At 39.0% G+C, this 72,089-nt stretch overlaps 1 pseudogene; it reads right to left on the reverse strand.

Annotated features, from left to right (window-relative positions):
- Positions 1 to 607: 607 nt before the first annotated feature.
- LOC122097866 lies at positions 608 to 30,343 on the reverse strand (annotated as a pseudogene).
- Positions 30,344 to 72,089: the final 41,746 nt, after the last annotated feature.

A 72,089-nucleotide genomic window follows, 5' to 3' on the forward strand; every position in this document is an offset into this window, starting at 1 on the left:
ATAGTGGGAATTTTCGTCTTACTTTGTAGTTTTGTTTTTTTTTTTTCCCCAGGGCTGAGGACCAAACCCAGGGCTTTGCGCTTGCGGGCGCCCTTCCGCTGAGCTAAACCCCCAGCCCCGATAGTGTGAATTTTCACAGTTGAGAAGTGATGTTATATTAAAAAAATCAAATTTGATTAAACAAGAAAGTATGTTAACAGGAGCTGGAAGTCTGGAAGTAGGAAGCTGGTGAGGGAGAGGCTTCCAGAAGAGGAAGATTTCTGGTTCTTATAATAAACAGTATTTCATGTAAGAATATTTAGGATAATACTTCTTTTTGGCTTCTTTTCCTTTTTCAAATTATATTTTACTTGGTGGAGAGGTGGTTCTGAGGATTGAACTCAAGGCCTCATCCTTGCTAGGAAGATGTCCTACACTTAAGCCATGCCTCCAACCTCTTTCTGCATTGGTTATTTTCATGGTAGCGTTGTTTTATGCCTGGGCCAGTCTGGGCTGTGATTCCTCAACTTGTGTTGCCTTTTGTCTTTGGGGATGACAGGCATTCCCCCATAGCTAGGATGACAAGTATATAATACCTCACCCAGCCATTGGTTGACTTGGAATTTTGAGAGCGTCTTCCTTGGGCTAGCCTCTACTTATGATTTCTGGATCTCTATTTTCTGAGTCATTAGGGTTATAGACTTAAGCCACTGCATTTGGCCTTTTAAATTATTTTCAAAGTGATGTTTAATAAAAGAAATATATGTAAATAGCATTTTAATATACCTTCCCTATTAGCCTTGGAGGGCAGAGGTGAAGAACACAGAACTTAGAGGGGAGGATGTGATCACTGTGTTGTGGTGGTGAGGTATGTTGGTGACATTGGTGAATCAGTGTCATTGCCCTGTGCCATTCTCTGTGCTGACCTTTGCTGTCCCTAAATTCTACATCCATTTTCACATTTGCAATGGTCAGTATGCATTTCTATTTCTATCTCTTTGCATTGAATGATCTCTTACACTTAATATGTAGCTGATGGTCACACTGCTACCCTTTGCATTATAAACTTCCATGTAGATTTTCCTGCAGTATTAAAGAAAGATCAAGAAAATGCCACCCTCAACACCCATTCCCCCAAGTATTTCCTTTGTTTTTGGCCCAGCTAACCACTGTCCAATCAGGTATTTGTCAGAGAAACCTGTCACTCCCCCCTTCCAATCTAGATCAGATTCTGGGATTTTTCCTTGAGGCACCGATGGCAGATATGAAGTGCATGTTTATGTGTCTCTTTGTCTAGAGTGCAAACATGGGAAAGTAAGTGTCTGATCAGCATGGCTTACTGAGGAGTTCCTTACCTAGCATCTACCAGGCACAGAGCAGTTCTCAGTAGTATGTGCAATCAATGCAAAACTGCCCCTTCGTACTGAACACTCTCTGGTACTTACTGCTGATAGTAAATGCCTATGGGTGAAGTTATCTAGCACTCATCTTGGGAATGTTCTAGAGGAGTCTGTCATGAAGTAGGCCCCAGATGAGATACTATCTGAAGACCAGATTATGGTCACTTAACTGAGTGCCTCTTTGGAGACTCATCTGAAACCATTTTACAAATATATCAGCATATTTTTTTTTCTAAAAGAGAAATATATTGCTTATCCTGTAAACGGTGGAGGCTACATGATTGATATAGGTTAAAGGCTTTTGGAAAACTCTGAAATAGGACAGGAGGACAGGAGGACAGTAATTCCTGTAATAGATACTTGCTGACAGGCTCATCTTTTGAGGCTATCCCTTCTATCTTACTGTTTTTGGACTGAAGACCATTCCGCAATTTCCTCATCCATTGTCTTGAATCACAGGATTGCATGATGGGATACTACGTAAGCTTCCAACTGCCCCTTTCCTTCTTATAATCGATGAGGGTTCAAACTCCAAAAAGGCCCAATGGATTTTCTTTTTTTTTTTGTTTGTTTGTTTTTTGGGTCCGGTGGTGGGGCCTGAACTCTGGGCCTCGGCGCTGTCCCTCAGCTCTCCAGCTCAAGGCTAGCGCTCTACCAGTTGAGCCACAGCAACACTTCCGGCTTTTTTCTTTTTGCTTATGTGGTGCTGAGGAATCGAACCCAGGGCCTCAGGCATGCAAGGCAAGCGCTCTACCACTGAGCCACCTTCCCAGTCCCCAGTGGATTTTCTAAATCACAATTAAATAGAAACTTCTCAGGTTGCCCAAACTGTGATCTTGCTCTTCTGCTTACTCTCATTTCTCCACATGCCCGCTATGTAGGGCCAAGCTGTTTATTGAATGAAATACAGCTGTCATTCAGCATATTCAAGGAGCTGATACCAGGATTGACCATGAGTACTTTAATCCATTGATATTCCCAGCTCCTGTATAAAATGATGTAGTAATTGTGTGTAACGTATGCAATCCTGTTTTATATATCAAATCATCTCTAGGTTGCCTGTCCTGCTCAATACAGTGTATAGGCCATGCAAACAGCTGTCATATTGTGTTATTCACAATGAGGAGAAAGACTGTCCCTGCTTAGTACAATTTTTCCCAACTTATATTGGTAGAATCTGCAGGATCTATGGCCAGCTGAGTTGACTCACAGTTGCACAGAACTGATCATACCTGAAGCCTCTGTTACTTTTGTGGGAACCTTTTGTCTGGGTCCCTGCAAGGCTTTCCTTATTATTCTTGAAAACGTCAAGCAGAGATCTGTTGTCCTCCTTGCTGGGAAGGAAGACCTTATCTAATGCTCAGACTCATTAGCTGACACACTCAGCTCTTCATAATCACTTTTTAAACTTTTCTTTTTAATTTCCACTTATTTCCTTTTTGGACACTGCTCTAAGCCAGGAAAATACTTCTCTGTTTGTAATGTATGCTGCACATTACCTTATTTAAAAATATGGCTCCCTTTTATGGATTTCCTATGTTGGAGATTTGTAGCCAGTCCCCTTCTATCTACCTTTTTATTCCCTTTCCATATCCGAATCCCTCTGATTCACACTCATCAGCTTATATTAGCTCTTGGGAAATTAATCCTTAAGCAGATTGGCATTTTATTGGCCTGTTTCTTTCCATCTTTCATCAAGCCTGCACATATTCATACAGCTAGAAGAAGTTTCTCTAATCTGATTTCTCCTTGTATTTTCTCATGTTTTACTTGAATTATTTTTACACATTTATCTTAGGTCCTCTATGAGAATGTGTTTTTGCTTTTGTTTTTGTGACAGGGTCTAATTATGTAGCCCAGTCTTGTCTGGAACTTTCAATCCTCTTGCTTCTGCCTGCTGAGTGCTGCGATGATAAGTGTATGAATATAAATATTTTTGATGACCTGTATTTTTTAAAAAGAGTTATTTTATTATCTTTAAATAATTGTACAAAGGAGTTTCAGTTGAACATGTCAATTTATGAGTACCAAGTACTTTGATCAGTGTCACTCCTTCCATTATTCCCCTCCCTCATTGCCTAGTTCCATTTTCACATTTGCAATGACCAGTATTGAATTTATTTAATTCATCTTTTTACATTGAATGATCTCTTATAGTTAATACATAGTAGCTAATGGTCAGTAAATACTTGCTGAGTAAAGCTGTCTGCTACTTATTAGGGGGATGGGCTTCAGGGAACACCACCAGGTGACACCAAGTTCAAGACCTCTTTTTGTAACCTGGAGATTCCAAGTGAAGCAGGAGCCCACTGATTGGGATCTTACCCACATGAGACAGAGCCTTGAAGAGAGGCTGGATCTGAGGAGCTGGGTTTCCCTGGGATTGAGAAATAGTTTCACTGTCAGATTTCTCTCCTGTAGTGGAATATGTCATTCTCCATCCAGCTGTGTTCTTCTGCCCAGTGTCTACGGGGTCCTAGACCTATTCTATCAGAATCCAGGGCAATTCCATCAAGCACCTAGTAGGGAGCCTCTATGTGCCAGAAGATTTATCTGGTTATCACACTTTTACTCCAGTGATGGGGATGGTTATTTGCTTTAATACATATCTTGGCTTCTTTGCTTCATGACTAAAAAAACACAACATTTTGTCCCACAATCACAAAGCATGTACAGGAGTGATCTCTGAGTATATTCTTCTTCTAAATTGTCCTACTTTGAAGATGGATTGAACTAGTATTTGCCATGACATTTTTCTTTCATTTTGCATTACTCTTCTCCTTCCTTTTCCTTCAAGCTCTCCCCTTTTTGGAAACTGTCTGCCTGGGTGAGATTGTGTTTCTGTCTTTTGTAAGCAAACATATTTATTTTGTTTGCTTTGAATCATGCCTCTAGGATGATAATCAAACCTAAGTTCTTTTTTTTTTTTTTTTTAAATTTTATTTTATTTTATTTGAGAACATACTGTACAGAGGGGTTACAATTACATGGTCAGGATAATGCATACATTTCTTACCAAGCATTGCAGCCTCCTCCTTTGTTTACCCTTCACCTCCCTTCCCAGCCTCCCCCCTCCCCCCCACCCAATCATACCCCCCCCTCCCCCCCCTCTGACATTGTAAAGCTGGTTTTGACATGACATTTTGTACTTCTCATTGTTGCAACAGGTCCACCTGAATCCTTAAATGACTTGTTTGTCCCCATCTCCTCCACATGTTATACTGACATCAAATATAGTGAAAGCAGGTCAAACCTAAGTTCTTGCACAGTATCCATTCCCGTAAGTCCTTCCACTTACCCAGAACTCTCTTGGAGAGTGATTTCTCTTAAGTATGTGAGTCATATTCTTCACTAGAATTGCCACTTCCTTTTTCTCCTCTGATCATTGTGACTTCATATGGTCCATAAGTGGACAGGCTTGTCGTGATTAGATCATTATTCAGTCCAACATCTCCAGAACATTCTTTTCAGAGTTATGTCTGTCATGAGTTGTCAGTCTTCACAGGGCTCATCCCCTTGTGAAATGTTGGATCTTGGGGGTAATGATTATCTTTCTTCTTGCTAGATTGTTTCCAATTTCCTCTGACTTTCGATGTTTCATGTCTGACAAAATCTTGGCCCTTCTGTAGAGAGCTCTGGAGCCTACCTTGCTTTCAGGGCTGTCCATATTCAAGCCTTTAACCCTTTGGTGATGCATTCCATCCTGGACAACAGGTGCCCTTTGGCAGGTGGGGCTCTATGTTCCTTATTTGCTAAGGTGACAATGAAAAAAGTTTATATACCTGAAGCTTATTTGTGATAATTAGATGGACTATTATATATCAAAGCCTGAGACAGGGGTGGGGGAGAGGCACAGATTAAGTTCCTTTGTTTTGTTTCATTTTTGAGACAATGAGGTCTTTCTGTGTTGTTCAGGCTGGCTTCATAGTTGCAATTCTCCTTCATGGACTCTTGAATGCTGAGATTACAGGTGTGAGCTACCATGCTGGACCAGATTAAGCTCTGATATATATTACTGATGATGATGACAATGATGACTATGCTATGGAACTTTGGAGCTGTCAAGAAAGTTGGATGTTGAAGTCTTTACTCCTGTTCCCTGGATGGGAACCAGGAAATATCTCTCCTTCTATTCCTAATTCTCCCAACTTTATACTGCTGTTATAGTAAATCCTCATTAAAACTTAAAAATACTGGAGGGCATATAATTCTATGGTTCTCAAATTTCAGCACAAATCAGGATCCCTTTGGAGAGCTAGTTAAAACACAGGTTGCAAGACTATACCTAACCTAAGTTGGTCAGGTTTAGTCTGTACCTAAACTAAGTTGCCAGCTTAGTTGGTATTAGGTAGAACTTGAGAATTAGCATTTCCAAAAAATTTTGGGGTAATGAAGATGTTACTGGTTTGGGAGTCAGATATTGAAAAACAATGACTTAAATATTTTCTGTTTCAGTTGAGGTCCATTCTGGGTAGTGACTTGTCAATGTCCTCTGCTTGGATTTTTAACAGAAGTGGAGCTAGATATGTAATTAATATTCTCCACATGCTGATAACACCTGTTTTTGTCACTCTGGCATTGCAATGACTTCTTCAGAGCTGATATGAACCAGAGGATGAAAGCACCTTGTTTGTATGGACAGTTTTCCCCCATGATTAATAGCACACAGATCACCTGAATAACATTATATTCATGTCATGAATTCCTCCAGGTAATTACTTTTTATTATTAATAAGTTTTTTATAGTGAATATACTGTACAGAGGGGCTACAATTACATGAACAATGTAATGAGTACATTTCTTATCAAACATTTTTGCTTCCTCCTTTATTTCTACTTACTATCCCTGCCTTCCCATCTCCGCCCCCACACCCTGCCAAAGATGTAACGTTTGTTTTCTGACATAGCATCTTGTACACCTCATTGTTGCAATGGGTCCACCTGTATCCCTATTTAAACAATTTTTTTCCCTTCCCCAAATTATACCAACATCAAATACAGTGAAAACAGGGGTTATACCGTGTGGAGAGACATACAAAGCAACAAACAAAATCATCTTATAAATATGTTAGAAACAAGAGCAAGAAGGAAAAACCATTTGAGTCCTTATCTTGAGGTTCATTTTGCCTAACATCATCTTATCTGACCTTTTCTGCTTGTCTCAGACATATACTGTTATTGCAAATAAGGGAAACCATGGGACCTATGTTTCTTTGTGCCTGGCTTACTTCTTTTATTTATTTATTTATTTTTTAAAATTTAATTTAATTTTATTTGAGAACATACTGTACAGAGGGGTTACAATTACATGGGCAGGATAATGCATACATTTCTTACCAAGCATTGCAGCCTCCTCCTTTGTTTACCCTTCACCTCCCTTCCCAGCCTCCCCCCTCCCCCCACCCAATCATACCCCCCTCCCCCCCCCCCCCCCCACACTGACATTGTGAAGCTGGTTTTGACATGACATTTTGTACTTCTCATTGTTGCAACAGGTCCACCTGAATCCTTAAACGACTTGCTTGTCCCCATCTCCTCCACATGTTATACTGATATCAAATATAGTGAAAGCGGGGGTTACACTGTGGGGGAGGGACATACAAAGCAACAAAGAAATAATCTTATAAATGCGTTAGAAACACATGCATGAAAGAAACAAAAACATTAAAATACATATTTGAGGGTTCGTTTTCCTAACATCACATTATCTGACTTTTTCCGCTTGACTCATACCTATACTAGATATTGCAAATAAGGGAAACCATGGGACCTATGTTTCTTTGGGCCTGGCTTACTTCTTTTAATATAATTTTTTCCAAGTCTTTCCATTTCCTAACAAATGGGGCAATGCCATTCTTTCTGATGGAGGCATAGAATTTCATTGTGTATATATACCACATTTTCTTGATCCATTCATCTACTGAGGGGCATCTGGGTGGGTTCCATATCTTAGCCATGGTGAATAATGCTGCAATAAACATAGTTGTGCTGGTAGCTTTAGTATGGTCTTGTTTGTGATCATTTGGGTAAATGCCCAAAAGTGGGATTGCTGGCTCATAGGGGAGCTCTATGTGGAGTCTTTTGAGGAACCTCCATACTGCTTTCCAAAGTGGTTTACACTCCTACCAACAATGCAGTAGGGTTCCCTTCTGGCCACATCCCCTCCAGCATCTGTTGTTAGAGCTCTTGATTATAGCCATTCTAACTGGGGTGAGGTGGTATCTCAATGTGGTTTTGATTTGCATTTCTTTTATGGCAAGAGAGTTTGAGCATTTCTTCATGTGTCTATTGGCCATCCTTCTTTACTCTTCAGAGAAGTTTCTCTTTAAGTCTTTAGCCCACTTATTTATTGGGCAGTTGTTTCTTTGAGGATTTGTTGTTGGGGGATTTAACTTTTTGAGTTCCAAGTATATTTTAGATATGAGACCCTTGTCTGTTGTATGGCTAATGAAGATCTTCTCCCAATCTGTGGGCTTTCTATTGATGTTGTTAGCTATGTCCTTTGCCACGCAGAAGCTCTGCAATGTCTCCAGGTAATTACTTTTGTGGAATAATTTTTGGTAGTATATCTTTTCCAGTGCTCCTGAGGATATCTGAAATAAGAGAAAAGTGTTTTTGTCATTAATTTAATTAAGAAGCTAATTAAGACAAAATACCACACAGCCTATACCCAACTTTAATGCAGGTTGCATACAGAGGACATGCGAGTTCTTGACAAGTCTGTGGGGGCCCTGAAGTGGTTGGAGTATGGCACTTTTGCTGGCAAGCATGTGAGACCCTAGGACTGGCTTGCTTCTGTGTGTACCCTCCCAACTTCCTCTAGTCCTTTTGAAGGGGGAATTTCCACCTCCTCTGCATACTCACTGAGTACAGTTAGCCACTGACCTCTCTCTCTAGAGGTCAAGGCTCTCTTCAACTCCCCCAGCCACACTCCTGCATGTGGAAGTGCTAGGACTTAGGAGAATCCAGTTACCTTTGCTCAATTGCTAGCCTTGATCATCTTCTGAGACCTTGTGAGGGCTGGACCATTTTGTAACCCCTTGTGATTCTGCATCATGGAACTTTGGCTCATTCTGTCAGTGTGTGTGTGTATGTGTGTGTGTGTGTGTGTGTGTGTGTGTGTGTGTGTAGGTGGATTACTTTGGGGATGTCATTTCAGTTTTACCTTTACCTCCTTGATTGTTGAAAGGCAGTCTCTCTCCCTCTGTCTGTCTCTCTCCCTGTCTGTCTCTCTCTCTCTCTGATTCTTCTCTCTCTCTCTCTGTCTCTGTCTCTGTCTTTCTCTGTCTCTTTGTCTCTCTCTCTCTCCCTTATACCAGAGTTTGAACTGAGGGCCTCTACAGACTGGCTTTAAACCTCCCCTCTGGATCTCAGCATCCTGAGGTGCTGAGACTGCAGGTGTGAGCCACCATTGTATAAATTACTAAGAATTTCAGAGAATCACTGGGTACCAGTGGCTCACACCTGTAATCCTAGCTACTCAGGAGGCTAAGATCTGAGGATTGTGGTTCAAATGTCAGCCTGCAGGAAAGTCTTTGAGACTCTTACCTCCAATTAACTTAAAAAAAAAAAAAAGCAATAAGTAGAGCCCTGGCACAAGTGGTAGAATGCTAGCCTTGAGCTAAAAAGCTCAGGGACAGTTCTCAGGCCCTGAGTTCAAGCCCCAGACACAGACAGACAGACAGACAGACAGACAGACAGACAGACAGACAGACAGACAGACACACACACACACACACACTACACAAATTCTAGATGACTATCTCTAGTTCTCCCAGTCTCTTCCAAGCATGTCATGTTGCTCATACTTCTCATTCAATTCCATTACACACAAAGGATATTTCCAGTGAGCATAAAAGGGGCATTTCTCTCTGTATTGTGCTACTTCTTGTCTGGAATCACAGCAGAAGACTTGCTGAATAGCTTAGCTGGCCCAGAGGACTGGGGATGGAAAGGGAGATCTTTTGGAATAGGATAGACCGAACTGGTCTTCATCATGGGCTCTTCTATGCTGATTTTAAAGAATTAAAAGGCATGAAGACAAGTTTAGAACTTAGCAAGGAGCAAGGAGAAAAGCCTCAGACCATTTCCCTCTTTGTAACTGTACAACTCCCTGACCAGAGCTGTGGTGACTGCCTTGTCCCAGGATGAACTGGTGGGAGGAGCTGTTTAAAGAACAGAATGACAAAAGGCAAAATGTGTGAGTAAAAGATTTACTGCAAAAGCTTAGCTTTTATCTTCCAGAATCTCTCCTTGCATCGATTGTTTTCTCCCCCTCCCTACTCCTATCTCAATCATCCTCTGGCCTTCTAGAATTGGCAGTGTAATGCAAGCATCTTCATAGGACCCTCGCTTCAGTGCACCTTGGAAAGCCTCAGAGCACAGGTGGGCTTCTCTATTCCTTGTGCCTCAGCTCCTGCCCCCTCCCCTTAGGATTCAAATTTGTCCCTCTTCTCTTTCTCTCTACTGTCTAAACAGTTCTAAATCTCCCTCACTTGGGGCAGCCATGCTATCTCTGCTTGGCTCTTTATTTTCTCTCCTCTTATTTCAGAATGTTTCAGAGAGAACAAGCATGGGGGAGGGTGGGAGGGCGGGTGGGGGGGGCTGACTACACACAGTCTGTGGGGCCCAGGGCAAGATAAAGACACAGAGCCCCCCCAGTAAAACCAATCCAGAATGCTAGACAGTGACAGCAGGATGTGGAACAAGCATAGGACACTTCTAAACCTGAGGCCCATGTAACAAGCCAGCCCTGGGGCCATCACAGCCCATGACCATTTGTGTTCTTTGCCCCTGGGCCAATGTCTCTGAGTACTTCTCCTTTTGTAGCTTTACAGCTGGAAAGTTAGCCGTGGAGCGCTGGGTTCTTCTGTGAGCTGCTTACTGAAACAGAAGTTTGGTTTTACATAAGTTGGGGATGGGAGGAATAAGAAAAATAGCCTAAACTTTTGTTTGTTCAGAAGCCAGATGCTTATCAGAATATTCTCTCCTTGGAGTTATTTAATATTTCAGAATGAGAACTGTTGACAGGAAGACCAAATATATCCATTTTAGTGAGGGATGGAGAGATTTGGAACTGAGTGCTCTTAGTAAAGAAGCTCTTAGGAATTAACCTACTAATGGCTCAGCTACTCAGGAGTCTGAGATCTGGAGAACTGAGGTGCAAAGCTAGCCTAAGGAAGAATAGGTCTCAAGACTCCATCTCCAAAATAACCAGCAAAAAGAAGAAACATAGCTCATCAGTATTCTTGGTTAAATAAAAGGAACTTTTAGAGTATTTTGAATAACGATATATGTCTCAACCCACATACCTATCCTCCTTCCCCACCCACTCCCTGCCCTATCTGCAGCTAAAGCAGATAACTGGTTACTCTGCCAGCTTTAGCAGTTCCTTTGCAATTTCAATTGCTAGGTTAGATTTTTTTTCCCCCCTAAGAAGTAAAGCATAATTGGCAAGCACTCTACCACTTGAGCTATTGCTCCTTGTGTATTTATTTATTTATATGTTTAGTGCTGGTACTGGGGCTTGAACTCAGGGCTTGGACCCTGTCCCTGAGCTTTTTTTTGCTCAAGGCTTGATAGGGTAAATTAGGCTTTGCTAGAGAACCATGCAGACATCCAGGTATAGAGAACAAAGGAAGGTTTATTGCTGGGAAAAGGCAAGACCCCTTTTCACAAGGGAAAAGTGAGAAGAAGTGCCGGCTATTGTCTGAGGTGACCTATATAACCTAGGAGGTTTAGGAGGGGCTAGAAGGGGCTAGGAGGTGGAGACCCTGGTGTGGACGTGAGGGCCAGGGGCTTCATCATGGTGGACTAGGATTTATGGCTGCTGTCCAAATAGTAGGTAAGGGTCCTGCAACTGCCCAGCCCTGAAGGTCACTCTAAGGGGCTTTTGTTGCCTTATATGGTGGTAGCTGTCCCTGAGAAGTGACATCCCAAGGTAAAGGGTTGGAGGCTAATTATTTACTGCCATTACTAAATGGGTCTAGTGTTGCCTAGGAAAGGAGCATGCTAAGCTGTGGAGAGGTGAAGGAGTGTGCTAAGCTATGGGAAGGGAGCTCATTTCCCTAACAAGGCTAGTACTATATCACTTGAGCCAGAGCTCACCTTCTGATTTTTGGGTGATTTATTATTGATAAGAGTCTCATGGACTTTCTTGCCTGAGTTGGCTCCCAATGGCAATCCTCAGATCTCAGACTTCTGAGTGTAAGCCACTGTTGCTTGGCTGGATTTTATTTTGTGAAAGCAATTCACAAATTCTACCAAGCTAGCTTGAAACTGGTGATTCTCCTATTTCAACCTCCTGAGTAGCTGGGATTTTATAGGAATATACCAGTACACTCTGGTGATTGCCATGTTTTTCTCTGTGCAGGAATTGCCCCTATCCCTTAAGCAAATAAAGCCTGCAATTTCATAAGTTGTAAAAACATGGCAGACAAGCCGGGCGCTGGTGGCTCACGCCTGTAATCCTAGCTACTCAGGAGGCTGAGATCTGAGGATCACAGTTCAAAGCCAGCCTGGGCAGGAAAACCTGTGAAACTCCTATCTCCAATAAACCACCAGAAAACCGGAAGTGGTGCTGTAGCTCAAGTGGTAGAGCACTCGCCTTGAGCTGAAGAGCTGAGGGACAGGGCCCAGGCCCAGAGTTCAAGCCCCACGACCGACCAAAAAAATAAAAAAATAAAAAATAAAAAAACCATGGCAGACAGCAAAGAAAGGGAGTGAGAAATGCCCTAGAATTTAAAAAAAAATGTGGGTTTTTTTTTTTTTTTGGTTGGTGATGGGGCTTGAACTCTGAGCCTGGGTGCTATTCTTGAGCCTGGGTGCTTAAGGCGAGTACTCTACCACTTCAGCCACAGTACCACTTCCAATAGTGCAGTTTTGACTTTTTAGATAAGAAGTCTTAAATTTCATAATGCAGAACTATGTTACTGTCTCCTTCAGCATTTTCTATATAAACCAAAGATATAGCAAATAAAACTTTTCAAGGATATTCAGTGTCTGGATCAAAAGAAGCTCTAAAATCTGAGAATGTTCATAATTCCTTGGAGTAGTTATAAGCTTCCCCAACTAAAGCCAACTTTGGATCTTTTTGGTGTTTACTTTTATTCTTCAGCAAATACAGAAGACAGACCCTGAAGAATGAGAGATGAAGTCGGTGATACACAGAATATGCTTTTATCTCTGTGCCTTTTCCTTGCATGTAGTACACACTGTCCTGTCCTCTGGGTTTCTGAATTTCACTATTTTTTTTGGAAATATTAAAGTTATGTATGAGATAGTTAAAGGCCCAGTGTCCTAACTCAGACAAGGACAAGGTAAGTCTCATATCTTAAAGGTTCTACCATTTCCCATCATGACAGGGCTCCCCTGGGGAGATATACTTCAAAACTTTCTGCATCATAGAGTATTCTCACTTTCTCCTCTTTTTTTGTAACTTTCCTTCCTCATCTGTTAGAATTTGTGATGGTTATGAATACTGTGTGATTTTTTTTCTTTTTACCATAAATACATCACACATGGATGAGTTTTATTTAGGTGAAAGTTTATTCGCTTCACCTGATATCACCCCATTCTGTTCTTAAGTTAAAAGCCATGAAGTGTGAATGTGGTATGTCAAGTGCAGGTTTCTTCTTCCAGTTTTTGTCTTCCTTCCAGAAATTTTTACTCTTCAGTGAATTATTTCTTCCTGCAGTTAATAGTTGGCACGTATATGAAGGTTAGGTTCATCAGAAGCTTATATGGCTGAATTGGTTGTGGATACTAGTTTTAGTTTGAAATAAGTAATTTCAGATTATAGGGTATTTAAAATATTAAACCAGCTCTGGAGATATTGCTATGGGATATACTATATATATTGCTAACTGGATATACAATAAATGCTTGTTGAATGAGTAAATAAATTAAACATTTGGTTAAGATGACGTTTTCTCTAAAATGTAAGGTTATTTGTCATAACTAGATGCATGAACTCCCTGGCTTTTGTTTATCTGTTAACTTGATGGACTTAGAGAGGAAGAGACTTTTAGACTCTACATTAACCTATGTGCTGTGTTAAATTTTTTTTTCTGTCTGTATGTGCCAGTACTGGGACTTGAATGCAAGGGCTCTCACTCTTTGTTTTGTTTTTCAGATCAAGGCTGGTATTCTAATTCTTGAGCCATACCTACATATATGGCTTTTTACTGTTTAATTGGAGATAAATCTCACAGACTTTTCTGCTTAGGCTGGCTTTGAACCTCTATCCCCAGATGTCAAGCTTCTAGATAGCTAGGATTATAGGTCTGAGTCACTGGCATCCGACTCTACATGCTCTTTGCTAGTTGGACTCTTGGTTCACATATGCTAATATTACATTCAAGTTCTGTACTTGCCATTGTTTCTCAAAAGCACCAATCAATAAGCTAGAAAGAAAAAACACCTTCAGTTTAGGAATAACAAGATGAACACTTTGTCATTGCCCCCAGGAAGCAGACTTCAATTGTGAATCAGGTCATCTGGACAAGTAAGATGTCTTTCATTTCTAGTAAGATAATGGAATAAAAGTTTTGCAGAGAAGCTAACAATAGCAACAAAACCCTCTCAAAACCAAAATACATTCTCTCTTATGTGTTATAAGGATCATTAAATATGAATATAAAAGTCTATAATTATAAGAAAGTAATTGAATTGCCTTTCATGAAAAATAATCCAATGACTAAAGTAGTAGTCAAAAGAAATAGAGCAGGGCACTGGTGGCTCATAACTGTAATCCTAGCTACTCAGGAGGCTGAGATCTGAGGATCACAGTTCAAAACCAGCCTGGGCAGGAACGTTTGTGAGACTCTTATCTACAATTAACCATGAGAAAACTGGAAGTGGTACTGTGGCTTAAGTGGAAGAGTGCTCACCTTGAGCTGAAGAGTGCCCAGGCCCAGAGTTCAAGCCCCATGACCAATAGAAAAAAAAAAAAGAAATAGAACAGATGTTTGATCCAGTGATAGGATATGTTAACCGGTTACATACAAATGAATTCAAACTGATTTATGAATGTCAACTTGGGAGCAGTAATGCTCTATAATAAAACCCAGAGTATCCAGAGGATTTATGTAACCATGTAACTTGGAATGGAGAAAATTTATGGAAAACTAAAGAAAAGGATTATTGACATAGAATTGGAAGCCATTCTGTCAGATATGGGATTATTTAAAATATAGGACTTAAAATAATACCTTAAAACATTTCATTGATAGATTATTTACTCAATATGGTATATAATTAAATAAATAAAGGTAAAAGAGATTACAGAATTGATTGTAGGAGTTGTGGTGGTTTTAAAATAAGTTCTCAAACTCTTTAATAGCTCTTCCCAAAAGGCAAAATCTATTCCTTTCAGAACAGACTTGGTTACTCACTTATAAACAAGAAAGGGTAGTAGAAATGATGACAAGAAACTTCCGAGGCCACTTCATTAAAAACATTACTGCTTCTGCCTTGCCCTGGCTTGGTTCCCCAACCAAGGAAAGCTAGCTAGCATGACCTAGCAGAAGCATCCAGGACTTGTTCCATTGCCTCCTGCAGTAACCTGTATTATTCACCATCATATTGACTGGCCTCAGGCCAGCCCACCTTCATCCAGCCTTCAGGTAACTTGAGAAGACTGCAGCTTAGAGACAATTTGACCTCATGAGAAATCCTAAGCTTGAACCACCCTACCACAGCATTATCAAATTCTAGGTCCTAAGAGTCCATGAAACAATTTATGTCCATTGATGTTTCATGCAACCACCTTTTCAGTTAATTTGTTACACAGCAATAGAATGCCATAAAATTCCAGTTATATGAATTTAGATTTTTAGTTGGAAACAGCATGAGAGCATAACTCACTTTAGTCATGTTTTATTAGATTTTTTTCAATGGCCTTATATTAGGGTTAGAGAACTGTTTGTTCAGAAGAGACTGGAGACTGTTCCTGTATCTTTGTGTTATAGGGACTTTGTGGGTTGGACAATGCTGGTGAACTGGAGGACTGAAAGCAGAAAGCAATGTACCCTTTGAGGCAAGGGGGATGGCTCCAGAGTGGAGTGCTTGCCATCATGCATGAGGCCTTAGTTTGATCCTTAGCACTACAAAGAAAAAGAAACAAAATGGTATATGCTTTTAAAGATATATAAGTTGAAAATTTCTGATTTAAGTGAGTTGCTTTTGACAAGCTGATACTTCCAATATTCTAAGTCATAGATCAAAACCATTCATTGTTTGGATAGATTATGATCTTGCCCAGTACATGGTTAAACTAAGGTGAATTGGTGAGGGAGGACCTTTGGGGAGGACAGACTTAGGGTATTGGTATAATGGCTGTGGCAGGCTGGGAAAGGCCCTGCAGTGAAATTGGGAGTCCAGAAAGGAATCTGAGAATTGAGGAACTTTCTTCCAAAAGATATATAAGAAGAGAATAGGAGGTGAGCACAGAGATAAATGGTTAGGCTAAAGATCATTATTTCCTGTTCTGAAATTTTCCCTCTGGCTCTATCATCATATTTGGAAACAAAACTTTTTTATATTCTTTTTGGTTTGCTCTCAGATGTCAAGTTCAATTCAAGTCTTAACCATCTCCATATAAAGAAGGATCTATTTCAGGTGATATGCATGGGTCATCTTGTGAGGGTCACATCTTATGAAGTTTGCACACCTGGCAATCACACTAATGCTCATACTGATTGGCTAAAGTCCTGGCTGGATATTATCTTCTTTCTGGGCCTTTCCCACCATAGCTATGTAGTCATATCCTGCCTGGTGGGGAAACTATTTCTCCATATGCTCTTCCACCCTCCAAGACTAGAACTCTTTCATCCATTTGATATTCTCTGTGGAACATGTTGGCAGCATATAGGTATAACTATTTGTGGGATTGTATAGAATATGGAAAATCAAATTCAGCATTTTGTTAAACAGCATCTAAACAAGATTGTAGAAGTTTCTAATAATACTTGAGTTATACCTTATTGAATCTTAACCTCACTTATCACTGGTGACTCAAATCTGTAATCCTAGCTACTCAAGAGCAGAGATCTGATTTGAACTAGCCTAGAAAAGTCCATAAGATTCATATATCCAATTAACCAACAAAAATGGTAGAGTGCCAGCCTTAAGTGGAAAAAGTCAAGCAAGGGCATGGAGTCCCAAGTTCAAGCCCTAGTACCAGCATGCACATGCATGCATATGCGCTTGTGTGTGTATGCGTGTGTGTACTTGCCTGTGTTTGCATGTGCGTGCACACACACACATACACACACTCCAAAAACAAGCAAAAAACCTCCATCTTGATTTATAAAGATCTTTTGCTTGTAGGAAGTGGAGACATGAACTATAAGAACACAGATGCTTGGAACAAGCATGGAAAATCCAAGGAAGCAAGATCACTCTATTGGTTAGCATAGGCCAGCCATAGATTCTCCAGTTCAAAATCCAGAGACTATCTGTGCCCATTACCACCCTCTGATTGGGCAGAGCTCTATATTTGTCCCCAATCTTTCCTGCATGCAACAACTTGGGGGAAACTTCTTGGAGTGTGCAAGGACTATAGATGGAATCTTGACAAAAATTTCCAATTAAATATTAATGATAATTTGAAATTTGAAAGCAATTACATCATTGGGATTTGAACTCAGGGCCTCTCATTTGCAAGCTACACTTCTTGTTCCTCTTTTTCTTTTAATTATTCTTCAAATAGTGTCTTGTTTTTGCCTGACCTTAAATCTTGAATCTCTTGATTTCTACCTTCAGAGTAGCTGGAACCACAGGTATGTGTCACTGAGTCCAGTTAAAATTACAGCTTTTAACACAATGATCCAAATCTGTAATAGAATAACAAAGAAGACATTTGATAAGTTTCCGTGGAAAAATATTCTCATTATTTCTATTTGAGACCTTCTTATTAGTAAATTGTCTTTTTGTAAAAAATTACTATAAACGGTGTGGCTTATAAAGAATAGAAATTTATTTCTTTCAGTTTTAAAGCCTAGAAGGTCCAAAACAAAGATTCTGATAGATTTGGTACTGATGAGGGCTGGCTTCCCAGTCTCCAGATGATGCATTTTTACTATGACCTCAGGAAGGGAAGAGGAGCTTTCTGTGGTCTCTTGTTACATCTCTACTAAACCCATTTATAACAATTCTACTCTTATAGTCTAAGAATTAACTAAAAAACTGTTTCCTCATATTTGGCCTTGGCACTGTGGCATAGATCTTGTTTAACTGTCTCTCTCAAAAGGCTCAGATGAATGGAGGCTTTATTCTCAGGATGACGCTGTTGGGTAGTGAACCCTTAAGGGCTGGGGCTAAGTGGGAAGTCATTGGAGGCATGACCTTGGGAGCTAATTCTCCTAAGACCCCTTACATACAGTTCTTCTGGGAGAGTTGTTACAACAGAATAAGCTTGAACCCATCTAACTGTGTGTGTGTGTGTTGTTGTTGTTGTTGGTGTGTGTGTGTGTGTGTGTGTGTGTGTGTGTGTGTGTCCTGGAGGTTGAACTCAAGGCCTCATGTTCTTTATTGTTTTGGTTTGTTTTGATTTGTTTATGGCCAAGCCCATAAATGGAACCTTATTTTTTAGTTAGTGCTAATACCCAACAACTATAATCAAAATAATAAGTCCAGACATATTTGTAGATTCCTCCATTTGTAAGGCATAAGTACACTTTAACATATGATTTAAGAGGGAAGAGGTCCATGTCTCCATACAAAATCTTTTCTATCATTACCTTTTACATTTCATCTGGCAGATATTCATCAATGTGACCCAAATGGCTTTCCCGAGTTTCTTAGCTATTATGTAGGTTTCTTCAGCCAATATAATAATGTGGTACTTTTAAGTTATTCCAGTAGCTCTTTCATTTCTAGTTTGAAATCTCTAATAGTTTTATTTCTTTTCAAGAAATATTACATACTTGCATTTATGAGATTTAACAGCTTTTAAAACAAAAATAAACCCATGGTAGGATTGGTTTTAAAGTGACTCTAGTACACCACCACTATTCAGAACTATTCTATTGCTTGATTCATTCTAAGTTAAATAATTTCTTTTTTTTTGCTTTTTTTTTAATTGTGAAAATACTGTACAGAGGGGTTACAATTACATAGGCAAGATAATGAGTACATTTCTTATCAAGCATTGTAGCCTCCTTGTACAGTATTTTAAAACATAGATGGAATTATGTTCTTGCTTGGCCTTTTCTACTCAAGGCTGGCACTATCATTTGAACCACTTCCCCATTTTTGGCTTTTTGCTGATTACTTAGAGAAAGAGTCTCCTGGACGTTTCTGCCTAGACTGGCTTTGACTTGTGATCCTCAGAGCTTTGCCTCTTTTTTTTTTTTTTTTTCCAGGGCTGAGGACTGAACCCAGGGCCTTGCGCGCACCAGGCAGGCACCCTTCCCCTGGGCTACACCTCCAGCCCCTTGACTCTTATTTTGAAGTTAATCCTCTGCACATTCCACAGATACTCCTGTGGTTGCTGTCAGTCATGATCTGACACTGCTGAGAGGTGGGTCTCCCAGAGCTCATGCCAACCTATTTTGCTAGGAGCTAAATAAACTTCCTTTTATTTATCCATAGCCCATGCCAAGTGTCTCATTATAATAACGAAAGGCTGACTGTTACATTGGAAAATACAATTACAGTATACAAAATCTAGGGAGCAAAAGCATTAAATTTATAACACCCATACACTATCTTATGAATTTACCTTTAGCTTATCTTGGATTTCCCCTATGCAAACATATGTGTGGGATGATTTTTTCCCCCAAGTTTTAAACATGCTTCCTTCTGAAAATGAGTGGAGGTATTGGCAGCTCTGGAAGCACAGCAGCCAAGCCTGTCTTGACACCTCAGGTGGAAGTGCAGATGCTGACAATTGCATGCCTGACACCTGCTTCCTCAGGGCCTGTGTCCTGTATCTCTCCAACCACTTCAAAAACAGTTCAACTCACTCTAGACTCTCTGGGGCTAGCAAATGTTTCTGCAGCATAAATAGTCGTTCCTGTCCAATTGGTTAGATTATGTCTTTAGTGACAATTGCTAATGTCTTTTTGTTTTCCTTATACCTTACTAGCAGAAATCCATTAAGGTGAGTCATAGAAATGTATTTCTCTTCTGGGTTGTGATATTTTTTTTTTTTACTAAAATTGCAGTGTGATAAAATGGAGGGAGAGGGAGATGATGGCTTCGTTTCTTAAGCTAATTGCTTCTCAGCATTTCTTGTCATTGTGGACCCACAGAGATTCCTTATGTTCCCCAAAAATGATAATATGAACATTCTTCTGGAGGCCTCTGTGACCTTGTGTGGAAAGCTGCCATGTGACAGCTCAAGAAGAGGTAGACAGACTGGAATGACAGGCAGAGGGCAGCATCTTTCATGTGCTGTGTTTTGTGCCTTGCCCCAGGTTCCTGGCCTTATGTTTCCATCCCAGAGGCTCTTGGAAAGCAAAACACAGCCACAGGCAAATGGGTACAGAACAAATCTGCTAAATACAAAGGTGTTTACTCTGCATCCTGCCCTCACAAATGCGTAAATCCCACTAGGCCCAGAAGGGAGCTTAGAGAAACATATTGTAGGCAGAAAATACAGAATGTAGTGATATTCAAAAACCTGTGCTAACCCTCTGGTTCAGCTTTTGTTTCTCTGAGGACAAGGGGAGTGAGAGTTTATGTTTTTCCTTATAGAACATTGACTTGACTTTAAGACCGAATGTGTGTAGAGAATGTTATGTTTCGGTAAGGTTCGCAGAGAGTAAACTGACACGTGGTTCAAGCAGAAAAGAACTTATTAGAGAGCAAACTGCTGGCTACCCACAGTAAGGGTCCACAGAGAAAAAGGCTGACCATGGCAGGCTCGGGGTTAAGTAGGAAGGGGGGCAGGAGGAAGTGTGACAGGGCTGTCCAGGATGTGACCTAAGAGAAAGGCGAGGTAATTGGCAACATAGGTGCTGAGCAGAGACTTCCTGCACAGAATATAAAAGGTGGGGTGGGGTGGGGAGTGGGTACCTGCATACTGGCATGAAGAAAAGCTCCACTTTTCCTGGGCAGACCTAATAGTTTCCAGAGAGAGAGAGAGGACCATATGGAAGCCAGCCTGTGTAGTTTGATGATGTGTGCTTACCCAGAAGCAACAAATGCTTATTCTTTAACAATGTAACTATTTAGTCACAAAAGAAGTTACATAATTGGCAGAAACACAGGCTCATAATAGACTGTCCTGTGCTCTTCCTGCACCTTCAAGACACAGTTCTTTGGGTGGGTTGTTTATTTTTTGTACCTTAGTTTCCTCATCTATGGAATGGGTTGGTAAGTGTCTACTACACAGGATTGCTGTGAAAGAGTCCACACTGCTAAAGGCTCAGATCATGTCTGGTCTAGCAAGCTGTAGAATGGGAAATGTCTAGTCCTCGGGCCATGTTAGGCTATAGAAATCACTTGGTACATGACAGGATACGCATGTATGCTTCCTGTCAAATGCCTTAGCCATTTGCTTATACTGATAATTCTGTATGGCCCAGGAATGGTATCCAAATGGTGCTTGGCAGAAAAAAGTATTTAACCACTCCCAGACACATGTACACAAAGATTTGATGTTACTGTAGCTATGCCATTCATAAGTCTCTTAGCTAGTATAAGGCAGAGCTGAGTCCTGGTTATACTGCCTTTGAGGACACATCTGTGGAAGTGGTACCAACGAGTCACTTGGCCTGGGCTGGTGAGAAGGCAGTCTTGGATTAGCTTTCAGTCCTTCCAGGCAGACAGTCTTTCATCAACCACGAGACAATTTCCCATTAGAAATGAAAATTTTATGATGCTGACTGTGTAGAGCTTGGCTAACATTAAGATGAGGAAATATCTAGCCCTCAGTCAGAAGAAAGAAAAAGGCAAAGATTTAAAATTAGTGAAGCTAAGCAGATATGCAAGCTGAGCTCAGGGTAGAGTTGAGATACGGGTTGTTAAGCAAGCTTTCACTGATACCCTCTGGGAGGGAACAAAAAAGTACAGCAACTGAGCCAGAGTTTTTTTTTTTTTAAAAAGACTTTAAGATAAATTCTACCATATTTGGATAATTCACTTCTTAGGAAACTGGGGAAGGTTTAAAATTTCAAGTTGGATGGAAAAAAGAAATATAGCCAAAGGTCCAAACCATTTCATTGGAAACAGAAGGAAGGGTGGTACTTCTGATTATAACGCCAATCAATACTGAGCACTTTAGGATTCTTAAAAATAATTTCCAGCCAGGTGCTGGTGGCTCATGCCTATAGTCCTAGCTATTCAAGAGGTTGAGATCTGAGGGTCACGGTCCAAAGCCAGCCCAGGCAGAAAAATCCCTATGAGACTCTTACCTCCAATTAACCACTTGAAAACAGGAAGTAGTGTGGCTCAAGTGGTAGAGCAGTAGCCTTGAGCACAAAGAGGCTCAGGGACAGTGCCCAGGCCCTGAGTTCAAGACCCACAACTGACCAAACAAATGTTTTCCATTTCCAGTTCTCCATTCTTTAGTTGCAATCAGAGGTGTGTTTAAGTATGACCTTGGCTTTTGTTACTGGCTTTGAGCATTTACAAGGAAAAGAAAAACCAGTTAAAGAGGGCCATAATAAAGTAAGGAGTCAGTACATATTTGCAAATATTTTCTCAAAAGTATCTGGGTCATGGAAGCACTGGACAATGAGAAAAAGAAACAGTTAAAAGAAAGCATTAGACAATGAGAAAAAGCAACAGTTTAAAGAAAGCATCAACACAAAAAGCAAACTTGGAGAGAAAATTCATGGAAAAATAAAAATAATAATTAGATTAAAGCTGCTGAAAGGGTCACAATGTTATAGCAACCGTATCTGGAAGAGAGACCTTTGAGGGGAAAGAGGCATTCCAATAATTAAAAGAGTTGTGGTAAGACTTCAAAAGGATTGAGTTGTGAATTTACTTCTCTCAAAACAGCCCAATTTTCAAAATCCAGAAAAGGTCTTTATTATTAGAAAGTCATGAAAACCTTTCTCAAAAGCCTGGGATATTATATTCAGGTTGAGGCATTTCACTGCCAGGAAGATGAAGGTAAACAGATGGGAATTCAGTTAAAAAACATACACACAATAAAAACATTTCAGGGTCTCAGGAGGTTGACTTTTCAAGGGGAAGTATGAATAAATATAATGAATAATAGCTTGGTTTGCAAAGACTAAACAGGAGATGTGCTTATGTGCCCAAAATTAAATAGTGCAAGAACCACAAGGTGGCAATATCGTCTCGTTTCAATCTCATCATCCACTTGAGTAGTAGAATGATTCTACTTTTCCTGCTATTTGTTGTATACATGAAGCACTTGAAGACACACACATATGTGCATAAGTTCATGAAATTGCCAGTTCTCTTTCCATGGATTTTCTATTCATTTTACTTTTATTAATTAAAAAAATTATCTTTAAGTAGTTTCACAAAGAGGTTTTAATTCAATATGTCAGTTTCTGATTACAGTGAATCTTGATCAGCATATCCTCTTTTATCATTCTTCTCCATCTTATTTCAACTCCATTCATTTCCTCAAGTTATCGGATTCCATTTTCTTATACATACATTGAATATACTTTCCCATATATTTTCTTCTCTCTCTCTTCTCTCTCTCTCTTTCTCTTTCTCTCTCCCTTCTCCCAGTTCTTTGTGTATTCTAGGCAAGCACTTCATCACTAAGCTAAATCCTACCTGTTTGAGTTTAAGGATGACTCCTGAGAATATTGAAACTACCGCTTCCCTTATTTTCTCTAATCCCTCATTAGGTGAACTGAAGGCTGTTCATTCTCTTTGGCTAAGGTAAGCAATTGTTAATATTCCACAGTGCTATCTCATACAATTGCTTTAAAGGTTTACTTTTGCCTGAAGCACATTATGGATGGGGCAGGGGTGGAGGAGATATTGTGGTCTTCACAAGGATAGAGAGTTATGGATATGCTAACATTTTTATATCACTGCAAGATCAAATTCAACAAGAGAAACACATCTACTATATAAATTATTTAGTTCATAGGAAGAGGTGGGAAGCTCAAATTATATAGATTTAATATTGCTGTTGCTGAGAAAGGGCTGTTTTCTCCCATTTCAAAATTATTACCTAGTCCACACCACTTCAAGCCTTTTAATATAGTAGATGCCCTAGATAAAAATGTGTTCACTAGATACATGCTAATGGTTTTAGAGGAAGAGTGATCCAGGGAGTTTAGGCTGTTGTCTTTTAAAATTGTGGGATCTTTTAAAACCTTATTTAAAGTGCTTGCTGGCCCTGTAAGTCATAGATTGCCTTGTGCCATGGTTGGGTAGCTATGTATGTTCAATCAATGAAAGCGCTGGACCAAGGAGTTAAGCAAATGTTGTTTTGTGCTGCCAGCTGGCCTTCAAAATGTGACAGTTTTGTTTTTACTCCCGACTAGCATTTTTCAAGAAAATATGAAAATCATCATTTTCTCTGTCAGCATGAGACCAATGAATCATAAAGCCCAATATTACAGAACACAACCAAACCATGTTTTCTTTTGTCTATGGAGTCCATCAATTTATGGGGAAAGGATTTTTAAAACCTCCAGATTTAATGAAATAAAGATAGAATTTATTGCATGATGGCATCAATAGAAGCTATCACAAGAAGTGAAGGTGAACTAAATCAATTTGACAGTTTTGAGAAGTGGAATTAAATGCAGGCCAAGAAAAAAATTAGAAAAGGCTGTAACACCTTGTTTCAACCAGAAGAGGTCACCCTATCACTAGAGAAGAAATAGACTATTATATTCTCAGTACAGAAAAGAAACTGCTCCCTTGTGAAGACAGCAGGATTCCTTTACAGCAGGATTCCTTTAAGGAGGCAGGCACAGGAGCCTCACAGTCCTAACACAACCCACAAAATAGCTATTCACTCTGTTCAAGCAAATGATGGGCAGAGAGAAAGCCTCAGGGCCCAGTCTGGGCGCTGGTACAAGGAGGAGAGTAATGGAGTCAATGGGGCTGGGAAGGAAGCAAGTGGAAGGTGCTTAAGGGAGAGAAATTCCCTCTTGAATTCAGATGCTATTGATCCAAATTCAGAGGGCCATACACAGAGCCCAGCCTCCAGCCATGTTTCCTTTGCCATAGTCAAGTACAGAAGATTAAAAACAGTTCTGACCTCTTACTTTTCCAAAGGCTTTTGAAAAATACATTAAAAAAATTTTAAAGTATAGATCTCCAGGTTTTGCACAGTGATTTTTTTTTTCCATTCTTTTTACCTCTGCTTCCTTTCCTTCAATGTCTTCCATGGAATGGAGCACCTTTGCCTCTCCCAGTGCATTATCATTGGGTTCCAGATGCAGTTTCTGGAAGTATCCTTAGGAGTAGGTTAGTAATAAAGATAGAAGGCTGAATAGTGGCAGGATCATGTTAGGCTCTTCTCTGGGTGCTCCCTGAGCATGTGCGTGTCTAGCCAAACTGGAAGGGGCTCTATGATGTACACATCATGTTAAGGATAAAGCTAAGCCTCACACAGAATAAAAGATGCCCAGTTTTCCCATACAAATTCTTTCTTAAAATTATATTTTATTGTAAAGATGCTGTACAGAGGTTTTACATTTACGTGAATAAGGTACATTTCTCATTGAACATTGGTACCCACTCCATTGTTGTTCTTCCACTATCCCTTTACACCCCCTCCTCCCACCCCATGAAGGTGTACAGTTCACTTCCGACATAGTGTCCTGTGAGTATCATTGTTGTAATGGGTCATCTTTTGTACTTCTTTCAGTATTTGTTATTTCCCTTCCCTTCCCCCATTCAGATAAATGCATATACAAGATGGAAGGTACCAGAATCAAAGATAGAGATTGCCAGAGATAGACCAATGGAAAAAGAAAAATGAAATAAGGTAAGAAGAAAGAACTAGATACAGTATATTGGTGACATCAAGGTTGACAACTAAAAAAAAATAGACTTGTTGTTTCCATGTCTTGGAGTTCATTTCACTTAGCATCATTTTGTATGGTCATATGTTCATAGCACTTGAGCTATTATGATTCTCTGTCAGGACTAACTTAGGCTTATACTAATTATTACAAATGAGGGAAACCATAGAGCCTATTTTTTTTGGATCTGGCTTACTTCACTTAATATGATTTTTTTTCCAAGCCTTTCCATTTCCTTATGAAAAGGGTGATGTCATTCTTTTTGATAGAAACATAAAATTCCATTGTGTAAATATACTACATTTTCTTGATCTATTAATCTATTGAGGGGCATCTGGGTTGGTTCCATATCTTAGCTATGGTAAATAATGCTGCAATGAATGTAGTTGTGCTTGTAGCTTTAGCGTAGCCTAGTATGAGATCATTTGGATAAATGCCCAGGAGTGGGATTGCTGGATCATAGAGGAATTCTATGTTTAGTCTTTTGTGGAATCAGTTTACATTCTCAACAACAGTGTAGTAGTGTTCCCTTTTGACCAAATCCCTGCCAGCACCTGTTATTATTTATTTTATTGATAATGGCCATTCTAACTGGGGTGAGGTAGAATCTCAATGTAGTTTTGATTTGCATTTCTTTTATGGCCAGCGATGCTGAGCATTTCTTCAAGTGTCTATCGGCCATTCTTTTTTCCTCTCCAGAGAAGTCTCTTTAGCCCACTTATTAATGGGGTGGCTTTTAGCCCACTTATTAATGGGGTGGCTGTTTCTCTGGGGGTTGTTATGGGGGGGTAAATTTTTTGATATATATATATATATATATATATATATACATATATATATTTGTCGGTCATGGTGCTTGAACTTGGGCTTGGGTGCTGTTCAGCACTAGCTCAGGCTAGTGCTCTACCACTTGAGTTACAGCACTACTTCTGGCTTCTTCTGTTCATGTGGTGCTGAGGAATAGAACCCAGGGCCTCATGCATGTGAGGCAAGCACTCTACCACTGAGCCACATTCCTAGCCCCAAGCTCTAGGTATATTTTTGATACGAGACCCTTGTCTGTTGTATAGCTAGTGAAGATCTTTACCCAATCTGTGGGCTTTTTATTTATCTTGCTAGGTCTGTCCTTTGCCACGCAGAAGCTCTGCAGTCTAATGCCATCCCATTTATCCAGGATGTCTTGTTTCTGGATCTTTATTTAGGAAGTTTCAACCTCTGCCAAGGAGCCCTAGCATATCCCCTGTCTCTTCCTGTAATATTTTCAGGGTCTCTACTTTTACCTAGAGGTCTTTGATCCATTTGTAGTTGATTTTGGTAGATGGTGATATATAAGGGTCTAACTTCAGTTTTCTACATGTGTGTAGCCAATTCTGCCAGCACCATTTTTGAAGAGACTATCTTTCTTCCATCTGATAATTTTGGCTCCCTTATTGAAGATTAGGTGGCCATCGGTCTGTGGGATCATTTCTGGGTCTTCAGTTCTATTCCAGTGGTCCTCTTGCCTGCTCATGTGCCAGTATCAAGCTGATTTTTATAACTTCAGCTTTATAATGGAATTTGAAGTTTGGTATTGACAATCCTCCAGCACTGTTCTTCCTGTCAAGGATCATTTTTGCTATTCGAGGTCTTCTATTGTTCCATCTGAATTTTTGGATTGCTTCTTCTATTACATTAAAGGATGTTATTGGGATTTTGGTGGGTATTGCATTGAATTTGTAGATAACTTTGGGAAGTATTGCCATTTGCATGATATTAATTCTTCCAATCCAGAGCATGGGAACTTTTCCACGTCTTTAAATCTGCTTTAATTTCCTTTTTTAAGTTTCAAAGTTTTCATTATAGAGGTCCTTGACCTCTTTGGTTAAGTTTATTACTAGGTATTTTATTTTTTTAGAGGCTATTACAAAGGAGTTGCTTTTTTAAAATTTCAGACTTGCTCTCCTTAGTGTTGGCATCAGAAAAGCTGCTGATTTTTGTGGGTTATTTTTTATTATATTTTTTTATTCTAAAGATACTGTACAGAGGGTTTATGGTTACATGAGTAAGGTAATGAGTTCATTTCCTCTTGAGCATTGTTAGCCCCTCCTTTATTTTTCCTCAGCTATTCCTTCCTGCCCCACCTCCCCAACTCTTCCCTTCCCTCCTCTTTCCCCACAAAGTTGTAAAGATTGTTTTTAACATAGTGTCTTGTAGATCTCATTGTAACAATGGGTCAGCCTGTATCCTGTTTCAGCATTTTGTTATTTCCCTTCCCCTCCCTAAATTAGAAAAATGTATTTACAAGATGCAGGGTACTGGAATCAAATACAGTGAAAACAGGGGTTATACCATGGGAGAAGAAAATATGAAAGAAACAAAACAAATCACATAGTACATTATAATTATAATGCACATTAAAAATAACAGCAACAAAGATAAAACCTCTTATGTCTCTATCTTGGGGTTCATTTTGCTTAGCACCATCTTATATGGTCATATGTACATAGCTTTTGACCTTTTCTACTTGTCTGGTAAGATTATCCTAGATGTGTACTAGTTATTGCAAATAAGGGAAACCATGGGACCTATGTTTCTTTGGGTCTGGCTTACTTCACTTAATATAATTTTTTCCAAGTCTTTCCCATTCCTAACAAATGGGGTGGTGTCATTCTTCCTGATGGAGGCATAGAATTCCTTTGTATATATATGCCACATTTTCCTGATCCATTCATCTACTGAGGGGCATCTGGGTCAGGTTCCATATCTTAGCTATGGAGAATAATATTGTGATAAACATAGTTGTGCTGGTAGCTTTGGTATGGCCTTGTTGGTGATCATTTGGATAATTGCCCAAAAATGGGATTGCTGGGTCATAGGGGAGTCTTTTGAGGAATCTCCATACTGCTTTCCAAAGTGGTTGAACAAGTTTACACTCCTACCAACAATGCAGTAGGGTTCCCTTCTGGCCACATCCCCTCCAGCATCTGTTGTTATTAGATTTCTTCATTATAGCCATTCTAACTGGAGTGAGGTGGTATCTCAATGTTATTTTGATTTGCATTTCTTTTATGGCTAGAGAAGTTGAGCATTTCTTTTTGTGTCTATTGGCCATTCTCTCTATTGGAGAGACATCTATTGGATGTCTCTCTTTAAGTCTTTAGCTGTGAGTTAATTTTATACCCGGCTACTTTGCCAAAATTTTGGATCAGCTCAAGTAATTTGGGGGAGTAGTCTATGGGGTTCTTTAAGTACAGATCATGACATCTGCAAAAAGGGAGAGTTTTACTTCTTCTTTCCCTATTTGGATCCCTTTTATGTTTATCTCTTGCCTTATTGCTATTGCTAGGAATTCCAATACAACATTGAAGAGGAATGGAGAGAGTGGATATCCTTGTCTCATTCCTGATTTTTGAGGAAATGGTTTTAACTTTCATCATTGAATATAATGCTGGCTGTTAGGTTTGTCATATATTGCCTTTATTATATTGAGGAATGAACCATGGATTCCTAGTTTCTATAGAGCTTTCATCATAAAGGGATGTTGGATTGTGCCAAATGCTTTTTCTGCATCCATTGAGATGATCATGTGGTTCTTGTCCCTGCTCTTATTGATGTATTGAATTACATTTATTGACTTATGTATACTGAACCAGCTTTACATCCTGGAATCCTGTTTTGTCATAATGTATGACTATTTGGTCATAGTGTATGACTTTTTTGATTAACTGTTCTAGTTGATCGGTCAGAATTTTATTGAGGAGTTTTGCATCAATGTTCATTAAAGAGATAGGTCTATAGTTCTCTTTCTTTGATGGTTTTGGGATGGGGGTTATGCTGGCTTCATAGAACAAATTTGGTAGTTAACTTTCACTTTCAATTTCATTGAAGAGTTTGAGGAGTATTGGAGTGAATTCTCCTTTGAAAGCTTCATAGAATTCAGTTGTGAATCCATCTGGTTCTGGTCTTTTTTTTGGTGGGAGGTCTTTAATTGCCATTTCTATTTCAATACTGGTATGGGTCTGTTTAGTTGGTTTAGATCTTATTTATTAAGTTTGGGTATATCAATACTTGTTAGAAATTTCCCCATTTCTTCTGAATTGTCATAATTTGTTAGCATAAAGTTTAGAAAGTATTCCATTATAATGTTCTGAATCTTGCTTGTTTGGGTTGTGATGTTCCCATTTTCATCTCTGATATCATTTATTTGAATGGGTTCTCTCTCTCTCTCTCTCTCTCTCTCTTTTGGTCAAATTTGCTAGGGGCCTATCAATTTTGTTAATTTTTTCAAAGAACCAACTCTTTGTTTTGTTGATCCTTGTTATAGTTTTTTTTTTGGACTCTAATTCGTTTAATTTTGATTATTTATTTCTGGCTACTGGATTGGGGTTTGGCTTGTTGCTCTTTTTCAAGGAGCTTCAGATGCATTGTTAGGTTGTTGGTTTGAGATTTCTCCAATTTGTTGATGTAGGAGCTGAGAGTTATAAAATTTCCTCTGAGAACCATCTTTGTTGTATTCCAGAGGAGCTGGTTATTTGTATGCTCATTTTTTTTGTGGGAAAAAGTGTATTTTTATAATTAACCAGCTGCATTCAGTTTAGATAATTCCAATTTTGTTGGCAACATCTAAAGCATCATAATCAGGAGCCAGTCGAACACTGCCTTCTTCTCTCCATCAGGTCTGATCAGGGTATTGACCTTAGCCACATCAATGTCATAGAACTTCTTCACAGCCTGTTTGATCTGATGCTTTTTGGCCTTGATGTCCACAATGAACACAAGTGTGTTGTTGTCTTCTATTTTCTTCATGGCTGACTCAGTGGTCTGGAGGAATTTGATGATAGCATAGGGATTTTCTCCTCAGAGCTCTCTTCTGAGGGTATTTGGTCTGTCTTCAGAGCTGCAGCATCTTGGGCCTCCAGAAGATGGGTGAAATGAGGATCTTCTTCTTTTGTGGCTGTGGACACCTTTCAGCATTGCCTTCTTGGCCTTCAAAGCCTTTTTCTTGGCTTCAGCTTTAGGAGAGGCAGGAACTCCCTTCTTCGTTTTTGGCGCCATCTTGGTAAAAAAAAGTATATGCTCATTTTTATTAGCTATCATGAACATTCAAATTTCCTGTCTAATCTCTTCCATGACCCACTGGTGATTCAACAATATGCTGTTCAGTCTCTATGTGTTAACAGAATTTTCTTTGTTGGCTTCTGACGTTGAGCTCTAATCTTATTCCATTGTGGTCTGTGAGAATGCAGGGAATAATTTCAGAATTTCTTAGTTTGTGTAGATTTGCTTTGTGACCTAAAATGTGGTCTGTTTTGGAGACTGTTACATGTGCTGCTGAGAAGAATGTGCAATATTCTGTAGATGTTTGTTCAGTCTAGTTGGTCTATGCAGTTGTTTAGATCTGATATTTCTCTGTTGAGTTTTTGCTGAGTTGATCTATCCAACAGTTCAAGTGGTGTATAAAAGTCACCAACAATCAATGTCTTTGGATCTATATGTGATTTTAGGGAAAGTAGTGTTTCTTGGATAAATTTGGGTGTTCTGGTATTTGGTGAATAGATATTTAGAATTGTTATATCCTTCTGTAGGAGAGGTCATTTTATTAGTATGTAGTGTCCTTCTTTATGCCTTCTCACTAATTTTAAGTCTATGTTATCTGTTTGTGAGGTCCATTTACTTGGTAGATTTTATTCCAGCCTTTCACTTTCAGAATATGTTTGTTTTCGCTTGACTACTCAGGAGGGCTGAGATCTGAGAATCCTGCTTCAAAGCCACCTGGGGTAGACAAATTCATGAGACTCTTACTTCCAATTAACCAGCAAAAAGCCAGAAGTAGAGGTGTGACTCACATGTTAGAGCTCCAGCCTTGAGAAAAAAAAAAAAAACTAAGCAAAGTGCAAGGCTCTGAGTTTAAGCCTTAGTACACACACACACACACACACACACACACACACACACACACACACACACACACACTCCAACCATTACAGCTAACTGCTCAATGCTGGAATCTTTTGTATGGCATCTCCATCAGCCAGTCACATGACTGTACTTATTCTTTGTTGTGATGGAGACACATACTATCTCAGTCCCAATTCTGTGTTTTCATCAGCTTTCACCATAACAGTTCTGCCTAGTCATCAGCTGGAGAACAGATTGGATGACTAGTCTTTTCCATGTGTTAGCACTTGTTCTCCTCATGGATCCATACAGGAAATGTATGTACTTTATATAGTTGAAGGGATTTAGTCTAAGCTTCCCAAGTCTTTTCTTCTTGTAACCATTCTAAGATCTCTCAGATGTCTTCAGAAGTCTTCATTTTATTTTTTAAAGATAGTATCATTATTTCTCCCCTTTTTCCCTTCCTCCTTTCCTTCCTTCTTTGCTCCTTTCTTTCCTTCCCTTCTTCTTTTCCTCCCTTCTTCTCTCCCTTCTTTAGGTTGGATTGAAATAATGAGGTTGTTTTTACGTTCATGTCCTGTTTAAGTATTCACTGTCAAATTCCTAACTAGTTTTCTATATTCTTTATGAAAACTCATATTTAAATATATTTAAATGTGTAGTCTATAAAAATAATATGCTAAAGTCATTGCTTTCTCGTGAGCAGTTAGGTATAAACTTTAAACCTCTCAACTATCCCAAGAGAGTGTTTTGAACAAGTTGGAAAATAGAATTAAACAGCATATCATGCAAAATGGTAACTGAATTAATGTATGTTGTTTCTTTCTAGTCTCTCAGAATATTAGATACAAACAACCTGAACTAAGAATGCATAAAATTTCAGTTTAAGGTTATTCAAGTCATTTTATAGACATTTAAAACACATCTTTCATTATCCTTCTCAAATTTCACAAGTGAACACTTTCTATTTGCACATAGTTGCACCCAGCTTACATTAAACTTTAATGCAATTGAACTAGATTTGAATTCATTCCAAGAAAGAAGCAACAATTAGCTTATTTTGAAAATGACCACTTTATTTTCTCCCATTATTGAACAGCCTCTAATGAAGAGGGAATCTTTTTGGATTTCCTGTTTGACTTCTTGAATGGTCATAAAATTTAAGCTCAGAGCTTAACTTCTAGCCCTTATACTGACCTAAGGCGAATTAGATCTTCCTTAGGGCTTCACTTAGGAGATATTGAGCCAGGGCTTAGAAGAGTGATTATAACATTTAAGTCATACAGCAAAAAGAGATAGAAAACATGCTTTAAGAAACATTTTCCTGCCCAGTGAGGGGAAGGATAATGAGAAGGTCTGAAAGCCATAAGAAGGATTAGGAAGGATGGAGGTAGGCATTATGTGGTGCCTCAACATCTCAAAAGGATTAGTGCCGGCAGCAATTTGAATCTCCAGTAAGAGCAACCCTTGCAATGGTTAAAATCTCAGATAAATTGGGAAGGCATCCAAACAAATTAGAGACCTATGTTGATTCTTACAGCTGTGATTTAAATGTGGCTTCAAAACATGTTGGGAATTTAATCTCTAATGCAGTATTGTTAGGAAGAGGTTAGGTCATAGTCACTTCACCCTCATGAAGGGATTAGTGTTCATTTTGAGAGGACTCTAGACTGCAAGTTCTAGCTTTTGCTCTCTGTAGTCTCTGTTCTTCTGCCATGGACTGACACAGTTACCAGCTTTTTGACTTTGGAGTTTTCAGCCTTCAAAACCACTTGCCAATATATTTCTGTTCATTATATATTATTCAATCTGTAGTAGTCTGTTGTACCAACATAAAGTGGACTAAGACACTGATGAAAAACAGACCTCTCTAGTAGAACAAAAAAAAAAAGAAGATGTGTTACCTTTAAGTAGCAGTGGCTTCACAAAGTCGCATACTTCCTAGGATGGCACAGGATGCCATCTTGCTATTAGCAGAGCTGTAGAGTAGGAGGCAGACATGGGGACAGAGAATGAATATATTCAAAGCTAGGTCATGATTAAATGTGACACAATCAGGGACTTGGAGTAGAATAAAGGTCACAAGTGCTTGCAAGATATGTAACATGGAGGAGCCAATTGGCTGGCCCTCTTTGTCTTCTTTGGAATCTTGAGATAGATGCCTGTGTAAAGATGTCTGGGCATTCCACTGGAGGCTTAGCAAATACAAAGGGTAGAGGAAGCCCTCTAGCTACAACTCCTCAGACCACACAGCCTCAGCCAAGGCACCATCTGTCCAAGAAATGGGACTGGTTTAGAACTATCCAGTTAACCCAGGGGCTGGTAAGGTTTTGTTGCTGTTGTTATCATTACAGTGTATATTATTATTAACATTTAAAACTAAAATTTTCCATTATTCTCAAATTTTATAACTTGGAAAAAATTTCTTGCATATCATTCTTATACACCTTAACTCTGATAGTGTTAATTTTTAATTTGGGGAATGATGATTCAACTTTGGGCCAAGATTAAAATCAACGATTAGTGTGAGAAATTAGCATTTTAATCTTTTATTACTATTGTATAGGTTCAGATTTTGTGTTATAAGGTCAACAAAAATGAGAAGAATGAAGTTTAATAGTATTTATGAAAAAGTATTCTATGAAACGTGAAGGACACTATGAGCAACCTGTTGATGCAAACTTGTCTTTCTCAGTACCAGTGTGTTGTGCTATGTGTGTGTGTGTGTGTGTGTGTGTGTGTGTGTGTGTGTGTGTGTGTGTACTGTTTGTTAGGCAGATGCTCTACCATAGAGCAACATCCTCAGTCTACTACAACTTCAGAGGTCAATTGCTGAACATGGAGACATTTCAGATTTTCCCAACTCTTAAAAATCCAAAAATGGCTTCTGAAGTTGTTTAATTCATGGTGTGCCAATTGGTAGTTTGTAGGCCAAGTTTGTCCAGTAAATGTTTTCTTTGACTTACAGAGTATGGAGCAAAGATTTTTAAAATTTGAGTTGGTTATGGTGCCAAAATTTTGAAATTAGGCAATTACATTGACAATTTTGCATTTTCAAATTCTTTTGAATAATTTGATAGCTCTAGCAACATTCAGCATGCTGAAGCAATCATGGAAGCTGAGTTTAGGCTTCTGTACTGAAGCTTGGCATTGAAGACAAATGCCTTTGCATAGTGTAGGAGCCCAGTAGGCATCCATGGAGCTGGGCACTCTGACCATTTACTTAGTAGCTTGTTACATTCATTGCTGTTACTCTATGAGCTTTTCTTAAGGTATGGGACTGATAGTAGCCAGCCTTCCCACAGATAGTACTGAGTGAAGGGTAACTTTAGATGATGTTAGTAGAAGAGAAGAGGCATAAATTTTTTTCAAGATGAGAAGTCTTGAGAACAGCTTGTGGAAAGTAGAAACCAGAATCAGAGTCCTAAGATGAAAGCCCCCCAAAAGAAAAGAGGAGCCCAAAGAAATCAGAGAAGCCAAGGAAAACAAGCAGCTCTTGGTTCATTATTTTTTATCTGCCATGTTGGAACATATGTGCTCCTGATAATATTAATAAAAAGTTTTTTTTCTTTATATCTGGCATACTGCTAATGTTAGGCAATGTTGTTGATAGACTTTGAAATACAAACATTTAACTATTTCAGAAACACAGAAGAGACTGTGAGATTCCAGTTACAGTGGTGGTGGTTGTAGCTGGGATCTGGAATGTCCTCCAGAGGTCTTGTATTGAAGGAATGGTCCTTTGTTATGGAATTATTGTGAAGAGTGAAACTTTTAGGAGATGGAGCTTGGTGGAAGGTTTTAGGCTATGGAAGATATGTCCTTGAAGGGAGTTGTGGAAATCCAGTTTGAGGGGCTCCCACCATAATGTTTTGCCTTACCACAGGCCCAAAAGTACTGGGTCAAATGATTATGAACAGGAACCTGCAAAATGGCAGTCCAAAACATTTTCTTTTTTTTTGGGGGGGGGAGTCCAGTCATGGGGCCTTGAATTCTGGGTCTGAGTGCTGTCCCTCAGCTCTTCAGCTCAAGGCTAGTGCGCTACCACTTGAGCCATAGCACCACTAACAGCTTTTTTTTTTTCTGTTTATGTGGTGCTCCTGAGGAATCGAGCCCAGGGCCTCATGCATGCAAGGTAAGCGCTCTACCACTGAGTTACCTTCCCAGCCCCCAAAACATTTTCTTTATAAATTTATTATCTCAGGCATTTGTTAAAATAATCACTAACATAATGATCATCTTTATTTAAAAATACTTGTTAGGTGGGCCCAGGTGTCTCATATGTGTAATCCTAGTTATTTAGGAGGCTGAGATCTGAGTATGGCAGTTTGAAGCCAGTTCAGGTAGAAAAGTCCATGAGGCTCTTATCTCCAATTAATCACAGAAAAAATGAAGTTGTGTTGTAGTTCAAGTGATAGAGTGCTAGCCTTGAGAAAAAGGATCTTGGAACAGTGCCCATCTCATAGTTCAAGGCCCAGGACTGGCAAAAATAAATAAATAAACAAAAAAATTAAAAATTATTTATTTATTTATTAATCTGGGTACTGAAGGCTCACACTTATAATCCTAGCTACTCAAGAGGCCAGGAGGTTGACATTTGAGGTAGGGAAATCCATAAGACTCATCTCTAATTAATCACCAAAAACTGGAAGTGGAGTTGTGGCTCACATGGTAGAGCACTAACCTTGAGCAAGAAAGTTCAAGGACAATGCACAGGCTCTGAGTTCAAGCTCCAGGGTTGGCATAAAAATGAAAGAACAACAACAAAAATGTATACATATACTTGTTAAAAATTGTCAGATTAGGGCTGGGAAGGTGGCTCAGTGGTAGAGCACTTGCCTTGCATGCATGAGGCCCTGGGTTCAATTCCTCAGTACCACATAAGCAGAAAAAAAAAAAAGCCGGAAGTAGTGCTATGGCTCAAGTGGTAGTGCGCTAGCCTTGAGCTGAAGAGCTGAGGGACAGCGCCCAGCCCAGAGTTCAGGCTCCACGACCGGACCCTCCCCCCCAAAATTATCAGATTATTTGTTCTTATTTAAGTAATACAGTTTTATAGTTTATTTGTTATTCAGTATTATAGTTGGACACATATGAATACCCATAATGTGTAGTGATGAGATAAAGGTAAGCAGAATTTTTACCTCCTCAAATATTATCATTTCTGTGTGTTGAGAAGTTTCAATTTTTTTTCTGTTGTTATTTTGAAATGTATAATAAATTCTTGTACCCTACTCTATGATACAGCCTTAGATTTCCCCCATGAACAATATTTTGGAACGCACTATCCAACTTTTCTCTATCTCTCTCTTCACTATCCTTCCAAGCCTCTAGTGACTTCTGTTTTACTCTGTCTCTATGTGACCATTTTTGGCTGCCATAAATAGTAAGAACATGTAGTAGTTGTCATTCCGTGCCTGGCTTATCTCACTTGAAATAATATCCATAGATATATATTCCTGAAAATGTCAAGATTTTACTATTATCACTCAACAATATTCCATTGTGTACATATACCAATTAAAATATACTTCTTACAGACTTTTTCTACATCTAATTATTAGGGAAGTCCCATCTTATTCCTTAAATTGCCAGCTTCCTCCAATCTTATTCTCCCTGGTGCTTAGTTATTTTTCTAGTCTCCATTCTGACCTTCATGTTTGTGGTAAGCAAACAGTGGGTTTCTACTTTTAGTCCTTCCTATGCTGTGTGCTATTGTCTGAATGTTCTTTTTAAAACTCATGTTGAAGTCATATTGCTACTGTGATGTTATTGGGATGTGGGATCTCTAAGAGGTGATTGAATCCTGTGAGGATTGTGCTCTCATGAAAGCACTGATGCTGTATCACAGCTGTATCATGACAATGGCTTTACAGGGCTCCCTTGTGATGCAAGAGGGCCCTCACTGGAGGCTAACACCAGACACTTCTCTGAGACACAAAGAGTTTTATTCTAATTACTCATCTAGTCTGCAGTTTTTTGTTATAGTAGAAAAACAGACTAAGACACTGTGTAAAGTAGAATACAGTGTACACTCACAGACTGGACTTTCACTGGATTTCTTCACCGAGACTACACCTGCATGATGCTTGATAATTACCATGTAATTTATAGGTGCTTTCAGGGTGGCTGATGGGTATTTTTCAAGAAGGCTGCTTGGAATCCAGATGCTACATTTACAGAGGTTGATGGTGGTATGTTTTGTAAGCATGAAAGGCATGTAAGGTTATCATGTGAGGGAAAATAGGTTGGTAATGGGGTTTCCAAACCACCAATCAGGGGCATTCCCAGGGAGAAAATGAGACCCTGATTGTACATCTTACAGGTTTTGGATGTTCTTAGTTGAAACTGAGTCCTTGGAGCTAATTAGAGCAAAGAGTAAAATGTATCTGTCAAGTCTTTAGTTGCAGGAATTCTCAAAATGAGTCTTGGTGTGAACCAATTCACTGCTACAATGTGCTTGTCCAATGCCTTTTCCCCACAGCTAACAGAATAATGGTCTAACCACTGGAATCTAATTATGGCATTTCTCTCTTTTAGAAATCAGACCTTTAATCTCAGGATAAATTTGATTCTCCTCAGCACCTCACTGATCAACTTCTTTCCTGCTTCTGTCTCTCTCTCTCCCTTTACTAGTAAGCTACATGAAATTGCTTCTAAGTCCTGGCAGGAGGCTCCATCTCTCCAGCCTTTTGCATTGTGCTTATTTTGTGCTTTCCCTGCCTGGAATATGTGTTGCCTAACAACCATGTTTCTCTGCTTGATTCCTTCAGGAATCATCTGATAGTTGTTTCTCTGATGTATTTTCAGTGGCTTCCCTGAGTCACTGGGGATGGTTGGTTGCTCTTTCTAAGTATCTCCACAAGACCTGGTAAGTCACTTTTCATAGTTATTATTCTAGGAGATAAAATTGTATATACTTTTTCATATCTTCTACTTGACCATAAGGTCTATGAAGGCCAAGATTATTGTTAGCTTGTCCAGAGTTTTATCATGTAGAAGGTGGAAATAAGAATTACTAAACATTAGCTGATGAATAAATAAATCATACACAAAGGAGAATTGAAAATACCTATGAAATCAGTTTAGCAAACTCAACAACACACCTGTTACTGGTCATGTTCTTTATCTTAGAGGTAGCTTCATAGCTTCATGTTTACATTGGTTTGTGTGTGTGTGTGTGTGTGTGTGTGTGTGTATGGGTTAGTACTGGGGATTGAACTCAGGATCTTGTGCTCTTGCTTAGCTTTTTTTGCTCCAAGCTGGTGTTCTACCACTTGAGCTACAGCTGTACTTCCAGGTTTTTGGTGGTTAATTGGAGATAAGAGTCTGATGGACTTTTCTGCCTAGGCTGGTATCAAACTTTGGTTTCTTAACTCACAGCCTCCTGGGTAGCTAGGATTTCAGGAATGAGCCAATGGTGCTGTAATGCATGCTTACATCTGTAAAGATAATTTTTTGCATGGCCATGTGGAAACAAAGCAATTTACTGATGAGCATGTCTGATCAGTCTATTTTCCATGAATTTTATCTATTTTTCTGTAATCTTTAAAATCTCACTGTTTAAAAACTCAGTAATTGAAGGACTTAATAGACAGTGCCTTCCCAAAACTATATTTCTATACACATTAGCTACTTACCCTTTGTAAGCTTGGAGATTCTTAGGGTTTGGGAATGATTATATTAACCCAAACCATAACCATTTCCTTTGGCATAAATAAAATCAAGTAGTTAGTAAAAGCCAAAGGCTTCTTACCATCCCAATACATTTTAAACAGATGCAGATGAAATTATTGAGTCATTTTTTATCTGTTGGATGTGGTCCCAATTATGAGCTTAGTCACCTCAGAGAGTTCAGAGAAATCAGAAACAGAAGAGGAAGAGGATACACAGTTCTAAAAGTAATTATCCTCAGCAGGATGGGCTTTCTTTTCCTCCAAACAACAAAGAGATAAGCTCTGAACCCCTGGCCATATAATCCTCTGTGTATGATGAAAAAATTCTTCAGTGTTCTGAAAATATAAATTATATTCTCTGCAGAACATTACACTGATGCAGTGGGGGTACAGGTGGGGAAGTAGAAGTGAGGGGAATGGCTGATTCAGATATAGTAATTATTTCAGGACTGGAAGCAGAAATGAATGACCCAGATGGTTGGCCTAATGAAGTTGATCCACAATTTATGCCAAAGAAAAGTGAGAGCCACATTTCTTCTATGTGTGTGTGTGTGTGTGTGTGTGTGTGTGTGTGTGAGCATGCGCGCACACACGCTTCATTTCTGGCTGAAGAGGGCTTGGGTTATCTGAATCAAAGTATGGGAAAGGTATCATAAGAAACACACATTTCCTTACCTGGTCTGATTTTGGGAAGGCTTGCTTCCTCACAATTGCACCAGTATGGAAAATTCCCTGTGCCCTGATTTTTCAAATAGATCACATTTCTCAGGAGTGCCTAGCTCCTTTTGGATAAGGTGTTTTGAGGCAGATTGAGCAGGACAGAGACTCAATGTCGCCGGCTTGTGCCAGCGCAGGTGTCCAGAATCCTACCTCTTCCAAAGCCACATGTGGTCTCTGCTGGAGTGCCTGCTACAGTTGCTTTTTTCTGGGGACTTTGGTTTACTAGCAGGAACCAGCGTGACAGTTGTAATATGTTTAGGCAAAGGTGAAGGGCAGAGCTAAAACCAATATCACAGTCACTTATGCTTGATAACAGAAGAGTTTCCTTTTTTGATTCAAGGATTTAATAGCCATAAAACTATAGATCAAAAGGCCTGGTATAGTATGTAGTGATTATGTGTCACTTATTATTATTATTAACATCTTCACTGGGAGCTTCATTGTGCTTCCATTTCAAAGAGATTTCTTTAGCAAACATGCAGAACCTTGTTTTTGGCAGCACTGGGGTTTGAACTCAAAACTTCATGCTTGTTTGGCTGGCCGATACCACTCAGTCATATCTCCAGCCCTGTTATTCACTCAGGCCTGTATCAGAGCTAAGATCTAGCTGCTTTAGGCTGTCTGTCATCTTTAGGATCAGAGGCAAGTGCCACCTTAGCCAACTTCCTCTGTGGAGATGAACTCTTGTGGACTTTTCTGCCAGGTTGGCCTGGAATTGTAATCTTTTCAATCTCAACCTTTCATATAGCTTGGGAGGACAAAAACAAGCCACTGTGCTCAGCTGGGAATTAAAAGGGAATTTTGTGAACATTTTGGCCTGGACTAGTTTTGAACTATGACTGTCTTTGTTTTCAGCTTCCTGAGTAGCTAAGACTACAGGTATGAGCCATCAGTGCCTGGGTGAACCATGAAATTTTTGTTGGACTTGGGCCTGATTTGAGAATAGTTAGGGAAATATACTGTATTGGACCATTGAGAATGAATTTTGGTTTTCTTATTTGTAAAATGAAATGGTGATGTTGCAGAATATCTTTGGAATAATGTTTATTGTTATATACATTTATTATTTATCTAACATGTTAAAGCTATATGAGTATATCATCTAACCCTACAATTCACCTTTAAATTCTGCTTGCATAAGAGACTGACATAGCTCTCTAGGAAGTTGTTAAAGACAACATTTGCTTTCACTTATTGGGTATGTGACAAGTTCTCTGTATACCATATGTGATTAGTCTTTCATGGCTATGCTACAAAGTACATTACTCTTATCCACATTTCTGAGCCAACTTTGGCTCAGAGATTTTCAGGATTTCATCAAGATCCCACAGCCAGATAGTGCTGAAACAAACAGTTAAACTCACAACTCTTCAACTCTCAAGTCCATGATCTTACTATTAAAATAGAGTTACCGTGAGACACTGCCTGACTATTAAGTTATATTGGTTCTATTCCTACTTGGATGAGTGCAAGATGTACTTGATAATAAGTTCTATTGATACTGTTCAAGAGCTAAGGGAATAAAAAGTATCTTAGAGAAAACGGTGCTTCAAAAAGCATCGCGTGCCATATGTTCAGAACAGCAGAAATTAAGCCATTAGGGCTTTCAAAGACACGAATAGAAACAATTTGAATTAGAGCTGTGCTGTGTGCTTGCATTGGGGGAAGGAGGGAGCTTTAAGTACAGTAAGCTCTTGAGTGACAAAAGTTAAAGACTGAAGCTCATGCTGGCTTTCTTCCTGAAGTGCAGGAGCAGAGGGTACTATAGGGAATGGAGAGTAATGCCCATGGTGTCCATTCAGAGGGGGTAGCTGGGGTAGGAGTGGGCACTTTCCCTGGCCTTGCATGTGGGCAGAGATCACATGGGAATTATGTTGGGAGCAGAGGTAGATAAGGCTTTTCTGTTTGAGTTTGGACTTAATGGCTGTGGCTCAGCTACATGGCCTGTTGATGAATTATATGTAATGAAACTATATCTCCCAGGTTAGGCAGCCCAGGGAGTTCTGATTCAACTTCTTTCCTCATTCTATAACTCCAAGCAGGCCGTTCAACCTTACTGAACTCAGAAGATAACAGTGAGCCCTGCTTACCTCCCAGGGATCCTGCCAGGAGTGGCTGATAAATGCTAAGTAAATGCCATTAAGACTCCCATGAGCAGTGGTGTGCCTAGCCCATCTGCTAAATCTCTTTTCACAGACACCAACTCAGGGCCTCAGGATAGGTAGGCAGGCGTTCTTGTAGAGACATAGTTTAAACCACAAGGCAGATCATGTTGAAGATTCTCGCTTCAAGAAGGGCAGATAAATGGAAAACGATAGAACTTAGAAAGCCATTATGAACCCTTGTCCTGGGCTCTGGAGTGTATGGTGCCTGTGACATATGCTTTCATTGCTATCTGTTGGAAAGCTACTTCCCCAGATTGCCAACCATGACTGGCCTTTATCTTTCTTTCTTTTTTGTTTTTAAAAATATTTTATTGTGAAAATACTGTACAGAGGGGTTACAATTACATGGGCAAGATAATGAGTACATTTCTTATCAAGCATTGTAGCCTCCTCCTTTGTTTCCCCTTCCCGTCCCATCCTCCCCCTACCCCCCCACCCTAACCCTCCTCCCCCGTGCTACCAAAGTTGTAAAGTTCGTTTTCGACATAACGACTTGTACGTTTTGTTGTTGCAGTGGGTCCACTTGTATCCCTATTTAAACGATTTGTTTTTTCCCTTCCCCTCCACAAATTATAACAACATCAAATACAGTGAAAGCAAGGGTTATACCATTGGGGAGGGACATACAAAGAAACAAAGAAATAGTCTTATAGATGTGTCAGAAACAATCACATGAAAGAAAAAAAACATTTGAATACATATCTTAGGGTGGCCTTTATCTTTCTAAACAAAAACTCGACTCTGTATATTTCCATAAGAAAAATTCTGCTTTGAGCACAGCATAGAGAGTGACTGATTTTGCCCACTCTCCCTCTGTGCTTCATTCAAACAGAACTGCTCAGTGATCTGTGAAGCTGCTGGCTGCTCTGGATTCCTAAATGGGTTTGAAAGCAGCTGGGAATCATGTAGTCCTGTGTGTTGCAGAGGAAGCTGGGGGTCAAGTTACTGACTCTTCCTTGTATCAGTCATACTGCATCAAGGCTTTGAGTGTATAGCCTGCACTTCTGGATATTTAGGTTTTGTTTTGATAATAAAAAAGAAAAAAAATCCTCCTTTAGTGGGTTATTATGCCATCCCTCTCTTTCTCTCACTCTTCCCCCCTCTTTTCTCTCACTCCTCCCCTTCTCGTCTTCTGTATATAACATTCACAGTTCACTTTTAAAATAAGAGTTCACCAGGCACCTGTGGCACAGGCTGGTAATTCTAGCTCCTCAGGAATCTAAGATTTGAGGATCAAGGTGTGATAAGAGTCCTGGAAACTCACTTATCTTTAATTAACCACCAAAAAGCTGGCAGTATACCTGTGGTTCAAGTAGTAGAGCACCAACCTTGAGCAAAAAAAAAAAAACTAAGGCACAGCATGCAGGTCCTATGTTAAAGCAATGTTTGTGCATGCACACACACATATGCACAAATAAGTTCACTATTTCAGGTACAGATGAGTTATATAGTTAACTGCTTCAAAGTTAGGATAGCAATCAATATTATTTAAAGATGACACTCCACTGCTACTTCTTGAAGTGTCATGGTTCTGGTTTCCATGACCCCACACTCTCCCTGTCCTTGGTCTTCTTTGGCTGGCTCCTCTTCTGGACCTCTAAGTTTTGAATTGATTTTGTCAGTGCCTGGTCCTTGACTTTCTTCTTTTTCTTATTAAATTATCTGATTAAATATTCTCTTATTAAATATTGGAAGATCACTCAATATTGATAACTCCTCAGTTTATGTGTAGAGTCCTGACCTTTGTTTTGAACTTTCTGGATACATTCAGCTGATAGAAGATTCCCCATGGGATGTTAAATCATAATTTCTCACTTGAAGCTGCACTTTTGGAATCTCATTGCCCAAGATGCTTCTTTTCCTAGGCTATGCTGTCTTTATTTATGGTAACGCTTTCTGTCTAGTTGTTCAGGTCAAAGTTTTAAGGATTACCCTGATTGCTCATTTCCTTCATATATTTTGTCCAGCCTATTGATGAACCCTCCAAGTTATATCCCAACTCGCAGTACTTCCTACTGTCCAAATCACCACCTTCACAGTCCATGGCTTGCTTATTTCTCACTTGGGCTATGTGGCGATCATCTGAATGAGAACTTCACACTATTCTTTTCTCCTATGGTTATGGTTACACTTATTATTTGCTTACATTTTACACATTAACTTTTATGCAGCAACCTGCTTCAGATCATACACGTATAATGGTGTAAGGGTTCGATTTAGTTCTCCACAGTCTTTGAAAGTTCACTTTTGCTGGGTACTTGTGGCTCATGTCTCTAAGCCTAGTTATTCAGGAGGCTGGGATCTAAGGGTCAAGTTTCAGAGCCAACCAGGGGAAAACAGCTCGGCCTTGAGTTCAAGTCCAAGTAATAATTTCCTTCTCCCTCATACCTCACAAAAGGAGCTCATAATGAATGGTTTTAGTCCCATCCTATACTTATTTACATTAGAAGGAAGCAATTTAAGATTCTACTGATAAAGGCTAATAATTACATCACATTATGTGCTAGACACAATTCCAAGGGTCTTGTGTAATTTAGACTTATTGATCTTATTATAACGAAATGAGCTACAGTTCTCCATGTGTCAGTTCTCCATCTATAATGAAATAAGAAAGAGATAATAAAGCTAGGAGCCTGTGGCTTATACCTATAATCCTAGTTACTCAGGAGGCTGAGATCTGAGGATTGAGGTTTGAGGCCAGCTAGGACAAAAAAGTTCATGAGATTGTTTTCTCCAATAACCAGCAAAAAGCAAGAAATGGAGATGTGGTACCAGCCCTGAGTGGAAAAGCCAAGCAAGAACATGAAGACCTGAGATCAAGTCTCAATACCAACATAAAAATAGTAGTGAGATAATAATGAAGAATGGTTGATTTGAGCTGAAAGTTTTAGAGGTTTCAGTCTACATTCAGTTGCCTGTTGCTTTCTGGTCTGTGGTGAGGCAACTCATGATGGGTGTACACGGAAGAACAAAGTCACTCTCCTCCTGGGAAGAAAGCAAGAAAGGATAGAGTGAGAAGCCAGGGTCCCATAATCCCCTTCAAGGACACCTACCAATGTCCAAGAAGTCTTCTACTTAGGCCCCACCTCTTAAAGGTTCCACCATTTCCCAATAGCACTCTCCTGGGGACCAAGTTAGGACACAATACCCAAACAATAACAGAAGCAGAATTCACTTTGTCTTTAATATCACATGTATGGTAAAGAGGAGAACTGTAGTAGTTTTCAGATATCTCCTACATACGAGTTATTTGGGGCCCATATTTTTGACATATTTATCCCTGGAGTAGGCTAAAAATGAGCTCCCAAATTGTCTCAAATATTTCTGTTTGGAAACATTTTCCCCCCAAGGCTCTGCCCTGAAAGCTGCTGCAAGAAACAGCAAATTCTATCAGGTCCCAATGGGGTAACTTGCAGTTTAAAAAATAGTTGGCCTTTCTCTCTTGCACTTGTGCCTTGCCTCCTAGATTTATGTAGTCAGTGGAAACTCCAGAAAGATGGGTGATTTAAACTAACTCTTGAAGAACTGGAAGAATGTTGAATATTGAAAAGCAGAGGCTTCAGGTATTGCTGTTGCCAGCTGAGGAGAAAGGGCAAGCTAGTCTGCCATTTAACTTAACAATAGTGCTGCTAATCTTCATTCTTTTGTGTCTCACAGGGAGCTGATTCTATAATTCACCTGGGTAATCTGTTATGTAACATTATCTAGAAACACAATTCCATTTCCTTTCACTTTGAGGAGGCATTTCCACCTACTTCATCTTTGTGAATGATTTTGTTGATAAGGGACTCATTACCATTATTGATTAAACTTTGCCACCTTGGTTTGATGTTTTGAATACCTTCCTCATTTTAATCTGTCTCAAGGCCATGTTTTATGCTTACTGTGTTTTAATTTGTCCCCGAGCAGTGTTTGCCTGATGCTGAAATAAAGATTAAGGACTCTCTGGGGGCACTTTGTAACTGACACAAAAAAAGTGTTTGGAAATATATAGACAATCCTTTAGGATGAGTGCTGAGACTCACAAACAGAACTTCTGTGGCTGTTGTCTAGAAATCGGACTCACAAACTAAAGCAGGAAATAAATTTCCATAGTAAAACCTTTCATATAGTTTCATGATTTACCACTGGCTTTTTTTCCCTTTTCCTTAATCTTGAATATTTGACCTCTACAAATACCAACTTTGTTAGATTGTGGGTGACCTCAAAATTTTATCATATCCTTTTATTCATTTCTTTTTCCTTTCCTTTCCTTTCTTTCTTTTTTTCTTGGTGCTGGTACTGGAGCCTGAATTCAGGGCCCCTGCTCTTGCTTAGCTTTTGCTCATAGGCTTGTGTTCTATCACTTGGGTCATAGCTGCATTTCCAGCTTTTTGCTAGTTAATTGGAGATAAAAGTATCAAATTTTTCTGCCTGGGCTAGCTTTGAATTGAGATCCTCAGATTTCAGCCTTCTAAGTAGTTAGGATTATAGGTCTGAGCCACTAGTACCTGGCTTTTTAAATTTTAATTTAAAACATTTTTATATTTATGAAATGATTACAAACATAGGTTAACAAATTTTTATCCAGATTCCCCAGTCATTATCTTTTATCTCCATTTCTTACCTGGTGCTAGCTGAAATGATCATTTTTCACAGAATTCTTGCTAGTTCACTATCTGCTTATAGCATAGAGATCAGAACGTAGCCTATCTACTTGGAAGCTAATGAGGATTATGAGTGGAGGTAGGTGCTGTAGATTGGGATGTTTATGGATGAAAGGAGAGAGGCTTTGTAGAGACAAAGGTGTGTGTCTCAGGTGCTTTGTTCCTCCAGGGACTCAAGAAGTAGTGCCCCAGCACTCCCCACTTCTATGTGGCTCTGAATTCTTACTTTCCAAATAAGCTCTAATGTTCATTTCTCCTTAAAGATTGGTAGCAAATACAAGCATTTCTATTTACTTGGTTAATAAGTGAGGCCAAAAGTCAAGCCAAGGCTCAGTGCTATTTCTTTGGAACACTCCATGGAAATATATAGCCCATTTTTTTTTTAATGCTGCCATTGAAGACTGGTTTGAGTAGGTTCCAGGATCTCCTCATGAATGGGCACGTCACAGAATCAGAAAGATAGAAGGTGAGGTGGCAGATTGCCAGACAGGTCAGTGGTATGTACTGGGACCTCAAAATTTGGCCTTAGTGTTCTAGGTGGGAGGGAAAATCACTAATGTGATTTGAACTGGCATGATTTTCACTTTCAAAAGGATCTTTTATTCTTTAGATGAAGCCAGTTGAAATGCCCTAAACCAGGGCCTTTTTATTCAGACAAGAATAGTGAGATCAATTTCCAACAGAAAATGAAGGAAAAGGTGAGAGATTAGAAAGCTGAGGTAACAGGTTATAAAATACCACATTTAAAATTAAATATTATGACTTAAATAGTGTTGTAATTTAAATATCCTTTCCATCCTTCCCCCATCCTGCATTAAAGAAATAAAAACAAAAACTCCTAGATGCACAAATGGAAAGCAATCATTTCTTAACAGGAGAATCTGTTGGAAACATGAATTTGAGCAATAGCTATTTGATTTCTTTGCAGATAAAAAGGCAGAGAAGTTAGAGCTGTTTGGAAGGGAATAGAAATCTAATATTAAGGAACTTGGAAGAAAATTTCAGACATACTGGCTTATTAGAAATTGCTGTGTTTTATCCCAATTTCACTGGGCAAGAGGCAGAATAGAAGCAGGAAGTTTAATGTTTAACTTTTAGGGCAATTAGAAAAAGGAAAGTCAGGCTATGACTTTAGACTGTTCATTACCTTCTGGTGAGCAGAAGAAAAGTGTATCTTTTAAATGGTAAGATCAGATTATTTATACATTTTACTTTGAGATTTAAGGGTGTAGAGGAACTGAAAACTCAATTAACAGAGGAAGCAGCCTGTATACACAGCTGGTTTTGTCTCTGTAATAGGTTAGACTGATAAGCAGCATATTTCTGTCTCTTCTTGGGGATGATAGATTCTGAGGAACCAATGACATTTAAAAGAGATGTAAAAAAAAAAAAAAGAAAAACAATCCTGGCCTCAATGGCTCACACCTGTAACCTTAGCTTTTCAGAAAGCTGACATCTGAGGTTGTGGTTTGAAGCCAGCTGCAGCAGGAAAATCTGTGATACCTTAATCTCCAATTAACCATCATAAAGAAAGAAGTAGAACTGTGGCCCAAGTGGTAGAATGCTAGCCTTGAACAAAAAAGCTCAGGGCCTGAGTTCAAGCCTTAGCACTGGCATGCGCTGTGCGTGCATACATGTGTGCGTACACACACACACACACACACACACACACACACACACACACACACACACACACACACACACACACACACACTGGGGGTGGGGGACAAAGCAAGCCTGACATCAGTGGCTCATGTCTGTAATACTAGGTACTGAGGAGGCTACTAAGATCTGAAGGCTCAAGGTTCAAAGCCCACCTGGTCACAAAAGTCTATACGACTTTATCTCTAATTAATTGCCAAAATTCTGTAGTACGCTGGGACTTGAGTGCTAGAACACCAGCTTCAAGTAAGAAAACCATCCAAGCCTAGGAACAAGCATTAAAAAAAGAGAGAAAACAACTTTTTTGTACCAGTACTATGGCTTGAACTCAGAGCCTGAGGACTGCCCTTAGCTTTTTGCTCAAGGCTAGTCTACCACTTGAGCCAAAGCTCCATTTCTGGCTTTTTGGTGAATAATTGGAAGGTAAGAGTCTCACAGCCTTTCCTGCCTGGGCTATGATCCTAAGATCCTCAGATCTCAGCCTTCTAAGTAGCTAGGATTACAGATGTGAGCCACTGGTACCTGGCTGAATAAACAACTTTTAGATATTTCCCACTTGAAACCTTTTAAACAAATATCATGATTTTGGCATGTGCTATTGAGCCCCTGGAATTAGTTAGAAACCTTGAATAGTAGTGATTTCATTATTCTATATAACATGACATTTTGGATTGTTCTGTAAAAATTAATGCATCTGGATATAAGGGGATTCATGGTCATTTCAGTTTGGGAGATAATATGAACTGCTTCTTTAAAGGATGCAGGCTCATCTGAATTTTCTGAAGAATTTGCAGCATCAAGTGTTTGTGTGGTTTTTTAAGTAAAAATAGTAAGAACAAACAATTCTTAGTTTAAATAACAATAGGATTCACTCACTATAAGTCTGAGCAGCCAACCTAGTGCTTGAGAGGTTCCAAGGACCTGTGTAGCAGGAACAGGCCTATAGATATTAGCAGGACTCTATTCCAGGCTCCAGTGTTTAATTCCTGATATTCATTTATAGGAAAGAAAATCTGATTCCTCCAGCTTTGCCTAGGTGTCACTTGAGGACCTACCATCTGTGGATAAGGATGGGGAAATCATGTAGTTCAGACATACTGGCTTCCTTCTGAAATATGTGGAAAGTCTTATTGAGAACAGAATACTTGTGAGACAGAAGCTCCTTCAGGGTTCTCTATTATATCCAACTAGTCTTGCGTACAAGAAACAATTTGTTATTTAAAATCCCAGCAGACCATTAGTCACTTTTGAACCCTAAGGAAGCAGCAGCTCTTCTCTTTGGAATAGTTGAACTGGCTGGCTGTGATGAAAGGACTTACCTTTCAAGGAGAGCCTTGGGAATGAGAACAGGAGCCAAGCTGCCTTTATTTAAAAGTGAAAATTTCCCTTGGGCAGGGGAAAAGCCTGGCACTAATGAGGAAGCCAGGAATTCATGGAATGTTCAGTTAGTACTGGTAGTAGTCAGTGAGGGAGTTTTACCGTATGGACATCTTGTATCACTTCTTATTTTAGCTTGCTATATGGTGATGTAATACCCATTCCTCCACAGACCTTAGTAAGCATCCAATATGTCCATCTTCAGCTTGTTGATGTTTTAGAGGGCAGAAAATTGATTTTTGCTGTTATTGTAATAATGCCTGACACAGTTATGTTAATTATGTTAAGAGAAAATGTTAATTTGGCTCACACTATTGGAGGTTTTCATCCACAAATGACTGGCTCAGATGCCCTTTTGGTCTGTGGTTGGGTAGTATATCATGGTAGGTAGTATATGACCCCCTTACCTCATGGCTGGAGGGAGGTGAAAAAAAAAGGGATAGGAAGGCGTTGAGGTACCAATAGCTTCATCAAAGACACATCCCAATGACCTAAAACCTCTCTCCAGGAATTAGTTATTAAAATATCTGCCACCTATTAATAGCTCCAAGTCAGGGGCCCAGGCTTTAACACATGGACCTTTGGATGTAGTCCAGATCTAAACTATAGCAGTGGCAAAAATTTGAGGGTAAGAACTGGAATGAAAGGATTTCTCAACCACTTGGAGTCCCCAAGGAACTAGGAGCTAGCGGCAATTGGGAGAAATATCCCTGCTTCCTCCTTTTGGTGGAGAATCTGGAGAGATGGCAGCCAATTGTCTTCTGGAGTGTGGGGATCAGATAGGAGTTTGTACTACACTCATTTGAATTTTAAAGAAGTGGTAAACTCTAGCTGAGTTTGAAGATCGATGAGCAAGAATCATATAATTCTTTCTTTATTAGTATATATTGTTATAGTAAAAATTTCACTATCATATTTCCATACATACATATAATGTACTGTTAATAATATTTAGTCCTCTCTTTTCCTTTTTTCTCCCTTTCCTCTGCTCCTCCTACCTTCCTAGCAGCCCCGCCTTTAGGTTCATATCACCACCAAATTCCATGTATAGGAAAAGAACATGTGACATTTGATCATGTGTCTGTTTTATTTTGTTTAGAATGATGATACCCAGTTTCCACAGTAAATGATATAATTTTATTCTTTGTTAAGGCTGAATAAAACTCCATTGTGTTTACATACCACATCTTATTTATTCATCTTCTGTTGGGCATCTAGGCTGCCTCTATAAATTGCTATTGTGAATAGTGCCATAATGCGCCCAGGTCTGTAGGTGTCTCATTGAAGTTTAGATGCTGACTAATATTCCTTTCTTTGGGTAAATACCTAGGAGTGGTATGGCTGGGTCATGTGGTAAGTCTACTTGTAGTTTCTTGGGGAGCCCCATATTTATTTCCATACTAGTTAGGACTAATGTATATAGCTACCAAGGGTGTAGCAGGATTTTTATCTGTTTAAACAATGTTAATGTGATAATCTGCAGTTTTTGATTTTGTGTATGTGTGTCTGTCAGTCCTAGGGCTTGACCTCAGGGCATTATACTAGGCCTTTTTGGTCAAGGTTAGTGCTCTACTGCTTGAGCTGTAGCTCAGCTTTTGGATTGTTAACTGGAGATAAGAATCTTATAAACTTTTCTGCTCAAGCTGGTTTTTGAACCAGGATCTTCATATCTCAGCCTCCTGAGTAGCTAGGAAGACAGGTGTGAGCCACTGTTACCTGGCATGTGGAGGGGTTTTTAGATGGTCCTTTAAAGGTTTCACCTTGCACCTAAAACCATCACTGCTCCAATGATATCATGTAGATGTGTCAGCTGGTGGAAGTGTCTTCACCATGCATTTCCAAGCCTGCCCTCTTGTCTCCAGTGTCCTTTATAGCAGGAGGGAAACGTAAGTTTGAATCCCATTGGCAACACACAGAGGGAAAAAATTTCTGTAGAACTTCCAGTTAGTAAGTGGCTTTTGAGAACATGTTTGACTTCACCAGTTTTTAATTATTCATTGTATGGAAATCACTGATAAAATTCCAGGTGCCATTTAAAAAGTGACAAGAGGCCCAGCAGTTCCTTCAGGGTAATGAGCTCCTTTTACTGATGCCTTCATTTATTCATCGTTGCCTGTATCAAAGATATATTTAACACATACAATGCTTTAGAAAGATGTTCAATCCTGAGTGCATAAAAGGCAGGCATTTAAATAAGGTCTTAAAATACTGAGATAAATGCCAGTAAAGGCTGTACAAAGTGCCAGTGGGAACAGGTATAGTAGTGAATAGTCAAATAAAACAGCCCTGCTTAAAGCTGGGGATAGCATAGGATGAAGGGGAAGGATTTTGTCTGTACATCATCCCACTTTTCTTTCTTATTACTTACCAGAAAATGTGTCCCTATCACTTATTGCTTTTAAGTCCTTATATCATTTTTTGAAGACATTTTTTATTACAGGAATCTCATTTTAGATGGTGATTTATTTATTAATTAATCAGCTAATGGGTTTGTTTATTGATTGATTGCTTGAGTATAATTTAATGGACTTGCCCAAGGTCTTGATGACTAGTCTATAAGAGTTTTAAGTTTCAATGAAATAGAACTTAAATAGGAATTATCTGTTTGGAATTAATATTTTTTTATTATGAATGTCCACCCATCAGGATAAATTTCTAAAGCAAGACTATAGAAATGTCTGGGTTCTAGTGACTCACCCTTGTAATACTAGCTATTTAGGAGACTGAGAACTGAGGCACAGTTTGAAGCCAGGCTTGGAAAGAAAGTCATTAAGACTCTTATCTTTAATTAACCAACAAAAAAATAGCTAAACATGGAGGTGTCGCTTAAGTGGTAGAGCACTAGCCTTGAATAGACAGAGCCACATGAGAACATGAGGACCTGAGTTCAGGCCTCAGTACCAACACACACACACACACACACACACACACACACACACACACACACACACACTATAGTAGTTATGAAACAAACTAGTTATAGTTAATTTATAATTATCTTCTACCAATAACTTAAGAATTCTATTAACTTGCTATCTTAATTCCTTGTTTGTACATTATACCAGAGAAATTTCTCATTGCTTAGTAATTCATCAAACACTGGTTTTCATAGTCTACCTATTTACCTTCTAACTGCTCTATTTGCTCTGTGGTTTCTAATTCAGATCTCAAGTATAAATGACCAATGCTACATTGTGGCTTTGGTCAGACTAGTCTTGCAGTGAGAAAGTAGTTGGACTCAAGCTATAGTAGATGTTGTTGTGTGCCCCATACAACCCCTGTAGGACTATGAGTCAAACACCCCTTACTTTGGTGGGTGGAGTTGCTGCCTATGGTACAACTATAGACCATTCAGAACTATATACATCCTTCTGGTGGTTTATGTTGAGTAAAAATACTTGGATACTTGGCCTTGTTGAGGACAATGCTGAAGGACTATGTATAGCAGAGAGAAATCTTCTGTTCCAAAATAGCTTGTCATGCTGCTGGACAGGTGTCCAAACGTAAGTCCGGATTGCCTATTATAGGCTGGTTTTGTTTTATATTATTGTTGGGCAGGACCAGCACTGTGTGCTAAGCAGGGCTAGAGTAGGACCAGAGGCCCAAGTAAGCCTAGAACCCTGTGTTCATTGCAAATCTTGCACTGCATTATTCCCTCTGCTCTTGCACTGCATTATTCCCTCTGGCCCTGTGCATCTTTATAATCAGTACCCAAGGAAGAAAAACATAGCTCAATTTATGGATAGATTGATTTATTACATAGATATGTTGGAAAGAAACTACTGCATCATTACCATATCATTCAGGTGAGACTGGTAAATCCTCATGTAGTTAGGCCTTGTGAGAAAAGAAAATGGTCCCTATATATATATAGGGTCCATATATATATATATGGATAGATACACATACATACATACATACATACATACATACATAGATGCCTAGATAATTGTGATACTGGAAAACAGCTATCCTGGATTGGGTCCTTTGTCCTTATGATCTACAAGAATGAGCCCACACACACAGAGGAAGAAGTAAAATGGCAAAGATTTATTTAAGAAAAAGAAGAGCAGAGCTCCCACTAGATGGGAGGGGTTTCCAAGGAGAGTGTGTTGTACATGAGTCAATAAGGTGTCTCTAGGAGAGAGCTACATGACTCTCAAGATTATTGGACAGTTTGTGGGTCATATCAGCTCTCAGACCCAATTAGAGGCCCCATACAGCCTGCACCAGCTCTCCATTTTACTAAAGTTCTTTCAAACATGCACCTCTAGGATCCAATCAGCTTACTGTTCATATGCAAGTCTTCCAGGAACAATGGATCATAGACTGATGCCTAAGGGTCTGCATTCTTGATTGCTCAAGGCCATAGTGAGGATGATAGATGCAGAACTTCTATGAGGGGGAAATGTTTGCTCTTACTGATTTGCCAGGCTTTTTTTTTTCTGTTTTCAATCGTGATTGGCTTATGTTTAAGCAGGGCCCACAAAGGGAAAGATGGGAAAATCAGGTGGAAAGATCTTGGTATTTGTGTTAATGCTTACTAAAGAGCATCCTCCATGGAGGAGACAGATGGTATTGATACATAATTGTCATCTCGGTAACATGAGTGTAGGTGAATTGCTATCCAGGCCAGCAAAAGGGCAGAACCTCAGATTCTATCTAAAAAACAAAATAAAATCCAAAAGCACACAAAAAAAGGCTGGATATGGCTTAAGTGGCAGAGTGCTAGGCAAGCAGAGACATCATATTGTTAGGGTTAATGTTAATATAAGGCCCTTCATTCAAATGAAGGGCCTTATATTAAGTGAAGTAAGCCACACCCAAAGAAACATAGGTCTCATGGTTTCCCTTATTTGCAATAAATAGTGTATGTCTAGGACAATCTTATCAGATGAACAAAAAGCTCAAAAGCTATGTACATATTACCATATAAGATGATGCTAAGTGAAAGGAACCCCAAGATATGGACACAAGAGGTTTTTCTGTTGTTATTGTTTTTAATGTATTATGTTATTTTTTTTTTTATTTCTCCTGTATGTTCTTCCTCCTATGGTATATCCCTGCTGTCACTGTATTTGATTTTGGTACCTTGCATGTTGTGTATACATTTATCTAATTTGGGGAGGGGAAGGGGAATAACAAAATACTGAAACAAGGACACAGGTGTCCCGTAGCAACAATGATATTCACATGACACTATGTTGGAAATGAACTCTACAACTTTGTGTGGGGGAGGGGAGTGGAGGAGGTGGGGGAGTAGAAGAAAAATAAAGAAGGAGGTAACAGTGCTCAACAAAAATGTACTCATTACTGATGTAACTGTAATGCATCTGTACAGCATCTTTAAAAGAAAATAAAAATTAAAAAGTTGATGCTTAAGGAAATAAATGGCTAAAGAAAAGAAAGACCTTGAGGCAGTGGCCCATGCCTATAATCCCAGTGCTCAGGAGACTGAGGCAAAGAGGACTTGGAGTTCCATGCCAATCTGGACTACATAGTGAGACTATCACAAACAGACAGATGGAGAAACAACAAAACAAAAAGACCCAAACCAACCAACCAACAGAAACCAAATACAACAGGTTGACCCATTGTAACAATGAGAAGTACAGGACACTATGTTGAAAACAAAACTTTACAACTTGGGGGCGGGGAGGGAGGAGTTGGGAAATAGGGAGGGAAGGGATAGTAGGAGAAAAACAAAGGAGGGGATAACAATGCTCAATAGGAAATGTACTCATTACCTTACTCATGTAACTGTAATCCCTTTGTACAGTATCTTTACAATAAAAAAATTAAAAAAAGAATCTTAGCAAATAAAAACTGTCTAGAAATAGCAAAAAATAAGCTAAATAAGAAAAATCTAAACAAAAGATGAAACAGAGTGGCTGTTTGGGCATTCTTCACACTCACATAACCTGCTTGGACATCTCTTGATGCTGTCCAGCTTCATGCCCATGACAATCATCTAAGGGCAATCATGGACTGAAGAGAACCTGGGGTTCAGGGGCAATTTAGACCAGAAAGTCGTTGTGCTGAGTCCAGTTGTTGCCTCAACACTAAGCTTTGTTGGCTGCTCTAAGTATTTGTGTGTGTGTGTGTGTGTGTGTGTGTGTGTGTGTGTGTGTATGTGTGTCACACTCACACACACACACACACACACACACACACACACACACACACACACACACACATACACATTGAGACTTCAATTCTGGGCCTGAGCATTGTTCCTTAGCTTTTCTGCTCAAGATTGGCACTCTACCCTTTGAGCCACAGCTCTGCTTTTGGCTTTTTGGTGGTAAATTGGAGATAGGAGTCTTATAGACTTTGCTGCTCTGGATAGTTTTGAGCCACAATCCTCACATCTTGGCCTCCTGAGTAGGATTAGAGACAGACAACACTGGTGCCTGGCATTCTGTTTTTTTTTTTTTTTTGTGTGTGTCTGGCATTCTAAGTCAGTTTTTAAAAAGTACAATTCAAGTTCTGAAGACATTTTTTTCCAAATAGGATGAACTTACTGCACAATTTAATTGAGCTGACCAGTGCAAAAGGTAGTTAAAGCACATACCCTGCTGAGCTTCCCATCTGTTCTTTGCAGGACCAAAGTGCATGCTCTGTCATTGCTGGGAGGTGTGGCTTCTAATTAACTATGCTTGTCACTGTGAGTGCTTTTTGGCAATGGGAACATCTGGCCCAAGTTTCTTCTTGTCTCGTGGGAAGCCTTTGGCTGATGACTGGTTCTCACAGGGGAAATCAAGGCCCAGATCCCATTGGTTTCAATCCACATCATTTCTGAAGGACCATCCCAGTTACAGAGCTCCTCATGGGATAGGCTGATGCCTCTAATACAAATGTATTGACCAGTCTAGCCTCCCATATTTTAAATAAATGCTATTTTCGAATGTTATCTACAGTAAACTCCCTGCACATAAATCCCCATTGTGTGCCTTGTCTAAGGTGATTTCAAGAGAGCACACATGACAACTGATCTCTGCAGATTCAGGAAACAAAGAAGGTATAAAGCTGGGCCAGTTGGAGCTTCTGTTTCCAGAAATGAAGTGGTTCTTTGGTTCAATGATTTGTTCATTAGCTAAGTTATCTGAGTCTGTGCTTCTCCATTTCTGCCTCATTCCACTTTGCCACATTCTTTTTTTTTTTTTTTTCCTAGGGCTGAGGACTGAACCCAGGGCCTTGAGCGTCCGGCACCCTTGCGCTGGGTTAAACCACCAGCCCCACTTGCCACATTCTTTAAGTATTCTCAGATCAAATGGTGTATTAGAGAGAATCTGATTGGTTCAGCTAATGACCACCCTATCTGTTTAGACCAATCCTTACATTTTTTTCTCATTTGGCAATGCTAGTTGGTGGATGGATGTATTCAGATCATATGATTGTCCTTGGCTCTGTCATGTGGCCAGGATAGAGTGCCTTTACCAGATATGAAATTGTCACTTGAGTTTCCTGAATACAGTTCAGGCATCGTATTCCCTGGGAAGAGTTTATTCTTTTCAACAAAGATCTTGCAACCTTTTTCTTTATTAAAAAAACTCCTCTAACCAAATAGACCCTGGACTCTCCCAGACATTCATATTTCTCCTTTCCTTGTGCTGTGCTTTCTTGGCCATCAGAACTTTGAACTAAGAAAACCCCCAACTATGTTTTGATATCGGCTCAACTGTTTACTGTGTGACCTATTTATTACTAAGTGCCCTTTAATGAAATAGGTATAAATGTACCAATTAGTAGTGGTGATGGGAAGTAGGGGAAAATAATGGACAGGACACACTGAGCCCAGAGTTTGGCACAGTTGGCCTTTGAAAAATCACAGAGATGGCAGGTTATTGTAGATTTCATTTCCATTGCTTGCCATCCTTTAGTCTGGGAAAGCTTGTTTTTCATTTTAATTATATTTGAGTGGTAAACCTTTGACACTCTTTTCAAGGAAAGAGATTTGCTTTGGAAACCGTCAGCCAGTGTTTGTCATTTCTCTGCTCTTAGGTTTTTCAATTTCTAGAGGTTAAATGAGGACACCGAAATATTGTTAACATAGCATATAGTTCTAAGCCTGTTGGTTCTATTTGCTTAAGTGCTTTATGATCCATTTTATTTGTTACTCCCAATACATCCCCATACAGTGCATGATTATTTTTATTTTTACCCCATAGATAGTTTTTAATTAGCTTGTGTGTTCTTCCAACCTCTGAAGGTTAGTGCTGGTGCTTAAATTAAATTTCTTCAAATCCTAGAATTTTACCGTATCCTCTGGGCTTTTCTGTTTCTCTTGATTTCTGTGCTTTTCTTTTTGACATGGTTGTAGATGTAAGCTACTGTTCAAAAAGAAAAAGCAAAGAAATCCATATGAATTTTTTAATGAAAGAAGTTAAATCAAGCAAGACCTCGTCAACTCAGCATTAAATTATATTGATTTATCGTTTTTTTTAGTGTAAGTGTATAAATGTCACTTTCTTCAATTTTCATAGATTCCATATTTCTTTTTCTTTAAAAACTCATTAAGTATCATGTTTGACTTCTTATGAATTGATTTTTTTTCACCAGAGAGTTATGGAGTCTTTCTTGGCCAGTTCTTTACTTCTGCTTCTAGAACAAAATCTGTGTTGTCAAATCTATGTTGTTCTTACCTTGTAATGGAGGAAATGAGAGGATTTCAGAGGTAATGCATTTAGGAATGCTGCAAATACTGTATAATGCTATGCAATTTTGAGGTCTTAAAATACAATCACAGCTCTTCAGAAGCCCAGGAGAAAGGGTGTTCAAGGAGAAGATTTTCAGAAGTATGAAATGTGACCTTTGAAAGCCAGAGTTTCATGAAAAGATAGCATCCCTCTACAAGCTCAAGTCCTGAGATAGACAGGGCTTCACTTTCTAGTATTTTTTACCACTTACTTCTAAGTAATCAGTGAATAATGTTATTTCTTGGTTATTTTTCACTTTTAAACATTATCAGGTTAAATAGCCTGTATCATCTTTTTTAGAGATGCTTATTAGTTACCTTTTACTGTGCAGCAAATTACCCTAAAGCATACAAGCTTCATTTCCCCCATCCTTTCTCTCAGTGGAGTTCAGCTTGGGGTTCCTCTAGCTCAAGGTTTTCTGAAGTTGCAGGTGAAGTGTTGGCCAGGGCTGTGATTTCATCTGAAGGCTCACTTGGGGGAAGTAGTACAGTAATTCCAAGTTCATCTAGGCGCTTCTTGGACAATGCAAACCCCTGGCTGGGTACTGTCTTGAAGATCTTACTTCCTCACTGGTTGTTGGCTGGAGACCTTCTTCTAGTCCTCACCATGAGAGTCTCTCCATAAGGCTACTCACAAGACAGCTAACTTCTCTCAGAATGAGTGAGGCAGATGGCAAGAAAGAGCAGAAGATTTAGCCCTGGTTTCAGTCTTTTCTTAATTGAATATCATCCCATGTGTGTCATAGTCTCTCAATTGTGAGCCCAAAACCAGGAATTGAATAAAAGGCATGCAATTGCTACTAAAAATTGAGAAGCTATCTTCTAGATTTTATTCTTTAGATACCAACAATTCATGTCCATCTACATGCAAATGTCTCCACTCCCAATCTTAGCATGCTGACTTCATCTCATTCTTCATCTTATTCTAAGTCATAAGACATAGAACACTAACCTCAAATCATTAATTAATCTCAAATCATTTGTTTGAACCACAGCTTCACTTGCAGCTTTTTTTTGGATAGTTAATTGTAAATAAGAGTCTTAAGGGCTTTCCTGCCACTGCTGGCTTTAAACCATGATTTTCAGATGTCAGCCCCCTGTGTAGTTAGGATTACAAGCATGAGCTTATAGGCATGTACAACCATGTCCAGCTTTATCCCAACTTTATTATTGTTATAAAATACATATAACATAAAGTTTACTATTTTTTATGTGTGTGATACTTGGCCTTGAACTCAGGGTGTTGTGCTTGATCAGCTGTTGCTCTATAACTTGAACCTTCAATTCTGATTTTTACAGGAGATGGCATCTCAGAGACTTCTCTGCCCAGGCTGAGACGGATCCTTTGTATCTCAGCTTCCTGAGTAGCTAGGATTATGGACTTGAGCTACCAGCACTGAGTGTAAAGTTTAGTATATTAAAACACTTTTAAGTATAGTTGGCTAGTATTAAGTATATTCAGATTGTTATGTAAATCATCACAATTATCTATTTCCAGAACCCTTCTTACCTGGAAAATTTGAAATTCTTCCTATCAAACAGTAACTGCCAATTTCCCTCTCACCAAAACCCTGGGTAACAACAACTGTACTTTTTGTTTCTATAATTTTTTTTGGGTGGTACTAGGGTTCACTACAACTTCACATTTGCCAGGTTGGTGTTTTAGCAGTAAGCCACACCTCCCCATTCCCATAAGAGCAAGAAGTGACAATTCTGCAAACAATTACCAGAATAAAGAGACCTCAGTTTACAGAACAGAAATATTTACCAGCTATTCATCTGATAAGGGATTAATATCCAGAGCTTAAAAAGTTCTGGGTGCTGGTGGCTCACGCCTATAATCCTAGCTAATCAGGAGGCTGAGATCTGAGGATCACGGTTCAAAGCCAGCCTGGGCAGTCCTTGAGACTCTTATCTCCAATTAACCACCAGAAAACCAGAAGTGGTGCTGTGACTCAAGCGGTAGAGCTCTCACCTTGAGCTGAAGAGTGCAGGGACAGTGCCTAGGCCCAGAGTTCAAGCCCCACAAAAAAAACTAAAGCTTAAACAAATTAAACACCAAAAGAAAAAAATTAACCCAATCAATAAATGGATTAATGCAGTAAACAGTTTTCAAAAGAAATGCAAATGGTCAAAAAAAAAACAACACATGGAGAATTTCAAAATCATTAGTCATAAAGACTAACTAAATAAAAGAAACACAAAGATTCTATCTCACACCACTCAAAATGACAATCTTCAAGAAAACAAAAAGAAACAAATGCCAGTGAAAATGAGGGGAAAATAACTTTTTATACCTTGTTGGTGGGAATGTAAACCAGTGTAATCACTGTAGAAATTAGTATGGTAGTTCCTCTAAAGACTAAAAATAGACCTACTCTATGACTCAACATACCTCCTGGTCACATACTCATATACTCAGCATACTACAGAAATCCCTGTTAAGTAAAACAAGCCAGACTCAGAAACAAATACTGTATGTTTTTAAAAATCATATATGCAGTCTAAATCTAAAAATACAAACAAAGAAAAACACATGAATCTAAGTGAGAGACCATTTGGGAGGGTAAAAAGTGGAAAGGGGACCAAGGTAGGGTGTTGGGGGTGATTAGATCAATGTAGAAATATTCAATGAAACCTGCCCATCATTTGTACAATAAATCTGGAGTTATGGCTCAGGTAATAGAAAGCCTAAGAAGCCCAAGACTCTAAGTTCAAGACCCAGTACTTCCTCAAACACCCCTAATTTGTACAATAAGGGCAATCTTAGAGTAGAGGTCAGGATTCCCAGCTTACTTTTCACTTAGGATTGAAGTTTTATTTAATGCCTCTCTTCTCTGCTGTGATATTGGGATAAAAATGCACATATTTTACAAATTTTTCTTTGTTATTCCAAAGCAGTCTGCTTTTTTGGGAATTCATACAAAAGCAAAATTACCAGAAATGGATCACAGTCATTTTAAATTTTCTTATATTAAGCTACCCCCAGGAAAGAACTGAAAATTGCTCTGCATAGGTTGCAGTCACAGCCTATGTCTCTGGCCAGTGTGCATGCAGGCATGAGAACAAGTGCTGACTGAGAAGAAAGTCAGGTGAAACCAAAGGGAGTCTGTCAAAGTGACAAAAAATAACTGCATGCACATTTAGACATATTGCATTACCAGATGGACATATCAGGAATTATTTGAAGAAGCTTCCGCAAAAAGAGATGAATTGTGCAAAATGCAAACAGGTGCATATATATGTGTGTTTCTGTGATTGAGATGTGAAAGGAATGGAAATTACCTCTATTGAGGGCAACATACAGAATGGGTATGAATCTCAAGTTTTTCATTATCTAGGAGGGTAAGCGATATTCTCAAGAAAACCATGGCTAAAGAATTTCTATATATTTGTCACTTTTTTTTTTTTTTTGTTGGTCATGGGGCTTGAACTCTGGGCCTGGGCGCTGTCCCTGTGCTCTTCAGCTCAAGGCGAGCTGAGTGCTCTACCACTTGAGCTACAGCGCCACTTCCGGTTTTCTAGTGGTTTATTGGAGATAAGAGTCTCATGGTCTTTCCTGCAAGGGCTGGCTTTGAACTGTGATCCTCAGATCTCAGCCTCCTGAGTAGCTAGGATTACAGGCGTGAGCCATCGGCGCCCGGCCATTTGTCACTTCTTAAAAAGACATTTTTTTTTCATCTTACAATAACTCCATCAATAATCTCATCAATTTTCCAGGAGAGTAAGAGCACCGGATAGACAATCGCAAGGCTGGGATTGTACTTAAGGGAGAGAGTTTCAGACTCCTACACAAATGTAGATTTCAGCAATACTTCCTGCCTCAGTGCTCAGGGTTGCATAAGGAGACTGGTTGTTATTCAGTGCACATATTTATACTGCCTTTGCTCTTTTATGTAAGCACACATGTCTATCACTTCTTTCCAGGGCACTTTTCCACAAGTGACCCCATTTCAAAGCAATGTTTGTTTAGAGAAGGTAGTTTACCTTGGCAAAGTTTCCTAAATAATTTATAGGTTTTTCTAGTCACTGAATGAAATATTGGTCTCAATGTATAAAAAATGAGTAGCCTTAGTCTGCTTTTATCTAGACACAAAGGGTATTTGTTAAAAAAGCATGATATGTAACAGAAGTTTGGAAATCAATTAATATAATTGCACAATGGAATTACCTATCACATGACATGAAAAATAATTACAAAGTCTTTCCTAATGGGTGTTGCTCTGGTTATTGATAGGTTACTGAGAAATTGGATCCACATCCAACTATATGCTCAGGGAATATTTTAACATGTGAATCTGTCTTTCAACAATATGCTATCAATATACTCCTGCTTACTTGCAAATTTGAAATAAAATAAAAAGTTGAACGAGAGTGGTATAGAAATGTTGGTAATCAGAACATCTTGTTGGGGCAGTTCAGCCACTAATAACCTGCTTAGAACTATTTTGTTTCAAGAACTTTATGTGAGTCAGGTGCCAGTGACATTCTTATCTCCAATTAGCAAAAAGCTGGAGATGGAGGCATGGATCAAGTGCTAGAGCATCAGCCTTGAGTAGAAAAAGTTAACTGATAGTGTAAGGCTCTGAGTTCAAGCCCCAGTACTAGCCAAACAAAATGAACACAGAAACAAAAATCTCTCTGAAACTTGTGTTATTTTGGGATAACAAAATTAAGCCTCTTAGTGAAACTGATTCTTTGATATTCTAAATATATATGCAAACAATCAGAAAAATGCTATGACTTTTTAAAAACAAGTTTCAGAGAGAATCAATCCTCAAATCAAATTTTATATGAACAATGGTTCATTTGGTATATTTATACTTATGTGTCCATCTTTAGTTTTCCCAGCCATACAAAATTCTTAGAAGTTTATGCTTTTTTTTTTTTTTAACAGTTTTTGGCTCTTCATTTAGATTTTTTTCTTTGTTTTCTGACTTTAACTGGGTAAATAAATTATACTTATCATAAATAGCACCCTAACCTGTGATTGACCATGACTGAAACTTCGTAATATGTAAGCATTGGCCACGACTGCAACTTCATAATATGTAAGCAGTCCTTCATCAAGGCAGGCTAGTTTTATGGTAATAATCAATAATCCCAAATTCTTAGGAGGTTTAACATAATAAGTAGTTAATTGTCATCTATATTGCACCTGTTAGGGCTGGCTTTTGGAAATTTGTGCTTAGTGTGACTACACAGAGATCCTACTTATGGGAGCTTTTGCTAACCCATTCCCCCCATCACTTCAGTGGTGAATAGAGTCAGAGTTCCTGAAGTCTTCATCACAGCCATTCATTTATCATTGGCCAAGATATGCCACATGACCATCTCTCCCTAATTTCAATACTTGTTGAAAAATGCCAGTGATTCACAAATAATGCCGTGTTACAAAGCAAACCTTGGTATCTTTATCTCTGACCCTTACTGGATGTGTCTTTTGACAAGTTATTTAAGTTTTCATTTGTCTCAGTTTCTCATCTGTTAGGATGCTGTTTATTTATTTATTTTTGTTTTTTGTCAGATGTCGGGCTTGAACTCAGGGCCTGGGTACTGTTCCTGAGCTTCTTTTGCTCAAGGCTAATGCTCTACTACTTGAACCATAAGTCCACTTTCAGCTTTTTTTGGTGCTTAATTGGAGAGAAGAGTCTCATGGACTTCTCTGCCTAGGCTGGCGTTGAACTGCAGTCCTCAGATCTTAGCCTCCCGAGTAGCTAAGATTACAAGTATAAGCCACCAGAGCCAGGATGATGTTTATAGCAGTCTTTCCTCAGTGGATTTTTAAATTTAAATGGCAAAATACTATGCCAATATTTGACATTACATTGAATCAGTGTTCACTATCATTTAGCTGTATGTATGTATGTATGTATGCATGTATGTATGTATGTATGCATGTATGTATTTTGTCAGTCTTGGGGCTTGAACTCCGGGTCTGGGCTTCTTTGGTTCAAGGCTAGTGTTCTACACTTGAGCCATAGTGCCACTGCTGGCTTTTTCTGAGTAGTTTATTGGAGATAAGAGTCTGTTCAATTTTATTCCCCAAGCTGGTTTTGAACTGCACTCCTCAGAATTCAGCTTCCTGAGTACCTAGAATTACAGGTATGAGCCACCAGCACCTGGCTTATTTTGTTATTTAGCCTTTATTTCCTAATAATAATCTTATAAGACCATCTTCCTTATAAGAGTGCATACCCGTGGGTAGTGGGAATATCTTCGTTTGGTGTTATAAATGTGTTTACAGAGGAGGAACACAACAGGTATTTTGTTCTCTGTGTTTTATGTGTCTTCATGCACTATTCTGTATTATTAGGAGAATACTTACAAAATTTTGCCTTTAGTGCATCATTATACTTGCTGACATGAGCAAAGTAATTTGGATTTTTTTCTATAGTTCTGAGGATTACACTCAGGACCTTGCCCAGTACTCTATTACCTGAGCTATATTCCCAGCCATAATTTAGCTTTCTTATATACTCAACCAACTGCAGATGGCCTAACCACTGAGATAATTTGGCTTAGTAAACAAAATTTGGCTTAAATACTTTGGTTTACTTTAAAAAAGTAGGCAACTTTCTGTTTTTTTTTTTTAATTTCTAGGACAATTGGGGAAATTTAAGAAAAAAGAAAAATACTTCCATTACTCATTGCTTTATTAAAAAATGAAATAGTTTCAGAGTCCTAAAAATGGAAAAAGTTTTTCTCTCCAAAATGACTTTAGTAAACTTTCACAAATCATATATGAATTACAAGAAGTAGAGTTTAAATGACGTGTGAGTAACAAGAACACATCAAACTTCAATACAATTTCACTCACAATTTGATTCAGGAAGGCAAGAAAAATAGGTTACTTAAAAATAGGAAGAATTGCAATACAGGATGGATGACAGCTGTGAAGAAAAGCTGAATAACACTGTGTTGAAAAGGTCAATGTTTCTTGTTGCTATTGGCTGTGGGATGAAAAAGGCCTTTGGGATTGTCAAGGCCCCCTCCAGGGACATGTATTGCTGAGGAAGCTTTAGAGGCCAGACTCTGGGAGATAAGCAGCAAGACTTGTTTTCTCACAATAGTTCTGAACTCAGAGGTCATCCATGAACTCTTTTGAATCACATTTTCCCCAAAGGCTCACAAAAAAAATGTGGGTTAATAAAACTGGGTAATAGTAAGGTTTGCAGGAGACATGGGAATCGTTATTCTGTTCCATTTAACTGAGTTTAATATCGTGTTTAGAGAAAAAGCAAAAATACAGGAAAACCAGTAAAGAGAATTTTGCCCCCCTCAAATAAATAAATAAATGAACAAAACTGGCCTCAGTATTCTTTTTATTATAAACTCCATCACTGTGGGTCACCTCCCTTTTAGGGCCTTCTTCCTTCCTAAACTTCAGGGTGTTTGAGGGTAGCTCTATATTTCAAACACAATGTTTGGCTACTAATAAATATTTTTTTCATAAAAATATAAGCAATTTCAATATTAAGAGATAGAGGGGCACTAGAGGCTCATACCTTTAATTCTAGTTACTTAGGAGGCTGAGATCTGAGGATCATAGTTCAAAGTGTTGTACCATAAATCAGATAAAAATCCAGTCACAAGAAAGACAGAGAATCCACATTTTGAGAGTCAAATTTTGGATTCTTTATTAATAGGCCAGTGACTGTATGGTAGACTCCTGTCTCAAAGAGCAGCAGCCAGAAAGTACAATTAACATTGAAGGCCAGAGAGGAAAAAAAACAAAAACAAAAGCAATACCAATAAACCAATTCAGCTTCAATGGAGACCTGAAGTGGGATACCATGGTGACCAGAGAAGAGCCAGGAGACAGGAGGCAGGACCCAAATATGGAGATACATGGCATGGAGTAGTGGTGCCTGAGGTGGTCTCAGCCTAAATAGTATGAGGGTCAGGAGTATGGTCACAGAAAACTTGAGTGCCAGACGCTGGACTGACAGGTTTAGTAAAATATCATCCAAGTCTCCACCTCTTCCTCTAGGGATTCAGGCATGCCTATCACCTGGGAGGCTGGGGCTTCATCTTCCCTCACCATGAAGACAAGATGCCAGACCCTACCATCTACCATGTGGCCAAAATGGCACTGTCCAGACAGATCTACCCACTTCAAGAGCTAGCCAGGGCAGAAAAGTCTTTGAGATTGTATCTTCAACTACTACCAAAAAGCCAGAAGTGAATCTGTGGTACAACCTTGCATGAAAAATTGAAATAAGAGCATAAAGTACACACACACACACACACACACACACACACACACACACGCAAACACACACACACACACAACTGTTTAATAAAGAAATGTATCTTTTCCACCAGTAATTTATTTAGACGTGAGCCATTCCACAGTATTTCAAACTTCCTAGGAGTTTGAAATACTTTGTGGAATATATCAGGAATTAACTGTTTATCTGCTTAGCATGTAAGTACTCAACATGAACATTTCAGTATAACACTGCATGACAATGAGTACTAGGGGGAAATGAAAATTTATATAAATGAAAATTTATATAAAAAGTTCTAGAAGTCTTAAGATTGATGAGGTAAACAAGACAGTTTTTTAAACCTTTCATCCAGATGAGTAGATTTGGATTTGAAAATAATTTCCAGCTCAGTGGAGAGATCCAGGGCTAGACTCCCTAGAATTTGCAAGCAGCAATTTCAGTTGCCAGGTCTCAGGTCAATGTATTTCCAGCTTTCTCTCAGATCCGCAAGAGTTGTCTGAAGACTGCAGTGAATTGGAACTGCTAGATCCTTATGTGGCACCATTTTGTTATAGCAGTGTAGGACATCATCCAGCCATTAGTAATCACCTGGTGGATTCTTGACCTGTTTGCATTTACTTTTTGCAATCAGTTCAATACTATAAGGTTCATTTATCCCTCTCTTACAGATGAGTTAAATGAAAGTGTAGCAATGTTTTCTTTAATGGCTCAAATTATTCTAGTAATTAGTGGAGCTGAAATAACATCTGAGTAATCTTGGTTAAGTTCTAAGCTATTGGTTCTTACATTCTATTTGGTTGTCATTGTGGTTTTCCTGATTCTCAACTATGTGAATGAACTACTATAAAATACCCTGAGAGATCTGAAACTATTTATTTCCAACTTTCATTAATGTAGCATCTAAGCTGTTAACTCATATAGGTACTTAAGGAAGAAAGCTCATTAGCTTGAAAGAGAGGTCCATAGCAGGAACATAGCTCAATTTTAATGCTTTGGAATCAGAAGCTGCTATTCTTTCTTATAAGTTAAACAACCCCCACCCTTGCCACTGTTTTGTAAGAGATTTGTAGAAATGAATATGATAAACCTTTGATTCTTGTCTTTCAATAATGATAAAGTTGAAGGGAAACTTCACTAACATCACTAACTTTCACTTGCATCCAGTGACAAGTGGGCTTTGATTTACTTTTGTGTAGTGACAGGAGAGCAGGAAAGGGGGAGGTTTAAGTTATTATCTCTAAAGATCAGTAGTATATTTGGAATATGGAAAATACACAATGACTTGTAAAATTCTTTTTTCTTATCAAGTAAAAGACAATAATAGATAATAACAAACATGCATTAAGTGAAAAACATTATTTGGCCAATTTATTTTTTCTAGTCAATTAGTTTAATATCTGGCATCTAATTGTGTATATTTCTGAATGGAGGAGGTGTATTCTAGATCTGAGTGGCACAAATGGGGATCTGGGAAAAGAGGGTGAACAATGGTTCTTTTCAAAATAAGAATACAAAATCATAAACATAAAAATGTCTTTGAGTAGTCAAATGTTTAATGGCAGGTGTTTGACTTTTCCATCTGTAACATTCCAGGCAGGTGGCATGCTGGCTGATGTTTATCATAATCATAATGCATCTCACCACCTGGGCAGGAAACTACTGAAATGCACATAAATCTTTCAATGTAATAAAATTGCATATTGGGACATACATAGAAAGGTAAAGAAGATGTGAACAGAGTGTTAGATATATTACTAACATTACTAAATCAATTCTTGAAAGATTAGTTGTATGGTTCCTTTTCCTCTACCTCAACCTTAGTAAGGGATGAGTCTATGTGCAAGGTCATTGACTTGCATTTTGCACAGTCCCAGGTACTTGTTTGAATGATTCAACATAACCAACTGGCCAAAGGACATTAACATTCTATTAAGCTATTGAGAGTTTTGACCTTTCTTAAATGTCAGAAAAGGAATATTTTGTGGATAAACTGTGATCAACTCGATGCACAATATACCAAGTGTTTGGGCTTTTTGCTCTGATTCAGAACCCATGGGAGGTAGTGGATTTAATGAAATGTTCTTTTTGATTATGTGGAGGTAGCTGATGAGATGCTCAATGGCTCTGTTGGCATAAAATGTGCTGCAAGATCTGACATTGGTGATCATAGAATTGTATTCATTTTTATTGGTCCCCACAGTTTACATATGAGAAAACTAAAGCTCAGCGAAATAAACTCATATGAATCAAACAAGATAGCTAGTTAGTAGCAGAGTTGGCAATCAAATTCCTGTCTTCTGACTCCCAGCTTGGTGTCTTATACTTCATCAGATTGAATATACATTTTATTCCCTGTACTTTTTTGTCCTTCTATGCAATTCAAGGTAGGCTGAGTTTCAAGTAGGGAACTGAATCTTTCATTATAATTTTAATAAGGTGCCACAAACATGAAATTCATCTTTGAAATCCTATTTTCTTTTTTAAACCATAAGAGGTACCAGACAATAAAAGCCAAACTCACCAAATAAATTACCATTGTTTAGGACCTCCCAATTTTGATGGCTTTGTATTGCATCTAAGAATTCCCAAATCTTTCTTACTGTGTTCCTTAAAGCCTTACAATTATATGTCGAACAAATTATTTGCATTGCTAGCATTTTTATTTTGTTTACTTCTGGTTCAAGTACTTCTGGTGTAGGCCCTGGGAATTGTTCGGAATACCTTGAAGAATAGCAAAACATTTGTCAAGAATATGGAGAACATGAAGTGTGTGTGTGTGTGTGTGTGTGTGTGTGTGTGTGTGTGTGTGTGTGTGTGTATGTACTTTCCCTGGACAAAATCCTGAGGAATTATTTTTGTTCCCATAAAGCCTCCAAAATATGGCCATTTCTGGGTGTCAGTTCTCTGGTGCTTGAATTCCTATTTCCCACACTTAAAGGCCAGGTAAACTTGTCTTTGGCAGTTGCTGATATGTTCAGTATTCACTAGGATTAAGTGAAAATCCATAACCTAAAAGATAGCATTAAAAAATGAATTTCTTAAGCCAAATAGGAAATGAGATAAAGTCAGTTTCATTCTCCTTGTAAGCTGCACTTTAATGTAAACACCACACACACACACACACACACACACACACACACACACACACACACATCCCACACTTGCTTTTTATGAATCTAATTTTAACCAATATATGGCATTTTAAAGTTCTGAGGAAATGCTTTTATCTGATTTGGATTCATCATAGTGAAATACACTGGACAAGGTGCCGGTTTTCACAATGTCAGTATAAATTTTGCACTCAAATGGCAGGACTCAAGTGGCAGTCCCTGAGCCTTCCTGTTGGCTGCTGCTTTCCTGAGGCTAGTGTCTTCCTGTCAGCCTCTTATCTCTCCCTGTCAGCTATGGAAACCACTTTCTTTTTACCCAAATCCCCTGCTGGGCACAATCTTCTTACTAATTGAGACACAGCTCCTTTCTTTCTTTTATTTATAACCAGCCCCCTTTCCAGGTTGCTTAGAGAGCCATTATATTATTACTGAGATTAAGTGTTCAACTGAGAAGCTCTTCCACTGACTCAGCCCTTTAATGTGGTTAAAAGAACAGGACATTTAAGCCAGGGACTCTAGCTCAGACTCAGTTTGAACTTTGTGACTTGAGTGGAAACAGACTCCATGTTTTCCAATACTACCTTTCTTCTAGCTTTGCTTTTTCTCTTCATCTCTTTTTAGATTAGTTGTAAGGTTTCTTGGATTCAAATCCAGTCATGAGAAAACAGAGAAGCTACATTTTGAGAGGTTGAATTGGGAGTCTATTGGAGGACCAGTGTCTGCATGGTAGACTATTGTTTCAAAGACCAGCAGCCCTGAACAAAGCCTGCACCAAACTTTTAAAGATTAAAAAAATGTATTCAGGTGGTGACAAAACCCCAACATAAAGGCAGCAGGAGCAGGGATTTTCCCTCTGCGTCTAAACAACATGATACACTTGCACATCCTCTAAAACAGAGTCCTCCTTGTTCTACAACTGAGGTAGGCATATACAATTCAAAGGATGGCTTATCTCACTTCTAGATCTTTGAAGCTGGGTGGACAGCTCCCATCATCCAGTTAAGTGTCAGGATGGCTTGTGAGAACAAGGTGATGTTATTTAGACCTGGTCCCCCTACTTCAATTACAAAAATTAAGTTGAGTTTTATGGGATAAAATTCTTAATAAATCTGTCTTGATAGATGCATAAGACTCCTGTGTACCCAGGATCTGAAATATCTTTTAAGATTCAATTTATTGCAGTTTTTTGTGGGTTGTGGACCTTGAACTAAGGGATAGGGTGCTGTCCCTGAGCCTCTTTGTGCTCAAGGTTAGGGCTCTACCACTTGAGACACAGTGCCACTTCCAGTTTTTGAGTGGTTAATTGGAGATAAGACTCTCATGGTGATTTTTCTGCCCAGGCTGGCTTTGAACTGAGATCCTCAGATCTCAGCCTCTTGAGTAGGTAGGATTACAGGCAAGAGCCATTTGCACCCAGCTGCATTTAAAAAAAATATAAAATACCATGTTTCACTGAGTACCCAGTTTGAATTGGACCTACATTCACCATACACTATCTGGGTATCTGAAAGTCTAGCGAGGGGCCCATCAGGAAGACACTGAAATCAGAGACCATGGTGCACTTCAGAAGTGAAAAATCCATTGGATGAGAAAGAGTAAAGTACTTTGGGTTGGGCACCGTGGAGGATAGGAGACGAATTAAAGGATGGGAGGTTTTGAGAATAAACAAGTTTTTTTTTTCTATAATAGCATATAATGTCTTTTAAAAAATTATAGTCAAGGTAATGTACAGAGGGGTTACAGTTACATAAGTAAGATTGTGACAACATTTCTTGTCTAACTTGTTACCCTTGCCATCATTTTCCTCCCTCTTTCCCTCCCTCCTCCAAGCTCCCAAGTTGTACAGATCATTTTCAACATATTTTCTTGTGAGCATCACTGTTGCACAGGTCCCCCCTTTGTCCTTTGTCTTACCATTTTGTGTTCCCCTTCCCTTCCCTAGTTCAGATAAACATATATACAATATCCAGGGTACCAAAATCGAACACAGTAACAACAGGGGATAAACCATAGGGGGAAAAACACAAGAAAAAAAAATCACACAGATTAAAAACAACAACAAAGAAAAACCTCTTATGTCCTGTGTCTTAGAGTTCATTTCACTTAGCATCATCTTATATGGTCATATGTACATAGCTATTGAGCTATTCTGCTCATCTGCTAAGATTATTCTGGATGTCTACTAATTATTACAAATAATGGAGACCATGCACAATCTGAAGTTTTTTTTTTTTTTGTCCGTCGTGAGGCTTGAGCTCTGCGCTTAGGCGCTGTCTCTGCGCTCTTCAGCTCAAGGCGAGTGCTATACTGCTTGAGCCACAGCACCACTTCCAGTTTTCTAAAGGTTAATTGGAGATAAGAGTCTCTCGGACTTTTCTGCCCTAGCTGGTTTTGAATTGTGATCCTCAGATCTCAGCCTCCTCAGTAGCTAGGATTACAGGCGTGAACCACCGGCACCCGGCGTTGTTTTTTTAAATTGAAGCTTGAACCTGCACTGAAGTGGAAGTTTCATGCTTCATCACTGGCTTTTACTCTCCCACCTTTCATTGTCAGCTCTGTAAAACACCCTTTCCCTTTGTCCAAATCCCCTGCTGGGCACAATCCTTTTACTAACTTCA

Source organism: Dipodomys spectabilis, unplaced genomic scaffold (genome assembly GCF_019054845.1).
Source record: "Dipodomys spectabilis isolate Male_0828 unplaced genomic scaffold, ASM1905484v1 ptg000436l, whole genome shotgun sequence".
Classification (NCBI taxonomy): domain Eukaryota; kingdom Metazoa; phylum Chordata; class Mammalia; order Rodentia; family Heteromyidae; genus Dipodomys; species Dipodomys spectabilis.